This window comes from Oncorhynchus masou, chromosome 15, assembly GCF_036934945.1.
Source record: "Oncorhynchus masou masou isolate Uvic2021 chromosome 15, UVic_Omas_1.1, whole genome shotgun sequence".
Lineage (NCBI taxonomy): Eukaryota > Metazoa > Chordata > Actinopteri > Salmoniformes > Salmonidae > Oncorhynchus > Oncorhynchus masou.
Window position 1 is genome coordinate 10,775,144 of NC_088226.1, and position 72,089 is coordinate 10,847,232.

Genomic DNA, 72,089 nt, shown 5'->3' on the forward strand with positions numbered 1-72,089 from the left:
AGTCAGACGGCCTGGGACTGACACGCAGACGGCCTGGGACTGACGGCCTGGGACTGTCAGACACTGACAGGCAGACGGCCTGGGACTGACACGCACTGACAGGCAGACGGCCTGACTGACAGGCAGACGCCTGGGACTGACACGACAGACGGCCTGGGACTGACACGCACTGACGACCTGGGACTGACACGACGGCCTGGGACTGACAGGCTGACGGCCTGGGGGACTGACACCGGCCTGGGGGACTGACAGGCAGACGGCCTGGGACTGACACGCAGACGGCCTGGGACTGACACGCAGACGGCCTGGGACTGACACAGACGGCCTGGGACTGACACGCAGACGGCCTGGGACTGACAGGCAGACGGCCTGGGACTGGGACACGCAGAGACGGCCTGGGACTGACACGCAGACGGCCTGGGACTGGGACACGCAGACGGCCTGGGACTGACACAGACACCTGGGACTGACAGACGGCCTGGGACTGACACGCAGACGGCCTGGGACTGACACGCAGACGGCCTGGGACTGACAGGCAGACGGCCTGGGACTGACACGCAGACGGCCTGGGACTGACACGCAGACGGCCTGGGACTGACACGCAGACGGCCTGGGACTGACACGCAGACGGCCTGGGACTGACAGGCAGACGGCCTGGGACTGACACGCAGACGGCCTGGGACTGACACGCAGACGGCCTGGAGCAGAACGTGGCTTAAGTCAATGGGAAGTTGAAACTTGAACACGTCACTGTTTCTGTTTAGTTGTCTGTCTGACTGAACACTGGCCAATGAACGTACTGTAATGAATGTTTAGATGCCTTCCTGGCTCTGTGTGGATAAGCAGAGTGCCTCATTGCAGTGTCAGAACCCCACCTCACGATCGCCCTCCCTGATCGCCCTCCCTGATCACCCTCCCTCCCATCGCTTTGTCCCGTCAAGTGCTTCAGAGACGCCCATCATTCTACATTCTTACACATAATACTTCTACGGAATGTAGTCAGTCCTTTTTTCCCTAGTTCATCAAATCAGAACATAATATCACTAATGACAGCCAACTTAAAAGAGTACATATTTGTTCCTAAGCCAATCTGATCGTTTTACCTGTTGGCCTAAATAAATAACATCAGTCAAGAGAGGTGAGACCTCTTCCTCTTTCTATCTGAACCCCATGTTGATCTGCCTACAGAGTGTTAGACACCGGTGGTGGTGGTGGGCTGGGTGGAGAATGAGTGAGTGAGTGAATCACTAGTCGTTTTCCTTGTAACACCACTGGACCCAGGTGAGCCCAAGACATGTAACAGGTGAGTGTGAAACACTGTGAGAGGACAGGACAGAAAGAGGCTGAGAAAACACTGTGAGAGGACAGGACAGAAAGAGGCTGAGAAAACACTGTGAGAGGACAGGACAGAAAGAGGCTGAGAAAACACTGTGAGAGGACAGGACAGAAAGAGGCTGAGAAAACACTGTGAGAGGACAGGACAGAAAGAGGCTGAGAAAACACTGTGAGAGGACAGGACAGAAAGAGGCTGAGAAAACACTGTGAGAGGACAGGACAGAAAGAGGCTGAGAAAACACTGTGAGAGGACAGGACAGAAAGAGGCTGAGAAAACACTGTGAGAGGACAGGACAGAAAGAGGCTGAGAAAACACTGTGAGAGGACAGGACAGAAAGAGGCTGAGAAAACACTGTGAGAGGACAGGACAGAAAGAGGCTGAGAAAACACTGTGAGAGGACAGGACAGAAAGAGGCTGAGAAAACACTGTGAGAGGACAGGACAGAAAGAGGCTGAGAAAACACTGTGAGAGGACAGGACAGAAAGAGGCTGAGAAAACACTGTGAGAGGACAGGACAGAAAGAGGCTGAGAAAACACCTGAAAAGGAAGTTCTGAGAAACACAAAAAAAAAACAATAAATAAAAATAAAGGAATTCCCTTCAACATTGTTGCTTTTTTCTTTCTTTTATCTACTTTTTTAAGAGTTTGTTAGTTTTTCAGGAGAGCATCCCTAAGTCTTTGAAATGAAAGACTTCGTTTTCTTCATATACTTTTTATAATAATAAAAAAACAAGTCCATCTGTGACAGAATAAGTCTTACTTCATTAAATTGTCTGTTCTTTTATATCCAGACAACACATTTCCCTTTACTCTTCCTCTGCAAACAACACTAGCAGACGGTCCTCGTGATAAAACAGTCAATCCAAATCCAATGGAAATCTTGGAACCAGGCTGACGCATAAACTCCAGACACACAGGCCTTTACAGCCAGTCGTCTCCTCTCTCCTCTCCCCCAGGCAGGTCTCTGTTAACCAGGTGCCTTGGGGGTTCATGCAAACACCTGCATCTTGCCGTTGGACTCCTGGACATGTGGGATCTGGGTTTGGGCAGGACCAGCCACCGCCGGGCTGGGGGTGGAGTCTGACCAATCAGACACACAGTGGGGGGAGGGGCTGGACCAGGGCTCGGGCGACTCTGGAGAGGGGGTCAGGTAGGGATGCTCACTGGACAGGCGGAGGTAATGCTTGGGAGTGGCATCCAGGGTGGAGGAGTAGCTGTGCTGGGAGGGCGGGGTGGGGTAGTCCTCCAAGCCTGCAGTGCTGCCACTGGCTTGGGGAGGAGGGGCCTGGGAGGCCTGTGGAGAGGTGGGCTGAGGGGCAGGCTGGGGCTGAGGAGGCTGCTGCTGCTGGAAGAAGGCTGGAGGGGGCTGTGTCGTCTGGGGGGTGGGTGGGGAGGAGGTGCCCATGCGGAGGCTCTGCTGGCTGGCCATGGAGTGGTTGTGGAGCTGCTGCTCTGCGATGGAGGGCAGCTTGACGGGGCTGAGGGAGATGGGCGTGCTGGCAATGACAGGCGTGGGCTGCAGCATGGCCTGCTGGGCGCTGCGGTACAGGTGCTGCTGATGCTGCTGCATCATGAGGCTGTTCTGCTGCTGCTGCATGGGGCTCTGAGGGTGCATGCCCGCCTGGCTGCTGTGGACCAGGTTCACCACCTGTCCCCCGCACTGGGAGGAGGAGGGCATGCGGCTGTGCCAGTCGAAGGGCACGCTGACAGGGCTCACCAGGCCCATGTTGAGCCCCAGCTGGCCGGCGTTGAGTACGTAGCTGTGGGGGCCCTGGTTGACCTGGCTGGCCATGGACACGCGGCCCTGCATGGACATGCCTCCATCTCCCAGGTCGTTGAGCTGGGCCAGAGACACAGCGAATGGACCAGAGCCGTCCATCATGCTGCTGTGCACCATGGGAGTGCTGGGCACCGACATGGAGGAGTGGAAGAGCCCCGAGGAGGGCATGGCGACCGGGGAGCAGGGGTTGGTGATGTAGCCGGCGTTGTTGGCCCCTCCACGGGGGGAGTCCAGAGAGTCGACGGGGGACAGGGTGACAGAGCTCTCCAGCAGGGCGCTCTGCATGTCCAGGGTCAGCTTCTTGTTGCGGGCCTTAGCGGAATCCTTCAGGTTCTGGGCATGCTGCCCTCCCAGACCTGAACCCTTTGCCCCGGGGCGGCGACTCTTCTTCCCCTGGGGGGTGTTCTTCAGGCCGGGCATGAAGGCGCTGGGGGGGCACATGAGGGGGGACAGGGTGTGTCCCCCAGCCAGGTGGTGTGGGGCCCCTCCGTGGCCCTGGGGGCTCCTCACTGTGTTGTACTCATCCAGCAGCTGAACGATGTCATGGTGCATTCTCTCCTGGGCGATGTCCCGAGGCAGACGGTCCATATGGTCGGTTATCTCCCTGTTGGCGAAGTGGGCCAGGAGGACCTTGACCGCCTCACAACTACCCTCACGCGCCGCCAGGAAGAGAGGCGTCTCCTCCTAATATACAGAGAGAGAGAGAGACATGTTGGCTCCTCAATATCTCTATATATGCCAGACTGTATGACTGTGGGGAGCTGACAGTTGTAGATATAGGTGGAGGGCTGTGTGTACCTTGAGGTCCTGCATGTCTTTGTTGGCTCCGTTCTTCAGCAGGGCCATGGTGGCCTCCACGTTGTTGACAGCAGCTGCCCAGTGCAGAGCAGATTTACCTGGGATGGGAGGAACACACACTGTTGTTACTCATCCTACCTCTTACCACGAAACACAGCATCACCATTCAACTGCATCAACTCTCTCTTCAACACACACACACACTAGTTTAGCCAATCACGTACCCAGTTCGTCGACAGCGTTGATGTCTGCGTGGCAGGTGATGAGTTCCTCCACCATGCCCTCTACGGCCAGGCGGGCAGCCAGGATCAGGGCGGTGGAGCCGTCGTACATACGAGAGTCCAGGTCTGTAGCCCGGGTTCGGATCAGAATCTAACCAGGACAGACAGGGAGAAATAACATGTCAGTCTGGCAGATGGCACAGCAGTCTACTCAGGAAGTGGGCAACCGTAAGAAGTAGCAAAGCCAAGTCTTACATGTGTAATGCTGCGTATAGAAAGACAGAGGAATACATTGAGTAAGTGTGAAGATATAACTTAAACATTAAGCATCTGAAACGCGTGTTTACCTGGAAGACCCCTGGGCATCGGCGGCCACAGCGGCGTGTAGCGGCGTGCGCCCTGTGTTGTCCTGCGCGTTGGCGTCGGCCCCGGCGTCCAACAGCCGCTTGGCGGCGTCAGCGCGGGCATAGCGGGCAGCCAGGTGAAGGGCGGTCTCTCCAGTGCGGTCCGTCTGGGCGGCCAATGTGGCGCCCTGGTAGATGAGGTCAGAGATGATGTTGGCGGAACACTCCTCTGACTCCTCCTCCTCGGGGAGCTCGGGCTCCAGACCGCCTCCGCAGAACGACGCCAGCATCAGAGGGGTGAAACCGTCTGGAGGGGAGAAGGATGGGAGAGGTGAAGGGTCAGTCCAATGTGTCAATCAAAACACAACGGACAGGAACAGATCAAAGAGATCAAACGTCGCAACTAACAATAAACACCGGGAATACGAATCAGGAGGAGCGGTTTTTAAAGGATATACTACAGCCTCAAGGATTCCAGTCCAGACACATACAACACTGCACATGACACAACAACGCTCCATGTGGTTCATTTCAATACTGACCAGGTCCTCGGACGTTGACGTCCATGCAGTCCTGGTCGAACTCTCCCTGGGGTGGGGTGAGGGCCATGGAGGGGGGCATGCGGATGTCTGCAGCCGCTAGGTGGTGCTGGGTCCACTGTCTACAGTCTACAGTGTCTTCACTGTCTGACAGGATGCTGGGCTCCTCAACCTTCAGTCTCTTGGCCTCGGGGCAGTCTGTGTCGATCCACGAGTCACTGTGGTCGCCAAGCAGAGACTCCTCCACCGTCTTGGGCATGTATCTGGAGAGAGACCGGTAACACACAGTCACAATACCATAGTGGAGCAGATACATTGATTTGGAATCACCATAGGAGTGCTGTAAGTGAGGACACAACAGTGTGGTTACTCACTTCATGCCCAGTGCGTCCTGGCCTAAGGGTTCCCTGCGGTTCTTGTTGCTGCTGGGTTCCTTCTTGGGGAAGAAGCCCTCGGGGAACCACAGGGTGCTGTGTTCTCTCTTCCTGCGGCCAATCAGCACACCCACCACCAGGATGACCAATAGGAACAGGGCTGCCACGCCCACCAGCATCAGCTTGCCCCACTCTGGCATGTCTACAGGGTCTTGGATCTTCTCACCTACATGTTATTACAAGGACTTTAGTATACAAGCTGTGGTTAAAGTATTTGATGGAGAAATGACATATATATATATATATATAAATGTTTGTAACGTTATTCTGTATCCTGGTATAGTGTCCGTGGGTTTCTACTCACCGCGGACTTCCTTGATGGGGTAGGGGAAGCGGAGCATCTCTACGGCTGACAGAGCCCCCAGGTAGTCTGCTGCGCTGTCTGCCGACGGGAAACAGTCGTCAGACCGCTGGGAACACAGACGGTTGTCTATCTCCAGGTACACTATGGACCCAATCACCTCCTGGTGGGGCTGCAGCTCTCGTTTGAGGCGCGCCTCTCGGCGGGTGTAGGGTCGGATCATGGGCTCTCCGTTGTGGTCCAGGCGGAAGCGCAGGGTGGTTCTCAGGATGGCGCTGAGCTTCTGCAGGAAGGCAGAGGCAGTATTCACGAGTTCGTCCGGGGGTAGCAGGACCACCAGAACCAGCACCCCGTCAGCCAGGTTCTCTGGAACCTTCCCTGCACAGTCCAGACCGTCCCAGCCACACTCCTCTGAGTTACAACCCTGGTCACAGCGGCCGTCAGCATAGTGGTCGATGCAGTATGCCTCGTAGATGGGACTGGTGGAGACAGAGAGTTACAGAGATCAGCTTAGAGGGTCTAAGGTGAAAGAATGACAGTCCAGAACAGAATGCTGGCGGTGGAGTACTCACTTGCAGATTTTCTCCTTGCTCTTGCAGTCAAAGTTGTCGTAGAGGCAGTTGGCGTTGTTGCACGACTCGTCACACTGGCTGTTGTTGAAGACACGCCAGCAGCGCGGGTCGGTGCAGCGCGCCCACGGGTTCACCGCCAGCGAGCAGTCGCCCCCGTCCCAGCGGCAGGGGAATGTGTTGCACTCCTTGTCGCAGACACCGTCGTTGGCCTTGCCGTGGCAGTCGGCCAGGGGGCAGGCGGGCGGCAGAAGGGTCTCTACCAGCCTGGTGCTGCCCTGCTCGCAGCGCTTGCCCGTCCAGCCTTGGGCACACTGGCAGAGGAAGAAGGGGAAGCTGGTCTCCTCGGTGCAGAGGCCTCCGTTGCGGCACGGCTGGGAGGAGCAGCCCTCGTTACTACGGTGCTGGCACTGGGGCCCGGCATAGCCTGTCAGGCAGGTACAGCGGGCACCCCGTGTGGTCAGAGCACAGCTACCTCCATTATAGCAAGACAACTCCCGACACGACATGCTCCTCTCACAGTTATTCCCAGCATAGCCCTGAGGAGGGATAACAATCACATACAACGTCAGTGTGGGTAAGAAACAGATGTGGTCACCTACAGGACGTTAGCATTGTAATAAATCCAGGGGGCTTTGACATATGGTTCTAGGTTATGCTCTGTGAGCAGGGAGGTTCAGGGAGACAGAGATGGTTGTAGAAATATCAGCTGTTTCCACAGGCGGACTAGACACGGGGTGAAAGTGTGCGACAGTGACATGTTGATACTTACCAGCTGACAGGTACAGGCGTATCCAAGGGCTGAGCTGGAGACAGAACAGGCCCCTCCGTTCTGACAGGGCTGAGACTCACACACACTGAACCTGCTCTGGCACCGCCGACCTGCACACACACACACACGTTAGAGTGGCGCAAACAAATACAAACACACACATTTATTACACAGCAATACGACTATACACACAAGTGCAGCCTCCTTACCTGTGAAGCCGAGCTTGCAGACACACTGGTAGTCGTTGGGGAGCTGGATGCAGTCCAGACTGTTGGCAGGGCTGCAGGGGTTGGAGTGACACTCGTTGATGTCCCCCTCACACCTCTGTCCAGTGAAGCCAGGGGGACAGTTACAGCGGTAGCCCCCCACTCTGTCCACACAGGTACCATTGTTCAGACACTTAGGAGGAGTCCCGCGCAGCCGCAGAGGAGGAGCACAGTCATCCTCGTTGATCTCACACAGAACACCTGTAGGAGAGATGGACAGGTATCAACATTGAGTATGTTTACATGCACACTAGTAATGAAATATCAAACTGAGTATGGCATTAGTAATGTAAACACCTTACTCTTCTTATCTTAATCAGCGTAAGGTTATAATGGTAGTAGGCATACGCCGATTAAAACACCTGGTTGTCTGAGCAATCTTCTCTAATTATTAGGACATGTTAACGGCTTAATCTGACTTCCAGCGGTGTATTTGATCTGTACATGTACCAGGCAACACCAGCGGTGTATTTGATCTGTATATGTACCAGGCAGCGCCAGCAGTGTATTTGATCTGTACATGTACCAGGCAGCACCAGCGGTGTATTTGATCTGTATATGTACCAGGCAGCGCCAGCAGTGTATTTGATCTGTACATGTACCAGGCAGCACCAGCAGTGTATTTGATCTGTACATATACTAGGCAGCGCCAGCAGTGTATTTGATCTGTACATGTACCAGGCAGCACCAGCAGTGTATTTGATCTATACATGTACCAGGCAGCACCAGCAGTGTATTTGATCTGTACATGTACCAGGCAGCACCAGCAGTGTATTTGATCTATACATGTACCAGGCAGCACCAGCAGTGTAATTGATCTGTACATGTACCAGGCAGCACCCGCAGTGTATTTGATCTGTACATGTACCAGGCAGCACCAGCAGTGTAATTGATCTGTACATGTACCAGGCAGCACCAGCAGTGTAATTGATCTATACATGTACCAGGCAGTACCAGCAGTGTAATTGATCTGTACATGTACCAGGCAGCACCAGCAGTGTATTTGATCTGTACATGTACCAGGCAGCGCCAGCAGTGTATTTGATCTGTACATGTATCAGACAGCACCATGGGTGAGTATGGAAGAGGACATGCTGTGAGTATGGAAGAGGACATTTTGTGAGTATGGAAGAGGACATGTTGTGAGTATGGAAGAGGACATGTTGTGAGTATGGAAGAGGACATGTTGTGAGTATGGAAGAGGACATGTTGTGAGTATGGAAGAGGACATGTTGTGAGTATGGAAGAGGACATGTTGTGAGTATGGAAGAGGACATGTTGTGAGTATGGAAGAGGACATGCTGTGAGTATGGAAGAGGACATGCTGTGAGTATGGAAGAGGACATGTTGTGAGTATGGAAGAGGACATGTTGTGATTATGGAAGAGGACATGTTGTGAGTATGGAAGAGGACATGTTGTGAGTATGGAAGAGGACATGTTGTGAGTATGGAAGAGGACACGTTGTGAGTATGGAAGAGGACATGTTGTGAGTATGGAAGAGGACATGGGTGAGTATAGAAAAGGACATGTTGCGAGTATGGAAGAGGACATGGATGAGTATGGAAGAGGACATGAGTGAGTATGGAAGAGGACATGGGTGAGTATGGAAGAGGACATGAGTGAGTATGGAAGAGGACATGGGTGAGTATGGAAGAGGACATGTTGTGAGTATGGAAGAGGACATGTTGTGAGTATGGAAGAGGACATGTTGTGAGTATGGAAGAGGACATGTTGTGAGTATGGAAGAGGACACGTTGTGAGTATGGAAGAGGACATGTTGTGAGTATGGAAGAGGACATGGGTGAGTATAGAAGAGGACAAGTTGTGAGTATGGAAGAGGACATGGGTGAGTATTGAAAAGGACATGTTGCGAGTATGGAAGAGGACATGGGTGAGTATGGAAGAGGACATGAGTGAGTATGGAAGAGGACATGGGTGAGTATGGAAGAGGACATGAGTGAGTATGGAAGAGGACATGGGTGAGTATGGAAGAGGACATGTTGTGAGTATGGAAGAGAACCTGTTGAAGTAGAAGAACATGAGTATGACATGGGTGAGTATAGAAGAGGACATGGACATGTTATGGAAGAGGACATGAGTATGGAGTATGGAAGGACATGTGAGTATGGAAGAAGACATGTTGTGAGTATGGAAAGAGGACATGTTGTGAGTATGGAAGAAGACATGGGTGAGTATGGAAGAGGACATGTTGTGAGTATGGAAGAAGACATGTTGTGAGTATGGAAGAGGACATGTTGTGAGTATGGAAGAGGACATGTTGTGAGTATGGAAGAGGACATGTTGTGAGTATGGAAGAGGACATGTTGTGAGTATGGAAGAGGACATGGGTGAGTATGGAAGAGGACATGTTGTGAGTATGGAAGAGGACATGGGTGAGTATGGAAGAGGACATGTTGTGAGTATAGAAGAGGACATGTTGTGAGTATGGAAGAGGACATGGGTGAGTATGGAAGAGGACATGGGTGAGTATGGAAGAGGACATGGGTGAGTATGGAAGAGGACATGTTGTGAGTATGGAAGAGGACATGTTGTGAGTATGGAAGAGGACATGGGTGAGTATGGAAGAGGACATGGGTGAGTATGGAAGAGGACATGAGTGAGTATGGAAGAGGACATGGGTGAGTATAGAAGAGGACATGTTGTGAGTATGGAAGAGGACATGGGTGAGTATGGAAGAGGACATGAGTGAGTATGGAAGAGGACATGAGTGAGTATGGAAGAGGACATGGGTGAGTATGGAAGAGGACATGTTGTGAGTATGGAAGAGGACATGGGTGAGTATGGAAGAGGACATGAGTGAGTATGGAAGAGGACATGGGTGAGTATGGAAGAGGACATGGGTGAGTATGGAAGAGGACATGTTGTGAGTATGGAAGAGGACATGTTGTGAGTATGGAAGAGGACATGGGTGAGTATGGAAGAGGACATGGGTGAGTATGGAAGAGGACATGAGTGAGTATGGAAGAGGACATGGGTGAGTATAGAAGAGGACATGTTGTGAGTATGGAAGAGGACATGGGTGAGTATGGAAGAGGACATGAGTGAGTATGGAAGAGGACATGGGTGAGTATGGAAGAGGACATGAGTGAGTATGGAAGAGGACATGGGTGAGTATGGAAGAGGACATGTTGTGAGTATGGAAGAGAACCTGTTGTGAGTATGGAAGAGGACATGGGTGAGTATAGAAGAGGACATGTTGTGAGTATGGAAGAGGACATGGGTGAGTATAGAAGAGGACATGTTGTGAGTATGGAAGAGGACATGGGTGAGTATGGAAGAGGACATGGGTGAGTATGGAAGAGGACATGGGGAGTACAGAAGAGGACATGTTGTGAGTATGGAAGTGGACATGTGAAGAGGACATGTTGTGAGTACGGAAGTGGACATGTGAAGAGGACATGTTGTGAGTACGGAAGAGGACATGGATGAGTACAGAGGACATACCCAAGGTGCCAGGTGGGCAGGAGCAGATGTAGTGTCCCACCAGGTCAATGCAGGTGCCACCGTTCTGGCATGGATGAGACTGGCACTCGTTGACCTCCATCTCACAGTTCTCTCCGGTGTAGCCCGGCATACACTGCAGGGCCATAGACAAATAACATTAACATCATATCTACAACCATATTACAACAACATTAAGACAATCACTTCAGAGTTATTAGACAAACTGTAGTTTATACAGAATTCTGAATTGACTAATCCGACTCACGTCACACTGGTATCCTCCCACGTAGCCCCTGCAGGTGGCGCCGTTGCGACAGTGTTTGTCCTCACAGTGGTCCACCTGGCTCTCACAGTAGCTGTCTGTGTAGTCTGTGGGACACTTACAGTAGTGGGTGTTGCCTGTGTTGACACAGTGACCTCCGTGATGACACAGCTCGTCTGTCTGGAGGCCTGGGAGCAGACAAGAGAATGGGGATGGTTATACCATGGTATACATACAAAAACATATTGCATACATGCCCTAAACCAGGGGTGTCAAACATAGAGCCTGTGGGTGGTTTGAGTAAAACTGAGAGATTGATAGGTGAGAATTGTCTGTTAATTGAATGATTAGAATAGTCCGCCCTGAAACATATAGTTGTATGGAATTGATTAGAATGTATAAAATCCTAATCAATAAATGTGTAGTCCTAGTCAGAATTAGGGTCAAACAATATGTCTTTATGGTATTTTAAACACAGACTGTCTGAGCTTGGTGCCGACCTGACTAGAGATTTGGGAGAGAACGAGGAGTACGTCTCAAGGACAAGGTCACTATCTCTGTCGGCTGGGAAGTGAGACACACAGTGTGTTTGTAGCAGGACGTGTGTGCGTATGTTTGTGTGTATGTGTGGGCGTGAGAAGTCAGTATAAAATGAATTGTTTTGTATTCTTGACTTTAGAACGTTCTCTGAATAAACTGTACTAACCTTTTGTATAAGCTGAGTCTTTGACTAATTATTATTATACCCATGGTCTTACAAACCTCGGGAATTGGTCAGAGCTATTGATTGATTGTTATTATCATTGGGATTGGAAATTCTCTTATCAATATGTACGAACTCAATATACTTTAAAATGACTAAAACCAAATGGAAACAGTGTAGTAATGATAATGGACCTACATTCATACAGTTTGTTGACTGTTTCCAGCTCTCTAATAATCACCAAAATGAAGCTAGACCGTCAGGGAGCATCAGAAAATCCCACAACTATGGATAGAGGACAATTCTTTGCTAACTGATGGAGAGGAAATATAAAGATTTTTGTGTGCGGCCCTCTGGACCTGGTTGAAGACCGAATGCGGCCCTCTGGACCTGGTTGAAGACCGAATGCGGCCCTCTGGACCTGGTTGAAGACCGAATGCGGCCCTCTGGACCTGGTTGAAGACCGAATGCGGCCCTCTGGACCTGGTTGAAGACCGAATGCGGCCCTCTGGACCTGGTTGAAGACCGAATGCGGCCCTCTGGACCTGGTTGAAGACCGAATGCGGCCCTCTGGACCTGGTTGAAGACCGAACGAGGCCCCCGGGGTAAAATGAGCTAAACACTTACAGTAAACACACACACACAAAAATAACAAGAACAGAGCATGCCTCCGTACCTCTCTTGAGTGCGGCAACCTCACAGGAAACCCCAGGGATGTCACAGTAGCGTCCAGACCAGCCTCCCAGACACTCACAGGAGAAGGAGGCGTCCTTCTGACGACAGCGCCCTCCGTTCTGACAGGGAGACGAGCGTCTGCACCAGTCCACTGGCATCTGGAGAGACAGAACCAGCTTAACACCACAGTATCTGAACATATGTTTGTGTTAATGCTTTCTGGATTGGTATAGAATAGTATAGAATATAATAGTATAGCATAGAAAATAATAGAATAGTATAGAATATAAAAGTATAGAATGTAATAGTATAGAATATAATAGTATAGAAAAGAATAGTATAGAATAGAAAAGAATAGTATAGAATATAATAGTATTGTGTAGCAAAAAATAGTATAGAATATAATACTATTGTGTAGCAAAAAATAGTATAGAATCGTATAGAATATAATGGTATAGTATAGAACAGAACAGTATAAAATAGTATGAAAATATTGTATAGAATACAATTGTATAGTATATAATAGTGTTGTATATGCTGTGTGTGTACCTGGCAGCGGTTGCCTGTGTATCCCTTGGGACAGGAGCAGCGGAAGGACTCCAGAGCGTCCTGGCAGACCCCTCCGTTGAGGCAGGGCTGGGAGTCACACTCATTCACCTCATACTGGCAGTGGGAGCCTGTGAAGCCTGAGCGACAGGTACAGGAGTAGCCGTGGATCTTGTCTGTACAGGTACCTCCGTTGAAGCATGAGCTGTGGGTGTAGGGTAAAAGATAGTTCAATCATCACTGCTGATCCATTCTGCACACATCAGAACACGCACCGTTTCAAAGGTCACAAAGGGCACACGTGCACACACACAAACACAGCGGACTATGAGACTCACCTTTCAGTGCAGTCTGGGATGTTGGTCTCACAGTTAATGCCAGTGAAGCCAGGTCTGCAGGTGCAGGTGTAGCTGTTGACGTAGTCTGTGCAGGTGCCGCCGTTCTTACAGGGGGCGCTCTGACACTCGTTGACCTCCACGGCACAGCGAGGCCCCGTGAAGCCTGGCAGACAGCTGCAGTGGAACGAGTTCACACCGTCCGTACAGGAGCCCCCACTCAGACACGGGTCTGCAGGAAGACAGAGAGAGAGGGGGGGGGGGAGAGGAGGATGATATGTCTATACAGTACTATAGTTCTATGGATAATGTAATAAACTGGAGTTGGAGGAAGTAGAAGCAGATATGGAGGCCAGTATTGTACAGCAGCAGCAGAGACTAGTCTCTCATTGGTCACTCACTAGGGGCACAGTCATTGATGTCCGTCTCACAGTTGGGCCCGGTGAAGCCACCGTGGCAGGAGCACACGAACCCTCCCAGTGTGTTGGTGCAGGTACCACGGTTCTTACATGGGTTGGTGATGCACTCGTTCACGTCAATGTTGCACAGCTGACCTTGCCATCCTTGCTGGCAGTTGCACTGGTAGCCCAGGTAGTCAGGTGTGTTGGTGCACAGGGCATGGTTGGCGCAGGGGTTGGGGGAGCAGGGGGTGAGCACGTCGGCACAGGTGGGCCCACTGTAGGGCAGCTCACACAGACAGGTGAAACTGGCCACGCCGTCCACACACGTGCCCTGGTTCAGACACGGACTGGACGAACACTCGTTGATGTTGACCTGGCACAGGTTACCTAGGCAATGCAGGACAGAGCGAACACAAGGGAGATGTGTTAGATTACGATACAGAGTAGATTCATTGAGTAGGTTAATTTAACATGGGGACAAACCTTGTCTGTCAACCACTGCAGTTCTTTTCGATATACACTAGGGGGCGTTATGAGCCAATATATTAGATGGGACCCTTTATGGATGATCTGGAAACCAAACAAGGCCTCTTGAGATGTGTGAAGCATCAGTTGGTACTAGAACAACGTACAGAAGTTTACACGGTCTGTAGATGGTCAAGTGTTTTGGTGCATACATGCATCTCCAGGTGGGTGTTTATCTACCATGTGTTTGTATACTGTGAGAGTGTATACATCACGGGTGCCTGGTGTATGTTTGTAGTGCCTCTGTGTGCCTAGAGTCAGGGTTCGGGATAGAGATAGGGTTTGGGGTAGAGTCAGGTTTTGGGATAGAGATAGGGTTTGGGGTAAAGTCGGGGTTCGGGATAGAGATAGGGTTTGGGTTAGAGTCAGGGTTCGAGATGGAGATAGGGTTTGGGGTAGAGTTGGGATTCGGGATAGACATAGGGTTTGGGGTGGAGTCAGGGTTCAGGATAGAGATAGGGTTTAGGGTAGAGTCAGGCTTCGGGATAGAGATAGGGTTTGGGGTAGAGTCAGGCTTCGGGATAGAGATAGGGTTTGGGGTAGAGTCAGGGTTCAGGATAGAGATAGGGTTTGGGGTAGAGTCAGGGTTCAGGATAGAGATAGGGTTTGGGGTAGAGTCAGGGTTAGGGATAGAGATAGGGTTTGGGGTAGAGTCAGGGTTAGGGATAGAGATAGGGTTGGAATAGAGATAGGGTTAGGGTTGGGATAAAGATAGGGTTGGGATAGAGATAGGGTTGGGATAGAGATAGGGTTGGGATAAAGATAGGGTTGGGATAGAGATAGGGTTGGGATAGAGATAGGGTTAGGGTTGGGATAGAGATAGGGTTGGGATAGAGATAGGGTTGGGATAGAGATAGGGTTGGGATAGAGATAGGGTTAGGGTTGGGATAGAGATAGGGTTGGGATAGAGATAGGGTTGGGATAGAGATAGGGTTGGGATAGAGATAGGGTTGGGATAGAGATAGGGTTAGCGTTGGGATAGAGATACGGTTGGGATAGAGATAGGGTTAGGGTTGGGATAGAGATAGGGTTGGGATAGAGATAGGGTTAGGGTTGGGATAGAGATAGGGTTGGGATAGAGATAGGGTTAGGGTTGGGATAGAGATAGGGTGGGGATAGAGATAGGGTTAGGGTTGGGATAGAGATAGGGTTAGGGTTGGGATAGAGATACGGTTGGGATAGAGATAGGGTTGGGATAGAGATAGGGTTAGGGTTGGGATAGAGATAGGGTTAGGGTTGGGATAGAGATAGAGATAGGGTTAGGGATAGGACAGCAGGCTCACCTCTGAAGCCCTGGCGACACTTGCAGGTGAATCCGTTCAGCTGATCAATGCAGGTGCCAGCGTTCTGACAGGGGCTGGGCAGACAGTCATTACGGTCTAGGTCACAGTTCTTCCCCACCCAGCCGGGCTCACAGTCACAGCGGTAGCCGTTGATGTCGTCTCTGCAGGCGCCATGCACACAGGGGTTGCTGCCACACTCGTCCACCTGGGAGTAACAGTAGGGAGGCTGGAAGCCCTCGGGACACTGGCAGTGGAAGCCGTTCTCCTCGTCCACACACGTCCCCCCATTCCTGCAGGGTCCGGATGAGCACTCGTCCATCTCCACGTTGCACAGAGGGCCGGTGAAACCTGGTTTGCACACGCAGTCGTAGCGGTTGATGCCGTCCTTGCAGATGCCATAGTCACATGGTTTGCTGGCGCAGTCATCAAAGTTAATCTCACAGTTGGTACCTGTGTGTACAAGGGAGAGACCAACCACATTAATGCAGTACTAAGACAGAGACCCCAGCAGAATCTCTGTGTCCATAATCAGAATAAAGTAGAAGATATTTAGTGTTATGACTCTCTGTTGGTACTGCTCTCTCACCTGAGGTACCGTGCTGACACTGGCAGATGTACTTGTTGACCAGGTCCACACACTTGCCCCCATTCTGGCAGGGGTTACTGTGGCACTCGTTCAGCTGGTTCTCGCAGCGGTAACCTGTGTAGCCCGCATCACAGTTACACGTGTAGCTGGCGATGCCGTCCACGCAGGTGCCGTGGTGGCACGGGTCGGGCTGGCAGTTGTTGGTGTTGTTCTCGCACAGTGTGCCCTCGTACCCTTGGGGAAGAGACAACAGGAATTAGAACAGGCCTCCTGGGGTTTCTTTGCGTCTCACTCTTCATCTTTTAGATAGTTATTTCTCTTTAAATGTGCCTGCCACCCAGCCACCTCTCCTCATCCAAACCCCTCCTACCATTTCCCCTCTCCCATTCACTTCTCTCCATCTCCACTTCCCTCTTTATCCCTCTCTATTTCCTCCCCCTATTTCCCACTCTTTCTCTCTCTATGAAAGCTTCTACAGTTTGGAGTTCTGGGCCCCATGGTTTCCATGCCGACGGTGGTGTGTGTGAGACAGAGCGGTGTTAGTTGGTTCGTTAGTGTGCAGAGCCGTGTTGAGAGAGTTGAGTGCTGCTGTGCCGGGTGCTAGGTAGGCACCGTCGTGCTGTGGGCCAGGGGACAGGGCCTTGCGGTGTAGAAGGAGTTGGGCCCTTGACAAGGCTCACAGGCCTGGCTTTGTTCCCACCGGGGACAATGGACCGCGCCACGTCTAACAGGGCCACTTCACTCAACAACAGGAGGAGGGGAGGGGATACCAAGCAGCTGGTCACCGCTAAACAATGCAACAGACTCCCCCATACACACACATACACAGAGACTCCGACAAACACACAAACACACACAAGACCTACTAACACAAACACACCTGCTCAAGAAACAGCTAAAAACACTGTAGCTGAGCTGTTCACAGTCTTACACATAGATGTTAATATGAATGGGAATGACCTTGAGTGAGCTAAGATATACCATAAGGCCAGTGCAGCGTGTTGGGGTGTGCGGGGGTATGTATTGTGGGGTACAGAGGAACAGATGTCGGAGGGGATGACCAGCCCTAACCCCCCGCCCCCCCAGCAGCTGCTGGCCCTGGGTGACCCTGTGTGTGATCCTGGGGTCCGAGGGACTGGCTGGGGAGAAGAGGGAATTTGGGGCCTCAGCCCAGTCTCAACCCCAGCCCAGTCTCAACCCCAGCCCAGTATCAACCTCAGCCCAGTCTCAACCTCAGCCCGGTCTCAACCTCAGCCCGGTCTCAACCCCAGCCCAGTCTCAACCCCAGCCCAGTCTCAACCCCAGCCCAGTCTCAACCCCAGCCCAGTCTCAACCTCAGCCCAGTCTCAACCTCAGCCCAGTCTCAACCCCAGCCCAGTCTCAACCCCAGTCCAGTCTCAACCCCAGCCCAGTCTCAACCCCAGCCCAGTCTCAACCCCAGTCCAGTCTCAACCCCAGCCCAGTCTCAACCCCAGCCCAGTCTCAACCCCAGCCCAGTCTCAATCCAAGCCCAGTCTCAACCCCAGTCCAGTCTCAACCCCAGCCCAGTCTCAACCCCAGTCCAGTCTCAACCCCAGTCCAGTCTCAATCCTTGCCCAGTCTCAACCTCAGCCCAGTTTCAATCCTTGCCCAGTCTCAACCTCAGCCCAGTCTCAACCCCAGCCCAGTCTCAACCCCAGCCCAGTCTCAACCCCAGCCCAGTCTCAACCCCAGCCCAGTCTCAACCCCAGCCCAGTCTCAACCCCAGCCCAGTCTCAATCCAAGCCCAGTCTCAATCCAAGCCCAGTCTCAACCCCAGTCCAGTCTCAACCCCAGTCCAGTCTCAACCCCAGCCCAGTCTCAACCCCAGTCCAGTCTCAACCTCAGCCCAGTCTCAACCTCAGCCCAGTCTCAACTCAACCTCAGCCCAGTCTCAACCCCAGTCCCAACTCCAGTCTCTCAACCCCAGTCCAGTCTCAACCTCAGCCCAGTCTCAACCCCAGTCCAGTCTCAATCCCAGCCCAGCCCCAACCCAAGCCCAGTCTCAACCCCAGCCCAGTCTCAACCCCAGCCCAGTCTCAACCCCAGTCCAGTCTCAACCCCTCCCCAGCCCAGTCTCAATCCAGTCTCAACCCCAGCCCAGTCTCAACCCCAGTCCAGTCTCAACCCAAGCCCAGTCTCAACCCCAGTCCAGTCTCAACTCCAGTCCAGTCTCAACCCCAGTCCAGTCTCAATCCCAGCCCAGCCCAGTCTCAACCCAAGCCCAGTCTCAACCCCAGCCCAGTCTCAACCCCAGCCCAGTCTCAACCCCAGCCCAGTCTCAACCTCAGCCCAGTCTCAACCCCCAGTCCAGTCTCAACCCCCCAGCCCAGTCTCTCAACCTCAACCCCAGCCCAGTCTCAAACCCAGCCCAGTCTCAACCCCAGCCCAGTCTCAACCCCAGCCCAGTCTCAACCCCAGCCCTGTCTCAACCCCAGCCCAGTCTCAAACCCAGCCCAGTCTCAACCCCAGCCCTCAACCCCAGTCTCAACCCCAGCCCTGTCTCAACCCCAGCCCTGTCTCAACCCCAGCCCAGTCTCAACCCAAGCCCAGTCTCAACCCCAGCCCAGTCTCAACCCCAGCCCTGTCTCAACCCCAGTCCAGTCTCAACCCAAGCTCAGCCTCAGTCCATCTCCAGCCCATCTCCAGCAACAGTCTCCCAGGTCCAGTCCAACCAGCAGTCTGAGGCCGCAACAGACACACAACCAGGGAGTCTTCTGACCCGACTATCACTCACTCTCACTGAGACCATCACCATCTATAACCCCTATAGAGGTGAGGGGACAGACTTGTCTGCTGTAGGGGCTGACTGTCAGTCTAGGACCACTAATATATGTACACACTGGCACACACTGGCACACAGAACACACACATGGACATAAAGAAGTGGACATTATTATTGCTCCTTACCTTCAGCACAGCGGCACTCGTATCCGTTGGGCCGGTCGTAACACTTGGCTCCGTTCTGGCAGGGCGTGCTGGCACATTCATCGATGTCGATCTGACACATGGTGCCAGTAAACCCTGGGACAGGCAAATACAGAGGTGAAGGGTCAGAGAAAAGCTCCGGTAGACGGTTCCACAGTGAGGCCAGCCAGAGGTCTCCAGGCTAGGTTCGGTGTGGGACGTCCGTACAGTGGGATGGAAAGGTTCTAAAGTGTCTGGGTGATCCATGGACTTGAAACGTCTACTGTGATCCACAGTGTAGGACCTAAACATGGTTCTGGAGAGGGTTAGGTTCTGAAATTTCTAGAATCTGCAGTGTTCTGTTATGTCTGGACTATGATACATTCTGGGATGTGTGGTGAATTTGAGAATGTCTGGACTCTTAAGGAGTGTTCTATGTTGTGTTCTGGAATGTCTGCTAATGTCAAGTCACGGTTCCAACTTCCAACACGTCTACCAATCGCTTAACCCAGCAACATTATCTCCCACATGCTTACCATTTAAATGGATTTCTTGCCCCGACATTAATGTAAATGTCAAACCAGAATAGTGAATAAGGTTGATGCCTTGGTCAACTAGCTGAGCCACTTCATCTTGTACATGTTCTTCTACAGTGTCTGAAACTGCTCGTTCTCAATTTGTTGAGATGGAAACGCCAAAGTAGGCTTTAAATGAACTTCTATTCCATGTCTAAGAAAAAGCAACAGAAATCAATGGGGAAGGGGCCCATGGAGGAGTCAATTGGTGCGGTCGGTTTAGGAATACCTAGTGGTGATTAACAGTGTGAGGAGGATGGACCTGGTCTATGTGTCTGTGTTGCTGCTTGGGGCAGGAGGTTAGAGTGAGAGAGACAGTGGGATTGTTTTCTCTCTCAGGGACACCCCCCCTGCCTGCATCAGCTACAGGCTCAATAGCTAGATGGGGGGTGAGGGGGGATGTCTGCCCCAGATGTAAATTGCCAACCTGAAAAAGAATCTCATTAGTAGGACTGCTGTCCCTTCCACATTCCACCATAGATGAGGGGGGGTCACAATAGTGTCTTTGTTCAGTGGAAAGGATAGGCAGGCTGCCTCTGGGGCTTGCATGGCTTTTATGACTGGGCTTGGTTGCTCTAAACTCCCATCAGACAAAACCGGCAAGAGGAGCACTGATTCACAGGGACATTTAACTCTACATCTCACACCTGTTCGGTTCACACTGACCAACACCGGCACAGGTCAGCTATTTTCATTCATGAAAGGCCGGAGAGGTTCTTTGCTGTACCTCAACAGCTCAGAGAGACTCAGACATGATGGTCTTACCTGGCTGGCAGGTGCATGTGAAGCCGTTGACCATGTCCCGGCAGATACCGTCGTTCACACAAGGGTTGCTCTCACACTCATCCACATCCACCTCACAGTAGGTCCCCATGTAGCCTGGAAAGTAAATACGCATATATATATATATATATATATATATATTGTAACATATATTTATTGGATTTTCAAACGGGACAATCAGCATAATTATTAAAGAACACCCCCCTGCATATACATTATTAAAACAAATATCAAAGATCATAGTTAGTCATAAAATACAAAAATGTGAGGTGAAAAACAATTCATATGGGCCCTTCTATGTCCAGGAGACGTGTCTATATAGTTTCCCTATCTATCGAGGGGACTTCTAGCAGTGGAAAGAGTTAACAGTCTCAGGGGGCCACAGAAGGGTTTCAATCAACACGGCTCTTGTCAGAGTCCCAAACCACAGGGGGAACGTTAGCTTTTACTCCCAGGATGGGAAACCATCAGAAATACACCTAATTGAAGTGCTGTCTGGGCTAAGGCTGTGACCTGTATCACCAAACCCCACCGTGGTTCCACGCGGTACTACCACTCCCTGTCCCTGGGTCATCTTTCCCTTAACAACTGTCCTATATTCAGTGGAACCGTGCTATAGAGTGTTGCAGTGTCCCCTCCATTGGGGTGAAGCTGACTGTGGATTGGGCCACGGCGGCTCTCAAGAGACAGAAGTGGCGTGGAATCAGGAAGAATCGGCCACTCCACATGGCGCTCCACCAGGCTAGCCGATGATGAGGAGGGTGGAGAGAGAGGAAGGGGGCTGCCTGTGGAAAATGAACGGGGAGGTGGAGGGGAAGGGGGAGGGTAGAAGCTCTGGGAAAAACCTCTCTCCCTTCTCTTCTCTGTGTGTGTATGAGGGGTGTAAAGTGGAGCACAGAGGGGCCCTATTGTCCTGCTCCATTCCCACCACTCAACCGCTCATTATTATTCACAGCACACTCCTCCCCCTCGCCTCGCTTCTCTCTCTCCCTCTCTCTCTCACCATCCAGCCCTATAGACCACGACTCCCATCCCTAATTTGCATAGTCCCCCAAACCAAACCCCCAGCCAGCATGCATGGACTGAGGACGGTGCCGTGCGTGAGAGTTTCAATGTGTTTGTGAAGGAGGGTCGGGAGCCTTAACTCTGTACCATTCTAACTAACACACTGGCTGGCTGTCTTACTGGGACAACCGGTGTCAAGGTTATGAGCACCTCTCTAGCCCACTACCACCAGCAGCAGCAGCAGTGAGAACGTGTTACATAATAAGATCTAGTGCTGAGGGTTGATGGAGGGTTAGAGCTGTGGGTACTGCTACTCTGGGAAAGTCAAGTGTAAAGCCATCATCGTGTCTGGGGCTCAGAGGGTCTATAGTAAACAAGAGGGATGGGAGAGCAGTGAGAGATGAGATGAGACAGGACTTGGCTGTAGTTCCATAGCCGTAGTTCCCTGGCTATAGTTCCCTGGCTATAGTTCCCTGGCTGTAGTTCCCTGGCTGTAGTTCCCTGGCTGTAGTTCCCTGGCTGTAGTTCCCTGGCTGAAGTTCCATAGCCGTAGTTCCCTGGCTGTAGTTCCCTGGCTGAAGTTCCATAGCTGTAGTTCCATAGCTGGCTAGTTCCCTGGCTGAAGTAGTTCCCTGGCTGAAGTTCCATAGCCGTAGTGGCACTTCTATAGTTCCCTGGTTCCCCTGGCTATAGTTCCCTGGCTGTAGTTCCCTGGCTATAGTTCCCTGGCTGTAGTTCCCTGGCTATAGTTCCCTGGCTATAGTTCCCTGGCTATAGTTCCCTGGTTGTAGTTCCCTGGCTGTAGTTCCCTGGCTGTAGTTCCCTGGCTGAAGTTCCTGGGTGTAGTTCCCTGGCAGTAGTTCCTTGGCTGCAGTTCCCTGGCTGAAGTTCCATAGCCGTAGTTCCCTGACTGTAGTTCCCTGGCTGAAGTTCCCTGGCTGTAGTTCCCTGGCTGCAGTTCCCTGGCTGAAGTTCCATAGCTGTAGTTCCCTGGCTATAGTTCACTGGCTGCAGTTCCCTGGCTGAAGTTCCATAGCCGTAGTTCCCTGACTGTAGTTCCCTGGCTGACTGTTCCCTGGCTGTAGTTCCCTGCAGTTCCCTGGCTGAAGTTCCATAGTTCCATTCCCTGGCTGAAGTTCCAGTTTCCCTGGCTGTAGTTCCCTGGCTGCAGTTCCCTGGCTGAAGTTCCATAGCTGTAGTTCCCTGGCTGTAGTTCCCTGGCTGAAGTTCCATAGCCGTAGTTCCCTGGCTGTAGTTCCCTGGCTGCAGTTCCCTGGCTGAAGTTCCATAGCCGTAGTTCCCTGACTGTAGTTCCCTGGCTGAAGTTCCATAGCTGTAGTTCCCTGGCTGCAGTTCCCTGGCTGTCTGGCTAAGTTCCCTGGCTATAGTTCCCTGGCTGTAGTTCCCAGTGGCTGAAGTTCCATAGTAGTTCCCTGGCTGTAGTTCCCTGGCTGTAGTTCCCTGGCTGTAGTTCCCTGGCTGCAGTTCCCTGGCTGAAGTTCCATAGCCGTAGTTCCCTGGCTGAAGTTCCATAGCCGTAGTTCCCTGGCTAAGTTCCAGTTCCCCTGGCTATAGTTCCCTGGCTGAAGTTCCATGGCTATAGTTCCCTGGCTGTAGTTCCCTGGCCGTAGTTCCCTGGCTATAGTTCCCTGGCTGTAGTTCCCTGGCTATAGTTCCCTGGCTATAGTTCCCTGGCTGTAGTTCCCTGGCTGTAGTTCCCTGGCTGTAGTTCCCTGGCTGTAGTTCCCTGGCTGTAGTTCCCTGGCTGTAGTTCCCTGGCAGTAGTTCCTTGGCTGCAGTTCCCTGGCTGAAGTTCCATAGCTGTAGTTCCCTGACTGTAGTTCCCTGGCTGAAGTTCCCTGGCCCTGGCTGAGTTCCCTGGCTGCAGTTCCCTGGCTGAAGTTCCATAGCTGTAGTTCCCTGGCTATAGTTCACTGGCTGCAGTTCCCTGGCTGAAGTTCCATAGCCGTAGTTCCCTGACTGTAGTTCCCTGGCTGAAGTTCCATAGCCGTAGTTCCCTGGCTGTTCCCTGGCTGAAGTTCCCTGGCTGCAGTTCCCTGGCTGAAGTTCCATAGCTGTAGTTCCCTGGCTGCAGTTCCCTGGCTGAAGTTCCATAGCTGTAGTTCCCTGGCTGTAGTTCCCTGGCTGTTCCCTGGCTGAAGTTCCATTCCCTGGCTAGTTCCGGCTGCAGTTCCCTGGCTGAGTTCCCTGGCTGTAGTTCCCTGGCTGCTGAAGTTCCCTGGCTGAAGTTCCATAGCCGTAGTTCCCTGACTGTAGTTCCCTGGCTGAAGTTCCATAGCTGTAGTTCCCTGGCTGCAGTTCCCTGGCTGAAGTTCCATAGCCGTAGTTCCATAGCCGTAGTTCCCTGGCTGTAGTTCCCTGGCTGCAGTTCCCTGGCTGAAGTTCCATAGCCGTAGTTCCCTGACTGTAGTTCCCTGGCTGAAGTTCCATAGCTGTAGTCCCCTGCTGTAGTTCCATAGCTGCAATTCCCTGTAGTTCCCTGTAGTTCCCTAGCTACACTTCTCTGTAGTTATCTGGCTGTAGTTCCGAAGCTGTAATTCCCTGTAGTTCCCGAGCTGTATTTCTCTGTAGTTCAGTAGCCGTAGTTCCCTGTAGTTCCCTGGCTGTAGTTCTGTGCTGTGAGGTGTCTCCAGGTGGTTGTGGTGTGGTCCTACCTGGCATGCAGATGCAGGTGAACTCTCCGATGCGGTCCAGACAGGTGGCATCGTTCTGGCAGGGCATGGACAGACACTCGTTGATGTCGATCTCACAGCGGGGGCCGGCGTAGCCTCGGCCACACTGGCACTGGAAGGACCCCTCCGTGTTCACACACTTCCCAAAGTGTTCACAGGGGTTGGCACCTATAGGCAGAGGGAACAGGGGTCAGTGCACCCGCTTACACACAGTACATATAGGGTGGGGCCAGGTGAGATAGGACCAACACAAAGCAGAGGGCGGTGCTAAATAATATGCCCTCTTACCAATGGAACACTCGTCCATGCCCTCCGCCCACGGCCAGGTGAGATAGGACCAACACAAAGCAGAGGGCGGTGCTAAATAATATGCCCTCTTACCAATGGAACACTCCCATGTCCTGGTTACAGGCTCCGCCCACGGCCGGCGGGGCCAGGTGAGATAGGACCAACACAAAGCAGAGGGCGGTGCTAAATAATATGCCCTCTTACCAATGGAACACTCGTCCATGTCCTGGTTACAGGCTCCGCCCACGAAGCCGGCGGGGCCAGGTGAGATAGGACCAACACAAAGCAGAGGGCGGTGCTAAATAATATGCCCTCTTACCAATGGAACACTCGTCCATGTCCTGGTTGCAGGCTCCGCCCACGAAGCCGGCGGGACAGGTGCAGATGGCGCGCCCGTTCAGGGGGTTGGTGTCACACACGGCGCCCTCGTTACACGGGTTGCTGACGCACGCGTCGTCCAGGTGACAGAGCAGACCTGAGGGAGGGGACACAGGGACAAACAGAGCCATGTCAGGAACACTGACCTCCTGTGAGTAAACAAACAAGACCCTAACTAACATACAGCTGACTGCTTTTCCAGACCGGGATTTCAGGAAAACCAGGACATTTGGGGAAAGTTCCTGGAATTTCACAACCCTAACAGGGACACAGAGAAACAGTGGACCAGTGGACTCACCGGTTTTCCCCACGGGACATTCGCAGAAGAAGGAAGCCACGCGGTCGTGGCAGGTGGCGCCGTTGAAGCACACGGCGGTGGCACAGTCGTCGATGTTCTCGCTGCAGTCGTCTCCCGTCCAGCCGTTGACGCACACGCAGGTGTGCCCCCCGATGGTGTTGAAGCAGGTGCCTCCGTTATGGCAGGCGTTGGGCTGCATAAGGCACTCATTGACATCCTCTGCACAGTACTGACCTGTCCACTCAGGTGAACACTGGCAATTATAGGTGTTGACTCCATCCACACACAGGCCGACATTCATACACCTATGCCCTGGGCAGTCGTCCACGTTCGTCTCACAGTTGTGTCCCTCGAACCCTGACAGAGAGAGAGAGCAGAGAGCAGGGAAAGAGAGAGAGAGAGAGAGAGAGAGAGAGAGAGAGAGAGAGAGAGAGAGAGAGAGAGAGTTGAGCCAAGAAGCTAAGTATCAGGGATAATAAGTACTCGCATTTGAGTTAAGTGCTCACTAACACATCCAATGCCTCCCCACTTCCATTCATATGGTCTTCCTAAACATTCCGCTCTGCTTCCCACAGCCATAGAGGTGAAGGGCAGAGAGGGGCAGTAAAAGTGTTTACATGTTCTCATGACGTGGTGTTTCCCACAGTAGGTAGCAGCAGCAGCAGAGCACCAGGGAGGCCCCTGACACCACCGGGCTGACACACAGCGCTGTGCTGCGCTACAGAGGTCCACTACTCCCTGCCATGTTTGCTTGTTTTATAATCTCTCACAGTTTCAATGACTTCCTCTCCGGCCCAGATACATTTCCTGTCAGCTCCCATGAGGGAAGCCAGAAGGGCCATGAAGTAAATTCCTCCTGAAGGGAGCAGTTTGGAGTAGAGCAGCGGCCCACTCTCCTCTCCCAACCCCCGTTTGTCCCCCCCATCCCATCAACAAGCTATTAATAGAGAGTGAGAGAGAATAATAGAGAGAGAAAGGCATGGGAACCTGGGAAAGACAGGGGAGTAGATCCACATCCCACCAGACAGCACTAGCAGCTACGTCAGACAGCCTACCTGGGGAACCCTGAGAAAGACCTGGGGTTTATAGTGGCTGGCTGGGCTCTGGGGTCTGTGTTGAGGCAATGTGTGTGTGTGTGTGTGTGTGTCCGGTTTAGGAGCCAAACAGTTTACCTGGCAGGCAAGCACAGTCGTAGGTGTGATCTCCAGTCGGGCGGCAGGTGCCCCCGTTGATGCACTGGGAGGGGGCGCAGGGCAGGGAGGACACCTCGCAGGTGCGCCCGCTGTACCCAGGTGGGCACTGGCAGCGGAAGGAACCATGGGTGTTCATGCAGAGGCCTGCGTTGAGACAGGCGCCAGACTTGCGGCACTCGTCGATATCGTTGCGGCAGTTCCTCCCCTGGAACCCGGGCGGGCAGGAACAGTTATAGTGGTTATTCCAACTGGCACAGCGGGCACCATTGGCACAGGGGCTGGTGGCACAGGCATCTATGAGGGAGCAGTCTTGACCTGAGGATAGATAAGGGATACAATGTCTCATTATGAACATTTTAGTTAACACCTAAACCTAATATATGCTTTATAACTTTCCCACACCACTCTCTCAGGAAACACTGATCCACACAGACAGACAGACGTACCTCTGAACCCTCTCTGACACACACAGGTGAATTGTGGCATTCCGTTGGCCACCTGGCTCTTACAGGCGGCTCCATTGAGGCATGGCGACCGGTGACAGGGGTCCAGGCTTTGGCACAGAGGGCCGATGTACCCTGGCCGACATCTGGACAGAAATACGGAACACAGCATGTTAGATTCTAGGTTAGACTGACCGACAGTCTGACAGCAGAGCAGCAGGCCTCAGAGATGAGCAAGTTGGGAGAGAAGTGAAACTAACTAGAACTACATCAGTGTGATTTTCCAGCCAAAAGCCAGGCAGGCAACCCCGTTCCCATCTCCCTCCCTGTTCCTGCTCCACCCCCTGACAGACACCTTGGCAGGCGCCCCTGACTCTGACTCAGACCCTGGAAGGAGTCAGTCCCCTTGGCCCTGGGCTGGGTGGGTTCCATTCAGTCTGAATATTTATACTGCAAGCACACACACACACACATACACATTACACACACTATTTCTAATTCGGAAACAGATGTAAGCCATCAGTCATTGTCTTTCTCTCTTGTCTGTAAAAGACAAGACATGCACTCTTCTCCGTTTCCCTCTCCCTCTGTTGTTCCCAGCTGGAAAGCATCACTCTCTCCATGCCAGTTCACATTCTTCCACCATTACTCCTTTTCCGCACTTCAGCTCTCACTTTTCCCCTCGTACGTTGAAACAAGCACGCCCAAAACCAGCAGCTTCGACCACCTGTGACATAGCTGACCTATGAGAGATGCAGACATTAGGAACCAGGACTCCACTAACACAACAACATTTCACTGACTCTGAGAGCTGCTTTGGAACGATTCTAAAGACTAGGTGAGAAATAAATGTCTCTGCTTCCTGGGCCTCTTCCTAGTTGTTGTTTTCCAGTAACGCATCACACCATCTTGATGGACGACTAAAGCCTGAACTAAAAGTGTGCAGGTAGGGTGAGATAAACAACAGGTTTCCTGTGGCCTACTCCAGGGGCCACAGGGGAGGGGGAGCTCGGCGAAGCAGGACCTATTGGGCTCTGTTTGAGAGGGAGGCCAGTGTGATAGGTAGATAACCCTACATCCACCCAGGGACAGGGAGCCCCAGTCCGGCGAAAGGGATAGGGCCGGGAATTGGCTCCCACTTCAAACAGGTTGTTTGAAGCTGATGACATGGAAGTGATGGCTGGGACCTGGCCCTCCCTCCGGGCCCGGTCTCCTATTTCACTGTAATATAATCCCCGGGCAGAAAACAACAGTGGCTTTTCCTCTTCTTGTTTGCAGGAGGGGGTAGATCATCTCTGTTACTTTTTGTGCATCTTTTGTGACCTACTCTCTCTCTCCTCCCGCAATCTGCTTTTCTGACTCTGCTCTCTGACTGGGGGGCCTGAGGCTAGTGCAGGGGGGAGGAGGAGCTGTCTGACTTTTCTGACCAGGCCCTCTGCTCTCTGACTGGGGGGCCTGAGGCTAGTGCAGGGGGAGGAGGAGCTGTTCCTGACCCGTAGGGGCCACTCTTCTTGTGGGTTACCAGGCCCTGTGTGCTGAATACTGAGCCGGCCTGCTCTGTCTCTCTAATACACTGTGTTCCACTGGCTGCTCTGCTCCACTTCCTAAAAACATGACTGCTCAGTGTTCTGTTGCCTTTCTTTCTACCTGCCATGACAATGGCGAGACCGAGAAGCCACAGGGCTCAGCATGGAGGCAGGCACACCCACATGAATGTGCAGCCGTAGAGACACACACACTGGACCTAAAATCCAGAGAAACCCAGGAAAGTCCTCCTCAGACAATTTGTTTCCCCTCTACACTTTCAATGACATGCTGAGAACAATTACCTGATTATTCAAGTACGCCGCTCTGATTAATTAGACAACCGGTCATTTTGAACAAAACTGCCATTACAGCAAAAACATAATGGTTCTTGGCAGTTGGGACAGTGTTGGGGCCTGGGAGAGTTATGCTCCTCTACATGGAAGAAGAGCTAGAGCAGCAATATGGAGAGAGAGAGGAGCGAGAGAGAGAGAGAGAGAGAGAGAGAGAGAGGAGCGAGAGAGGGAGAGAGAGAGAGAGAGAGAGAGAGAGAGAGAGAGAGAGAAGAGGGGGGAGAGGTCCCGCTGGCTCGCTTAGTTTCCACGGCTACTCCTCCGTGTCCCAAAGCTCTTGCAGCATAGGCCTGGTTTTCCCTATGAACCCACTCACACGCTGGGAGGTCAGATGTCAAAGGTCACCAGTCTGATTGTAATGATAATGTCAGTCAGGTTGTGGAAAGGAGGGGGCGGAGCTGGCTGGGGGATGTGGGTGGTTGTGGGAAGGGAAGGCGGGGGTTGGGGGGATTCTGTGGGAGAGAGAATGTCTTTGGGATGGTATGGGTGGGGTATAGAGGGGGGTCTGGTCCAGAGAGAATGTCATGTCATATTTCCTGTAATCCCTCGTCCCCTGCTCTGAAAACACTCTCTCTGAATACCATATCCCTGTTGCCCCGGCAACCTCACAGACGAACGAGCAAGCCTCACCTCCCACCCTGCCCCCCAAGCCTTCGTCCCTTTTGCTATTTGTCATGGCTTGGCTGAGTTTATTTAGAAGCAAATGAACTTTGTCTGGAATCTAGGGTGTCACCCAGGAAGAAAATGAAACGCGGACAGCGCTGCGTCGGCACAAAGAGAGGACTGGACGGACTGAGGAGGGGAAGGGGAACGGCTTGGAGGTTTTAAAACTAACAACACAGACTGACACTCAAACTCTTCTGAGGCCATTCTGTGCTGTGGCCATTTAAAAAGCTGAAGAAAGAATGGCTGAACAGCCATCTTTTACGGCCTGTTCTGTTCTAAAGGCCTTCACAACTCTCCTGGACAGACAGACAGACAGACAGACAGACAGACAGACAGACAGGGAATAACTTCCAGCTACTTCTAGAAACTAGATGTGAGACTACGTGTGTGTTATTTGAGGCACAGTGAATGAGACCCGGGCAGAGTCACACTCAAATCTTTTTGACTTCTATTCTGTTGTTACGGCAGTTAAAGGTTTAAGGGAGAATCTCAACCGATGACTGTGGAGAGAGATGCATAATGTGTGGATAATACTGACCGAGAGATCTTACAATTCAGGAAGTAAGGGTCAAACAGTATGACTGGAATGTGAGAATAAATTAGGTGTGTGTGTGTGTGTCTGTGATTGAGCAGCAGCAGCGGTAGAGGAGGAGGGAATGCAGTGGAGAGATTGTTTGCTTTCCTTTAAAAACACACAGAGTCCAGCAGCCAAAACACACATTCTTTTGTCTAGGGCCTTGGCCATTGTCAACATGCTACTCCCAGAACACATAACTAAACCAGGGTTCTGTCAGTCTCGTGGCTGTGGGGGACGCTATTTTGTCCTGCACCTGTGGTTCAGTCATGCAGCCTTATCAGAATCTGGGAGTTCAGCCTTTTACAGCCATCTGGATTCCACCACTGTTGTGAAAGTGCTTGTCCACAGAGACTGCTGTCGTGTAGTCTAGCAGAGCAGTAGCTGTTGGACCTTCAACCAGAGCCAGGGGGTGTTAAGTGTTTAGTGGTGGGATGTGGAGAGAGCAGGTGTGTGTGTGTGTGTGTGTGTGGGGGGGGGTGTTGCGCAACCTCTGTCAAGATTTACCGAGGGCTGACTCCTGACCTTTGAGGAAGAGAGTGCGCCAGAGCCAGACGAGGGGGAGGTCTGTGGGGTGCAGCGGGGCCCGGGGCCAGAAAAGCCAGGGTAATCTCCTCACGTCACAACAGACCTGAGGGTTAACGCCAGCTGCAGCCCCACTCAGCCCCAGCCAACACCATGCATCTGTCCACATCTGTCAGAGAGACTCAGGCTGGCTGGTGTTGGTCCACTCTGCCAGGGATTTATTTTACTCTTGCTAGAACAATGGAGCTATTCTGCCTGGCTGGTAGACGAGGCACGAACACCAACACACACACACGACATTACTTCACAAACACTCACATGCAATGGAGTTACTTTTTACACCTTCAACCAAAAGGGCACCAACGACAACAAAAACAATGCAAATATTCACATGGTATAATGTGCGCACACATGCAAAGAAACACCACAGTACACATTCAAACACAGGCAGGAACTTACAACCACTATAGCTGCTGGAAGAGGAGGGAGGCAGTATGGTGAGCCCATCACAGGGCTGGGGATCCACTGGGAAATGACAAAACAGGTGACAATGAGATTGAGCTACTCCAACGTTCTACACTTTATGGGGGACACTTCTGAACAACATCAAGGGACCGGGACAGACCTACCACAAAGACCCATTAGTAACTCCTATGTTTTACATGTTGAAAAGCAGATGTTTGGTGATTTCCCTGTGTTCAGGCTGAGCATGTGTTCCTCTCCAGATAAAGGAGACGTGATTTATGTGAGTAAATCAGGACACCTCCGTTCAGCCCGTGTGAGTGACAGTAACCCAGAGACACCTTTTCTGCTCTGTGGGTCATTGTGCAAGGTAACCTGAGTCCACCCTCTCAGACACAATACATCACCCAGCCTGACACAGGGGTCGCAGGCCAGCTCACCTGTGGACGTCATGCAGTAATCTGTGACACGGTTCGACACACCACGGTCACGGCTTACAGAGCAACAAGTATGGATGGTATTGTGAACCAACCAAAAGCCCATACAAGACAGATGGACAATAACAATAACAGGATAGAAAGCACAGCAGGGCCACCATCTTGTCATCCCCTTCAGCAGGAAGGAAGGAATCTCCAACCTCTACACTTCTGAGAACTGTCATGGAAGTTTTTTCCTTCCCTTGTTTGCGAGCTTTTGCTTTGGGAGGAATTTATGAAGGTATGGAAATTTGATAACCTCCAACAAAAGTCCCTCTTAGGCAGTGTTCTACCCACAGCAAAGTACAGCCCCCGTCAGGCAAACTCCCACCACAATCACCACCATCATCACCACCACCATCATCACCACCAACACCACCACCATCATCACCACCACCACCCCCATCACCACCGTCACCACCACCATCACCACCACCATAATCACTACCACCATCATAACCACCACCAACCCCATCACTACCACCACAACCATCATCACCACCACCATCATCAACACCACCATCATCAACACCACCATCCCCACCACCATCATCAACACCGCCATCACCACCACCACCACCACCAGGAACCAGCAGCTCCATTTCTTATTTCTTTGTGAGAGTCCATACTGACACCACACTGCCAACAAGAAGAGATCCTCCTCCCCCAACACCCCCTCTCCTCTCTCTCTCCCGGCTCTCCTCTTTCTCAGAGAGGAGCCAACAGGTTGGGGGTAGGGGAGAGTTCTGTGGGCCAAATAAAAGAGCTAAAGTAGTCAGAACTCCATTGTGTGTGGGGGGGGGGCTGGAGCGGAGTGGTGGGAGGAGGGGCAGTGACCCAAACAGACAGTCTTTCAGGCCTGAGCTTACACGGACCAACAGATCTCAGCTGTAGCCTGGCAACAGTAACCCATGGTTGGGGAGAGGGTGAGAGGTGAGGGGGGCATTTGGGAGAGACAGAGGGTTCTGTGAAGACAGTTTGTAAAGTTCTGGATAACATACAGTATGTACAGGTAACTTAGAGTTCAGTGAGTGACCAGATCAAACAGAATGACCATGATCAACTCTAAAAGGATGTGTGTACCAGAGTATCCCAGTTTAAAGTCCAACGTTTTATTGAACAATGGTGCTTGGCGACAGACAATGGAGGTATTGAAACGAGCAGAGGGAGGTTTGTGGAGCGCCCCCATGGCATGAATATTAACCATGTGAACATTAAGACAATTAACCTCCTCTTAGAGAAAAGCAAATATGAATCTGAGCAGAAAAAAGCTGTCACTAAACGCTCTTAACCCTCGAGAGGACAAGAACACATAGGCCTATCAGTGTATTTCAAACTCCTGTGGCTTTGCTCGTCTCAATGCTCTTTGTAACTCCTTGTTTTCTCTGGTCAGAAGACGACATGGTGCATTTTTGTACCTTGGCGTGACACATGTCTGCAATTGTGTAAATAAGGGCTCAGTAATGCAGTAAACACACACATTTACCTCACATTAAACTGAAATGAAGACACTACTTCTTTAGGAGACAATGCAACACTAAAGTCGATATCTTAAGAAATACCTCAAATGTCAACACCTTTTCTTCTGGAAAAAAACCTCCCTGAAATAGTTTGAATAGCAAAGCAGACGTCCATAACCGCATCGCATGCATCCCAGGGTGGAGGTGTTCCAAAGCATTCTTCTCAACGTGCTCCACCACAGAACCCCACCCCACCACCTAAACGTGCTCCACCACAGAACCCCACCCCACCACCTAAACGTGCTCCACCACAGAACCCCACCCCACCACCTGAACGTGCTCCACCACAGAACCCCACCCCACCACCTAAACGTGCTCCACCACAGAACCCCACCCCACCACCTAAACCTGCTCCACCACAGAACCCCACCCCACCACCTAAACTGAACCAGACTGCTGCAAAGCATTCTCAACGTGCTCCACCACAGAACCCCACCCCACCACCTAAACTGAACCAGACTGCTGCAAAGCATTCTCAACGTGCTCCACCACAGAACCCCACCCCAGACCTACCCCACCACAGAACCCCACCCCACCACCTAAACGTGCTCCACCACAGAACCCCACCCCACCACCTAAACGTGCTCCACCACAGAACCCCACCCCACCACCTAAACTGAACCAGACTGCTGCAAAGCATTCTCAACGTGCTCCACCACAGAACCCCACCCCACCACCTAAACTGAACCAGACTGCTGCAAAGCATTCTCAACGTGCTCCACCACAGAACCCCACCCCACCACCTAAACGTGCTCCACCACAGAACCCCACCCCACCACCTAAACGTGCTCCACCACAGAACCCCACCCCACCACCTAAACGTGCTCCACCACAGAACCCCACCCCACCACCTAAACATGCTCCACCACAGAACCCCACCCCACCACCTAAACGTGCTCCACCACAGAACCCCACCCCACCACCTAAACTGAACCAGACTGCTGCAAAGCCTGAGAAAATAAAAGGGCATTTTTCCAGCACAAAAGGCAACTTCAAAAATCAACTTCCTCACAGAGTTTCTCAACAAATGATTCCACATCATGAAATGACAGAACTTCCCTTCCAATATCTTGCCTGTTTCTCACTGTGCTGGTTCCAAGTTCATTCAGGAATAATGTATAGCCAGGCCTAAATGTGACTAATGATGATGAGACAGCATTTGTTCCAATCGAAAGACCAAGTTCATTTATCATAGTTGGCCATTCTACTCCTCGGTGAACATTTATTTCACAATGACTTTGGGAGAGAGCAATGAATGGATTCCAATATATTCAAACAAAAGCTTTTATGAAGACAGGTTGATGGATTAGAATGTGGAGTCCAAACCAAACAGACCAGCACAGAGCAGACCGTTTTACAGGAGAAACGCTGTGTGAGAATCAGAGTCATTGGAGGTAGGCAGGGACTATCTTCCACAGTGATAAGAAACCTGGGGGAGAACGCTAGGAAAAGGGCCAAAGAATGTCCGTTATCTCAAGCACTCTCACCAACAAACCACTGGAGAACTTTAAGATGAAGGGTGAGGTCCTCACTTCTATCTCCTCCAACATCTCATAAACACCAAAACAAACACTCGACAACGTGGGATTCAACTTGTATCTTTCTGTAACCGTGCCTGGTCTCTATCTACTTTAAAGATGGACGATGCAGAAATCGCTCCACCATTTCCTGGTTGCTAAAATTCGAACAGTTAGCCAACATTTCAGTTTATGTGACAAAACAAGCAAATATAGTGTAGAGAATCATTGTACCATCTAAACCTCTGTGAAATATCCTTTCTATAACCAAAAATATTGTATTTTCAGCTGTTTGAAGCTGGTGTGCAAAATCGAAAGTAAAACTAGATTTAAGAGTGGGAAGCATAGAAAGAGCACACATAGAACAGATCTACTGCGTCTTTGACTTGCTTTCAATGAGAATGACAGATCTATAACTGATCGCCCAGATCGCCCAAAAAGTTCGATATTGCAGCTTTAATGCACCCTGCTGCTCGGCGGCTACATTAACACATTTCTGTGTCGTGGAAAGTGTGCTTGCCTTTCCTCTGGTTGTCTGAGGGAAGAACCCATCCCTTCCTCTCCTCAGCTAGTCTAGGTCTGAGAGGAGAGGGGGGGGAACACGGGGAGGAATCTCAATCGGCTGGGCTCAACCTCAACTATTCCAATTACATGTCTCTTTAGAAGCCGTAGTCTCCCAGCAGAAAGAGAAACAAGCAGGAGATGAGACATCAGAGGAAGGCCTGTCCCTATCTAAGCACGAGATTTAGACATATAGGGACTGAAGCATAATGTAGTAATAATATAGGACTTCATTGCATATTTTCTTCCTCTTTGGGCCACACAATAATGGACAGACTGGCGATGATTATCTCAGTTGAGTGGCTGTGTCTCTGTGTCTGTCTCTGTGTCCCTGTGTCTGAGTGCTGTGTGCATGTGAGTCAGTGTTTGTTCTTTCCAAATTCCAAATACAAAACATGAAGGGTTCACATGAGAAAAACAAGCAGGCAAGTTGTACCACAATCCCTGATGATGAGTTGTGGCAGTAACATGATTGCGTAGTGGACGTTGTTGGTGGTATTGTGGTCAGTGTGGATGGAGGGATCAAGGAGGAGGGCAGAGAGCAGTGAGGAAGCTGCTTTAAGCTGCACAGACAGACAGGATGTGCGTATGAGAGCGGGTCAGAAGGCACCACTTCCTCTGATAGGGCCTGGGAACCACAGCCCCCAGTTCTCCTCCAGCCCCCATGACCCAGGAGCAGTGGGGACAAACCCCCTTCTACCCGCTACCTCCTCTCTCTGCTCAGACCCAACCACCACTGTCTCAGATAGATACAGGTCATCATCCCTTAGATATACAACCACCTTGAATCTTATCTACAGGTCCAACAAGCTGAATCCACAGGTTCCTTCAAGTCGGGAAGAGACCACTGACTCCTTGGGAGTGAATCTCAATTGTGTTTACTTGAATCCATGGATCCTCTCTCATGGATACGTTTTGAGGAGGTGAGGGAAGAGGATGCAATGAATCAAGAAACACAATTGAGATTCACCCATGGAGTCAGTGGTCTCCTCCCGATATGACGGACTGGGGATGGCTCAATCTGCCTGTCAACCAGACAGGAGTGATCTGTGGTTCCATCCCGCTGCATGTTGGCGTGAGGGAACCTAATTGTCTATCTATCCCACTAGTCATTCCAAACATTGAATTTTAAATGAGAGCCTGTGGTCATGGTTTTTGAAGCATTCCTGAGATGACTGCAGGGGTGAACAGGCTGGAGGTGAGCAGGACAATACACTGAGATGACTGCAGGGGTGAACGGGCTGGAGGTGAGCAGGACAATACACTGAGATGACTGCAGGGGTGAACGGGCTGGAGGTGAGCAGGACAATACACTGAGATGACTGCAGGGGTGAACGGGCTGGAGGTGAGCAGGACAATACACTGAGATGACTGCAGGGGTGAACAGGCTGGAGGTGAGCAGGACAATACACTGAGATGACTGCAGGGGTGAACGGGCTGGAGGTGAGCAGGACAATACACTGAGATGACTGCAGGGGTGAACGGGCTGGAGGTGAGCAGGACAATACACTGAGATGACTGCAGGGGTGAACGGGCTGGAGGTGAGCAGGACAATACACTGAGATGACTGCAGGGGTGAACGGGCTGGAGGTGAGCAGGACAATACACTGAGATGACTGCAGGGGTGAACAGGCTGGAGGTGAGCAGGACAATACACTGAGATGACTGCAGGGGTGAACGGGCTGGAGGTGAGCAGGACAATACACTGAGATGACTGCAGGGGTGAACGGGCTGGAGGTGAGCAGGACAATACACTGAGATGACTGCAGGGGTGAACGGGCTGGAGGTGAGCAGGACAATACACTGAGATGACTGCAGGGGTGAACGGGCTGGAGGTGAGCAGGACAATACGCTGAGATGACTGCAGGGGTGAACGGGCTGGAGGTGAGCAGGACAATACACTGAGATGACTGCAGGGGTGAACCGGCTGGAGGTGAGCAGGACAATACACTGAGATGACTGCAGGGGTGAACGGGCTGGAGGTGAGCGGGACAATACACTGAGATGACTGCAGGGGTGAACGGGCTGGAGGTGAGCAGGACAATACACTGAGATGACTGCAGGGGTGAACGGGCTGGAGGTGAGCGGGACAATACACTGAGATGACTGCAGGGGTGAACGGGCTGGAGGTGAGCGGGACAATACACTGAGATGAGTGCAGGGGTGAACGGGCTGGAGGTGAGCGGGACAATACACTGAGATGACTGCAGGGGTGAACGGGCTGGAGGTGAGCGGGACAATACACTGAGATGACTGCAGGGGTGAACGGGCTGGAGGTGAGCGGGACAATACACTGAGATGACTGCAGGGGTGAACGGGCTGGAGGTGAGCAGGACAATACACTGAGATGAGCAGCAGAGGGGAAAGGAGGAATCTCACTAAAGCATTCCTCTCTAATCCAGCGTGAAGACGCCAGAGAAAACACTAGCAGCCCCAAGGTGTTCCGGGAAAAGCCAACAGTAATAACTAACTAACTGTGTTGTCTGCCTGCTTCGCTCTGCCTGTCACCGTGTGACTGCCCACTGGGTTTTTTGTTGTTGTTGTTGAATCAACATTGTTTCCACGCCATTGCAACAAAACAAAATCAGTGTGATGACATTCAATCAACGTGGAAAACTGATTGGATTTGCAAAAAGTCATCAACTTAAGGGAATTGAGTCTTTTTTTGTACCTAAATCCAATGTCATGGTGAATTTTTTTGTTGATTTCATGTTGAATTCATGTTAGTTTTAAAACTCAACCAAATGTACATCAAAACTGTTGTTGAAATGACATCTGTGCCCAGTGAGTGGGGAATGTGTGTACATCTCTCTTTCAAGGTGAACTGGCTCTGTTCAGGGGTACTGTACAGGATGACATGTCAGGGATGGGCAACTTTAATGGGGGCGGGGGTCACAAAACGCTGAACTCGTCTGGGGGGGGGGCTGCATACCTGCATCCATCATCCATACCCACACGTGCAACCTTTTGGGGGCCCGGAGCGAAATTTGAAGTTTTCGAGTTAATTTCCTGCAATTCTACTCATATCTGACTGAGATTGACTAACAAAATCAATTGGGGCCCCCCGGTCGGTAATTCGACCGTGATTACTACAAGTTTAGATAGCTGGCCGCATGACTAACTTACAATCTAAAATATGTTAGCTGACCAGGGCTAATTGAGTGACTGCCAGTTACCCATCCAAATCAAATCAAATCCCTGGTCTATCTGGTTTGGATCCAAATGACAATAATCACATTCAACAGAACCTGATGCATTTTTTATGGGGATACTCGGAATTCTGCTTAGGTCTTTCTTTCCTCATGGCAACTGAAAATAAAGCAAACATTAACACATAACACCCTACTACACAGAGACCCTAGGACACAGAGACCCTACTACACAGAGACCCTACTACACAGAGACCCTAGAACACAGAGACCCTAGGACACAGAGACCCTACAACACAGAGACCCTACTACACAGAGACCCTAGGACAGAGACCCTACTACACAGAGACCCTACTCCACACAGACCCTAGGACACAGAGACCCTACTACACAGAGACCCTACTACACAGAGACCCTACTACACAGAGACCCTAGAACACAGAGACCCTAGGACACAGAGACCCTAGGACACAGAGACCCTAGGACACAGAGAACCTAGGACACAGAGACCCTAGGACACAGAGACCCTAGGATACAGAGACCCTACTACACAGAGACCCTAGGACACAGAGACCCTACTACACAGAGACCCTGGAACACAGAGACCCTAGGACACAGAGGCCCTAGGACACAGATACCCTACTACACAGAGACCTTACTACACAGAGAACCTAGGACACCGAGACCCTACTACACAGAGACCCTTCTACACAGAGACCCTACTACACAGAGACCCTACTACACAGAGACCCTACTACACAGAGACCCTACTACACAGAGACCCTACTACACAGCGACCCTACTACACAGAGACCCTACTACACAGATCTGTGAGGACACAGAGACCCTACTACACAGAGACCCTAGGACACAGAGACCCTACTACACAGAGACCCTACTACACAGAGGCCCTACTATACAGAGACCCTACTACACAGAGACTCTACTAAACAGAGACCCTAGGACACAGAGACCATACTACACAGAGACCCTACTACACAGCGACCCTACTACACAGAGACTCTACTACACAGAGACCCTAGGACACAGAGACCATACTACACAGAGACTCTACTACACAGATCTCCTAGGACACAGAGACCCTCAGACACAGAGACTCTACTACACAGAGCTCCTAGGACACAGAGACCCTACTACACAGATACCCTACTACACAGAGACTCACACACAGATCTCCTAGGACACAGAGACCCTCAGACACAGAGACTCTACTACACAGAGCTCCTACACAGAGACCCTACTACACAGAGACACACACACACACACACACACACACACACACACACACACACACACACACACACACACACACACACACGCACACACGCACATACACACACACAGGCTGAAGTGGCTGTTCCCTATGAAACTGAAAAACTGTCCCTCGTTCATCATGTTCTAAGAGTCCGGGAGCTTCCGTGGAGGTCATTAAAACACAACACTTACAATTTATAGACCTCACTCTGCTACTGAGGTCACATCACAGCTATTAATAACACACAGAGCCACTGTTTCTATCCCTCCATCCGCCTGGCCTCACAGACATAGGGGAGAGAGAGAGAGCAAGAGAGAGAAGAACATATCTTTCAGATCCATCCATCCCTGCCAGAGGATCTGAAGCCATTGTGCAATCTGCGGTGGGGTCCACCACTGTGGGCTTTGAGAGACACAACACACAGAGGATAGATAAACCGTTGGAGGAGCTGGGGAAAAACACACAGAGACAAAGAGCGTTCATCCCCAATAGCAGTGAGAGAGAAAGGGAGCATGTTCAGAGAAGAGGAGGCCTGTGGGCTGGTCCGCCGGCCGGCTCCATTCCTCCACGCACGAGCCCGTCTCTCCCAGCATGCGGCCAGCAGGCCGCTCAATGGCAGCACCTGGCCCTCCGCTTCACCCCCTTTGTCAAAGAGCTGACTTCACTGGATTACCATCACAACATCCACCAGCTGCCCCCAAGTATTCCAGCTGGATCCACTCTGAATGACACCCTCTCAATCTGCCTAATTATCTCTGACACTCCAGCGGCCCCTCCGTTGCACATTCCATCTACACACAGACATACAGGGGCAGGGCGGAGCAGAGGGGACCCGTGGCCCTTCAACTGACTGCTCACCTAGAGGGCCACTCTCTCTGTGATAGTCAACCTCTTCACCATCAAGTGCACCACACGTCTGTCTGTCTGTCTCTGGGCTTTGTGCTCCCTTGGTCTTGTGTTCAATTATGGGATTCAGAGAGACAGAATGAGGGACAGAGAGAACAACAACGTTCTGTCCAATGATGTGTGTATGTTTTGTACTTTCCCCAACCATCCAGGATGCTGATGTAAGCAGGTGCATCAAGAGAAGAGAAAAGAATAGCTAAGACTCAAACTATGACTCAACAGGGAGTATCATTCCCTGAAACCAATGTACTGGATCCAATATACTGTTATCATGATTCAGAGAAGAAGAAAAAATCACTTGGATCATTGTAGTGTGTGTTACAGGTGCATCAGCATAGTAGTCCCGCCCAGGCCAGACCAGCCAGCCCCTACACCTATCAGAAGTGACCCGTCATGCTGGCTCAGTGAGACGGTGGAACAGGTTCCAGAAGGATTACACCTCTAATCTGCTATCCACTACACATGTCTGAGACCCTGCTCGTTCACCTTAGACAGTGCCACAGCAGTGAACCATGAGGGGGCCACACAGACAGTTCTACAGCAGTGAACCATGAGGGGGCCACACAGACAGGGCCACAGCAGTGAACCAAGAGGGGGCCAGACAGACAGGGCCACAGCAGTGAACCATGAGGGGGCCACACAGACAGGGCCACAGCAGTGAACCATGAGGGGGCCACACAGACAGGGCCACAGCAGTGAACCATGAGGGGGCCACACAGACAGGGCCACAGCAGTGAACCATGAGGGGGCCACACAGACAGGGCCACAGCAGTGAACCATAAGGGGGCCACACAGACAGGGCCACAGCAGCGAACCATGAGAGGGCCACACAGACAGGGCCACAGCAGCGAACCATGAGAGGGCCACACAGACAGTGCCACAGCAGTGAACCATGAAAGGGCCACACAGACAGCGCCACAGCAGTGAACCATGAAAGGGCCACATAGACAGGGCCACAGCAGTGAACCATGAGGGGGCCAGACAGACAGGGCCACAGCAGTGAACCATGAGGGAGCCACACAGACAGGGCCACAGCAGTGAACCATGAGGGGGCCACACAGACAGGGCCACAGCAGTGAACCTTGAGGGGGCCACACAGACAGGGCCACAGCAGTGAACCATGAGGGGGCCACACAGACAGGGCCACAGCAGCGAACCATGAGAGGGCCACACAGACAGGACCACAGCAGTGAACCATGAGAGGGCCACACAGACAGGACCACAGCAGTGAACCATGAGGGGGCCACACAGACAGGACCACAGCAGTGAACCATGAGAGGGCCACACAGACAGGACCACAGCAGTGAACCATGAGGGGGCCAGGCAGAAAGGACCACAGCAGTGAACCATGAGGGGGCCAGACAGATAGGGCCACAGCAGTAAACCATGAGAGGGCCACAGACAGGGCCACAGCAGGGAACCATGAGGGGGCCAGACAGACAGGGCTAACAGGGAGGGAGCAAAGCCTCATGGTTCTGGCATGCTTAGAGGAGAGTTTAGTATCATGTCTTTATGTTTGCCAACCAGACAGAGGATACATTGGTATCTGGGACAGTAACAATGAAAATGTAAAAAAAGATAGGATATTACTGTCACCTGAGAACAGAGGAAAATAATACCCATGCTGCACAACTTCAGAGAAGGACCTGATCAACAGCTTCTGCTCTGAAACATCAGGTAGGAAAATCCACAGGTTGATTTCAAACAGAGATAATAGCTAGTTTGTCCTCTGTGATTTTCAGGTAAAATCTCACGTGTCTCACCAACGCTCTACAATTTCTTCCTAAAGCTACCACTTTTATCTCTATCTTCTATTTCTCTCTCTCTCCATTTCTCCCTCACTCTCCTGTGCCCTTTCCATTTCTCCCTCACTCTCCTGTGCCCTTTCCATTTCTCCCTCACTCTCCTGTGCCCTTTCCATTTCTCCCTCACTCTCCTGTGCCCTTTCCATTTCTCCCTCACTCTCCTGTGCCCTTTCCATTTCTCCCTCACTCTCCTGTGCCCTTTCCATCTCCCTCATCTCCTGTGCCCTTTCCATTTCTCCCTCTCCTGTGCCCTCCCTTTCCATTTCTCCCTCATTTCTCCATTTCTCACTTTCCATTTCTCACCCTGTGCCCTTTCCATTTCTCCCTCTCTCCTGTGCCCTTTCCATTTCCTGTGCCCTTTCCATTTCTCACCCTCTCTCCTGTGCCCTTTCCATTTCTCACCCTCTCTCCTGTGCCTCACCCTCACTCCCTCCATTTCTCACTCTCCTGTGCCCTTTCCATTTCTCCCTCACTCTCCTGTGCCCTTTCCATTTCTCCCTCACTCTCCTGTGCCCTTTCCATTTCTCCCTCACTCTCCTGTGCCCTTTCCATTTCTCCCTCTCCCTCCTGTGCCCTTTCCATTTCTCCCTCACTCTCCTGTGCCCTTTCCATTTCTCACCCTCTCTCCAGCTCTCAGCTCTCCTGATGGTGTACGGTTGCAGTCAGGTATCTGGGGGAAGAAAGGATCTTTTCTGCTGTCGTGGTTCTCCAGTTACACTGGGATCCCAGGGGATGGGGTGAGGTGGGTCCTCCAGTCGCCTCTGTCTAGGACTGGTTTGACCACTCCGCTCCCCCATTGGCCGGGCTGAGGCGTTACTGCCTGTCCCGGTCATGGCCCTGCTATGGGCGTGTTACCATTTTGTGTGGTACGGCATTTAGATTTCCTGTTGGGAATCTCTTCTATGTCTCGCTGTTGACACTGACCCAGAGGGGTGATTACGCATGAATGGATAGCCCTCCACGCCCCATACATATAGACACACAGCGCCAAAAAAAGCTGAGGAACACAAATCATGAACACACTACACACTCTCTGAGAAATGAACACTAACCCAGAGACGTGACGCCATTAGAGTTGGGAGACGAATGAACACGCTCGGTCCAAGTTCAAGGGTTTAACTATGTACAATGATACAGTAATGACCCGTAGAAGGTTGAAGCATAGGCTAGTTGGTAGCAGAGTTATGTGAAGACACACAAGGGTTTAACTATGTACAATTATACAGTAATGACCCGTAGAAGGTTGAAGCATAGGCTAGTTGGTAGCAGAGTTATGTGAAGACACACAAGGGTTTAACTATGTACAATGATACAGTAATGACCCGTAGAAGGTTGAAGCATAGGCTAGTTGGTAGCAGAGTTATGTGAAGACACACAAGGGTTTAACTATGTACAATGATACAGTAATGACCCGTAGAAGGTTGAAGCATAGGCTAGTTGGTAGCAGAGTTATGTGAAGAGACACAAGTCTTTAGCTCCAGAAAACAGAAGAGAGCTCCTCTCACAAAGAACAGCTTGAGGAGCTACTAACACAAGTCCACATTTCCCCATCGCTTCCACCTGCCTTAGGTAATGATTTGAGAACTATATTGTCCTTTGTTGGTGACTGGCTTCACGTGCGTTTACACAGACACCACCTGACACTTTTATACCTTTATGTGGTGTCTGTGACTGATCTTTTACAATGGCCATGTTTTCAGACAGGTCAGAAGTGGGATGTAAGTAATGAGATGTCAGTGTGGAATGTTCCAGGCAAGCAGCAACTATAGTATAGACTACTGTGGTGGAATCAGCGGTCAATCCCGAGCCTACATGGTGAGCTACTATACAGCCTGGTTGAGAAACTCTACTGATCATCGGAATGATGCTTGGTGATGTCAAATAGCCTTTGGCTCAAATGTAGCATGAAGGTGAGGGTCTTGTGGTCTTGTCACCAACCAAGTCCTAAAAACGACTGTAGTGGAGGGAAGCTGCCTGTCAGCCAATCTCATCGGACAAAAGTAAAAATCAAAGGAACCAAGTGTTATTGTTCCATCCAATTCTGAGCTCTGGTCCAACTTCAAACACTAATGCATTATAGGCTTTGCTTTTCCCGATGGTAAAAAATGTAATGACCCGTAGATCACACTGTATCTATCCTAACTACTGAGATTGGTTCCAGAGTTATGTGAAGAGACACACTGTATCTATCCTAACTACTGAGATTGTTTCCCAAGCAGCCCCATCATTGAAATCATCAGACTGTATCTATCACAAAGAACACTTGAGATTGTTTCCCACGTAGCCCCCTCGCCATCATCACACTGTATCTATCCTAACTACTGAGATTGTTTCCACGTGCCCCCTCGCCATCATCAATGATCCTAACTTGAGAACTATACTGTCCTATCCTGTACTGAGATTGTTTCCCACTGGCTTCACACACTGTATCTATCCTAACTACTGAGATTGTTTCACAGACATCACACTGTATCTATCCTAACTATGAGATTGTTTCCTTTAGCCCCCTGGTGTCATCACACTGTCTATCCTAACTACTGATCCCCCTCGCCATCATCACACTGTATCTATCCTAACTACTGAGATTGTTTCAGACAGGCCCTCGAATCACACTGATCTATCCTAACTACTGAGATTGTCACGTGGAATGTTCCAGCCGCATCACACTGTATCTATCCTAACTACTGAGATTGGAATCAGCGGCCCCCTCGCCGTCATCACACTGTATCTATATACTAACCTGAGATTGTTTCCCAGAAACTCTACTGAGCATCAATATCTATCCTTGGTGATTGTCAAATAGCCCCAACTTCATCACACTGTACTATCCTAACTACTGAGATTGTTTCCCACGTGAGGGTCTTGTGTCATCACACTGTATCTATCCTAACTACTGTAGTGGAGGAAGCTGCCTGTCATCACAATCTATCCTACTACTGAGATTGTTTCAAACGAAGCCCCCTCGTGTCATCACACTGTATCTATCCTAATTACTGAGCTCTGGTCCAACTTCAAACACTAATGCATTATAGGCTTTGCTTTTCCCGATGGTAAAAAGCCTAATGGCCCCCTCGCCGTCATCACACTGTATCTATCCTAACTACTGAGATTGTTTCCCACGTAGCCCCCTCGCCGTCATCACACTGTATCTATCCTAACTACTGAGATTGTTTCCCACGTAGCCCCCTCGCCATCATCACACTGTATCTATCCTAACTACTGAGATTGTTTCCTACGTAGCCCCTACGCCATCATCACACTGTATCTATCCTAACTACTGAGATTGTTTCCCACGTAGCCCCTACTGAGATTGTTTCGCCGTCATCACACTGTATCTATCCTAACTACTGAGATTGTTTCCCACGTAGCCCCCTCGCCGTCACGTATCTATCCTAACTACTGAGATTGTTTCCGTCATCACACTGTATCTATCCTAACTCATCACACTGCATCTATCCTAACTACTGAGATTGTTTCCCACGTAGCCCCTTCGCCGTCATCACACTGTATCTATCCTAACTACTGAGATTGTTTCCCACGTAGCCCCTCGCCATCACACTGTATCTATCCTAACTACTGAGATTGTTTCCCACGTCATCACACTGTATCTATCCTAACTACTGAGATTGTTTCCCACGTAGCCCCCTCGCCGTCATCACACTGTATCTATCCTAACTACTGAGATTGTTTCCCACGTAGCCCCTCGCCGTCATCACACTGTATCTATCCTAACTACTGAGATTGTTTCCCACGTAGCCCCCTCGCCGTCATCACACTGTATCTATCCTAACTACTGAGATTGTTTCCCACGTAGCCCCCTCGCCGTCATCACACTGTATCTATCCTAACTACTGAGATTGTTTCCCACGTAGCCCCCTCGCCATCATCACACTGTATCTATCCTAACTACTGAGATTGTTTCCTACGTAGCCCCCTCGCCATCATCACACTGTATCTATCCTAACTACTGAGATTGTTTCCCACGTAGCCCCCTCGCCGTCATCACACTGTATCTATCCTAATACTGAGATTGTTTCCTACGTAGCCCCCGCCATCATCACACTGTATCTATCCTAACTACTGAGATTGTTTCCCACGTAGCCCCCTCGCCATCATCACACTGTATCTATCCTAACTACTGAGATTGTTTCCCACGTAGCCCCCTCGCCATCATCACACTGTATCTATCCTAACTACTGAGATTGTTTCCTACGTAGCCCCCTCGCCATCATCACACTGTATCTATCCTAACTACTGAGATTGTTTCCCACGTAGCCCCCTCGCCGTCATCACACTGTATCTATCCTAACTACTGAGATTGTTTCCCACGTAGCCCCCTCGCCTATTGGAAAAACAAAGACCCCTAATCACTGTGAATGAGTGTGAGAGCTCACACAGAACATGTCCAAATCAGGCGGGAGAGTAAAAACAGCAGCCCCGGGCTCTCTCATGATAACAATCATGTTGCTTCACCGATATAGAAACCGTGGGAAACTCTCAAAATGATTTCTGCTGGTTACGAAACAATCCATGGAATTGCTTATAAGGAACCCCTTAGTCATGCTATGACCAGTTTAATACTGTAGTTTATGGTCCACAAAGCTCTTCATCTTCAACAGGTGCAACTCCAAGCGAACGGTGTGTCACAAGCCAAACAAGTCCAGGCTGGAACACTCCATTCAACCTGTCTGTATGTATCCATGTGCTGTTCATTTCACACATTACACCCCAAGTAGTGGTTCGACTGCAGACTGAAACATTTCATTAAACGTGTCAAATGTTCACCTTAAACACGTGCCATTGTCCACATAGTATCGATAACCACCCAGCACCTGGCTGAGTTCCAGCCCATTGTGAGCGAAGTGCAGCTCAAGTTGTATGCAATGATTTACTAACCAACGCTAAATAACACAAGTTCTGCTTCCTGATAACTTTGCCTACTTGAACCGTTTCTACCCCATAAGTCCTCAACTAATCCTGAGAGCCTAATCATAGGCCTGGGCCTATACTGTTTTCAGACTTCCTCCTCATCATGTCACCATTTAGATCAATGTAGGGCTGCAGTGATTTCGTACATGTGTGATCCATAAAACATGATGTTGCACTTACATGCATCGCGAGGGTGAGTCTATGCACGTTCCTCCATTGTCACAAGGTCTGTATTTATCCACGCAGCTGAATCCTGTGGAGAGGAAGGAGAGATGAAGGGAGTCAGACCCATGGTGATCAGGCCCTTTCTCAGGGCAGGTTTGAAATATTCATTTCATCCAGACATTTGATAGAGCAGCCTATATTATTTGTGGGAGGAGCAGTGGCCATCTATAAAAAAAAAAATATATATATATAATCAAATTACATTTCTCCTCCGTTCAGAATCAATCATTCCAACATACCGGTAAGCCATGTGCTGGATTTCAAACATGTTGCTCTTGGCTAGACAGTTCCATTTTCCCACTTGTTAAAATGACACTTTATGGACACACCCGCTGACATGGGTACGCTTATGTTTACTTTCTTGGCAAGAGCTGATAGCGGTATCTGCGACTGAATGCAGATGCATGCTGGGATGGTGTAGACAGGGAAACGAGATAGGATTCCATTTCTTTTACATAGATTCAAAATCATTTTTAGTAATAATAGGTTTGATATGGTAATTATTGACTATGTGGGATAACTATACGAGTATCTGCCAACCCGTTTCGTTGAGGGTAGGCATAGCATATAAGCCAATGAATGGCTTCCATAATTTGTTTAATGACAGTGTAATATAGCCGACTCAAGTTGATTAATGTTCAGGGTTATTGTAAGATAATTAGTTCAACTATGAGCTTCCATGTATACAACCAGTCAAATTTTGCTACCATAAACGTTTATTTTACAGGATGTCAACCAAATAGACCTATAGGTTACTTTCTCAACAGTAGGCCTAGTTCAAAGGATTTTCGCGCACAAACAGATCTGGACCTCACAACCCCATCAAACATCCATCCAAAAGGTTTGTGAGCCATATGTGGATGCTTAGTACACAGCATAGACAGATGCATGCCCTTTTTTTAATCATGTTAAATGATATTCTAGCACTCATCCCATCCCCCACAACAACAAAGTTAATTTGTTAAAAGCTCTTTGTTCAGATAAGGGAGGGGGGGGGGGTAAAGTTGCCTCATCACCCCCCTTCACTCACAAACAAATCTCACCCTATACCCCCACGAACGAGGATAATAGACTTGAATGAAATAGGGAAAATACTTATCCGTTTTTATGTGAGTGAACCGTGCTTCTAGCCTACAACTTGTGGACGAATGCCCGAAGTAACTTTCTTTCAATTGTTACATTCCGCGTTCCGTCCTTGCGGGCTTGCTTGCACAGCGCTGCCAGCGGCACTCCATACTATCGCTTGTAATTAAGATCTCACCGTGGCGATCAGCCTCGCAAAGTTACCCACAGAGACGCATACCAATCCCGCAGAGACAAGCGGATTCTTTGCTGTTATCGGATGCAATCTGTAAACAAAATCTCACCCACACAATAGAACATGCAACATTTGTATCAACCTCCACAAAACACCTCCCAACTTCTTTCCATTGAACACATTGGGCTTTGTTACTCAAACACTGCTAGAAGTTAGAATAACTTCAGGGGGCAAATATTCCAGGATAGAATCCTCCTTGTTCACTATCAGTCTACAAAGAACATTATGCAAATACAAAGTTTCGTAGCCTATTACTGTAGGCTATACAACAACGAATGCTTGTTATCCAGTTATTAACCCGTTAGAATAGCCTTCGTAGGTGTTAGAAATCGAACTTTGAACCGCACTAACAACCAACCATGCTTTTGTAAGTGAAATGCTTAAAATAAATATTTGTAGCCAATACTAGAGATCAGCTAGCATGTTGTCTGGCATGTGCTTCAATATGATGCCATTTAAATTGCGCAGCGCACAGGTGACAAAATGTAACGTTAACAATTTGTGAATGGGAAAAAAAACATAAAAAGCTAGAATATGTCCAGACTTGTCTGCTAGCCAAATTTAGAAAAAAGCTCACATACACATTAATTGAAATGTATGTGACTGTCAAATGAATTAATTGTCCTTACCTTCGCAATTATGGACCAAGAATAACATTGCTAAAAATATCCAAACTTTATAATTCCCCCCCATCTCGGTGGAAATTTGTCCCAACTCTTCTCTTTGAAGTGTTAACTTAGCAGTAATACATCCTTTGAGTTCACCGAGAGATAAAAGTTCCAAGAGGCAGTGTCTGGGATCTTCAAAAAGTTCATTAATCAACTAAAAGTAAAAACGGTGTATAAATCGTATAGGTCCTATCCCGTATTAGCATTCGCAGCTCGGACGCGGCTGCTGTGCGTCTCCTCCTGGAACTTTTGAAAAACTATTTTTTCTTCTCAGCTTGAAGTCTGCGCTGGGAAACAACTTGGTATTACTCCGCCCTCCTTTCCTCCCCTTTCCACTTGCAGTAAGGGGTTACACTCCGCTCAAGACAAATAGTCCGCAAGCCACCCCGTCAATGGACCGGGTAAAGTGTTTTTTAAATGTCATTAGCAACATTTAGGGAGAGACCAGTCTTGTTGCCTTTCAAGAGTATCACATATAACGGTACCATTGAGGTATCTCTCACTTGAAAATAATTTCAAAGAAACAGTAAATTATCTAATTAATATGACAGCACGTTAAGACATAAATGTAGACAGTGAGTTTATACTGGCACTTTATATTGCGTTTTTTCAGCATTGTAATGGATCTGTAATAGCCAATCTAGAGTAGACTTACATTAAAAAGTTGTGATCTCAACGCAACAAATCCATGAATTAATGTTGACCCACTGTTAGCTATCTAATTTCGGAATTATGTAATTTTTTTAGTAGCCTACATTTTCCATGGGTCATGTTGAGTGTCAATCAAGTCCATTTTGAAATGTCAAAGGCATATATAGAAATGTCAACTTCTACCATAGAACATCTTTGCCATTACTACTTGATATGATCAAGATAACAGATAACAATCTTTGTAGAATCACAACATGTTTACAGTTTAGTGTGATGGACTACTGTTTTCCTGACTATGCACCTCTTGTTATCCGGACAGGAGTGTGTCTGGGTGCTACTTGTTTGTTTGTTTGTGTGTTTACACTTGATGCTTTGCAGATAAGACTGTGAATCATGTTTACATGATGGAAATGAGAGCAGACATCCCTGTTACCACCCTTTATACTGCTACTGTCAGGGCTACAGGCCTCTCTTTCTCTCAGCCTGTCTCTCCAGAGTCCACAGACCTACGTCAGTGGACTCGTTTTATGCAGTCGCTGTATAGGGCCTCGGTTGTTCTGTGTGCTCAGAACGGAGCCGGTCGCTTACAGAGACAATAAGCGTGATTTGAATGAGAAAAGGAGTCCGCCATTATGACACAGTTTCTCTCTGCGGGGGACTGAGGTGAAGGGGGGCAGTAGCACACTGACATTCTGCTCCTGGCCTTGAATGAATTAGCAAGTGCTAGATAGGGGGTGTGAATGAAGCAGAGCTCGTTTGGAGTGGAGTTCGTTACAGCCAGTGACGTCACTCTATAGGGGTAATTGAAAAGAGCTTGTTAGGACCCATCAGACACCTGCCTCTTTTGGCACCGACCCTCTAAAACGTGTGTCCTGCTGTAACCATCCCAGTCAATAGCCGGATTCAGCAGCGAATACAATGGTTGATGATGTACACATGGTGGGTGGATGAGTTCATTTCTTCACCAGCACCACCAAATCATTTTGATGTTGTCACACAGATATAGCCACAGGGTGCAAACCGACTCTCAACCCAGACTCTCTGACTATGTGTGAGTGTCTCCATATGTTTGCGAAAGACAGATGTAGAGAAGATGAGAGGTTGCGAGTGTGTGTGATCGGGTGAGTTTGTGTGTCTCACCTGGCTGGCTACAGTTTTGTCTTGCAGCCGCAGGGCTTGTGGTGTAACCTCACCATATGGGTCATGGCAGGCTCCCATCTGTGTTGAGAGTCCTTTCCAGCTGGAGGACTTCCCAGAGAGGGGTTTCTCCCTGTGTGCTGTAAGACAGAGAGTCTGTTAGGAGAGTCTATAATCACCCAGGAACTCCATGTCTGACTGTGACCGCCTTATCATCCCTCATCCTTCCCTGATGACCTTCACAATAGAGGTCAAAATGGGCAGTTGACCAATCCCAGCTGCAACCTTGTCATAAGCTCATATATCTCAGTAGAGATTTCTGTTGAATATGTTATATTTGGGGGTAATGGACCACTGAGAGGGGCATTCCCAAGTACCACAAAGTAGTTTGGGGACACTTTTGTTTGTGTATGTGTTCTGGTATTTCCGATGTATGTACGGCACGGGTCCGGCACGCCCTGCACCTATATCTCTGTCATATCACTGAGTGAAAAAGTGTGTGTGTGTGTGTGTGTGTGTGTTTCCCTGTGCTTGCAGCTTGCAGGCTGTTTGGCTCTGTTCCATAGAGGTTGCTCTACTCTGACAGTGCTTTGACAACAGAGGTGTTACCGATCAGTCACATCACTAAATGTGACAGAGTAATGGTGGCACAGGATTGGAAACCTGTAAACTCGCACTATTCATTGTTTTACTGCTGTAAATACAGTGTAACAATTTACAATATTCTTGTAACAATAATTTCACTGTTATAACAACACTGTATTTAAGTGTTACAGTGTTACAGTGTGTAACGGAATCCAATAAGCATCACAGACACAGACTTGCTATTGTAGAGCCTTGACACTATTTGAGGTGTAACATTTTTTGTCCTATTAAAGCTGCACTATGTAACTTTTTGGGTGACCTGACCAAATTCACATAGAAATGTGTGTTGTAGATCTGTCATTCTTATTGAAAGCAAGTGTACGAAGCAGTAAATCTGTTCTATGTGCACTATTTATATGCTTCCTGTTCTTAAGTTTTGTTTTTGCGTCTTTTACTTTCGGTATTGTACATCAGCTTCAAACAGCTGAAAATACAATATTTTTGGTTATGGAAAATTGTTTCACAGTGTTTTAGATAGTACACTGATTGTCTACACTATATTTGCTTGTTTGGTCACATAAACTGAAATTAGGAGAACTATTAGATTTAGCAACTAGGAAATGGTGGAGCGATATCTGCATTTTGCATCTTTATGGATAATGGATCACAGCCCAGTTAGTTGGATTTTGGAGCACACAGTGGGACCAGAGTGGGAGAGTAGACGGAGTAGCGTGATCAAAATGATAGTTATTTAGAGTGTTCTAGGCCTACAATGCAAAAGTGATGTTGAGGATATTTACAAATGTTCAGTCCAGGAACATTTTTTTTAAAGGATTGTCGTAGTAGGTTTTAAGTTGACAAAAAAAAGATAGGTTAAAAGGATCCGAAGAAGGCTAACAACAGCACGTTGTCTATACACCACCAACATCAGGTGAAAAAGCACAAATGGCTTAAGTAGCCTGAAAGAGGAAATGGTCATAGTTTGACCTAATGACAGGTGGATTGATTTATGATTTGTCAAAATAAATAAACACCTCAACGAGATTCAATAAACATGTATTTTACATCAATACATGCAGTGGTCATTGGAAATAGTATAAGCCATTTTAATTAGCACAATATTTTATATTATGTCACTGACAATTCAGAATGAATTATCCCAAACAATGTGCGTGCACTACACAGGTAAAGTAGTGTATGAGAAGGGAATGCACGCCCTCTAGAACTCCCAACATGAAGACAGATATTGGCAGGAACGGAGTGGGGAAATGGTGGCGAGTAGTGTGGTCAAAATGGAAGAAATGGAAAGAAGGTTGGAGAAGCAACAGCTGTGCTGGAATGTGAATAATATGGGTGGCCGTTCTGATGATATGGAGCGGGAGGATGAGGGTCAATGATCTGAATGGTCTGTAGTGGAAAGACATAGGAAAAAGAGAGCTCATATGATCGCGATCGCCATAGCCGATGTAAGTAAGACCTTAAATCAGGTCAACATTCACAAGGCCGCAGGGCCAGACGGATTACCTAGACGGGTACTCCGAGCATGCGCTGACCAGCTGGCAAATGTCTTCACTGACATTTTAAACCTGTCCCTGACCGACTCTGTAATATCTACATGCTTCAAGCCGACTACCATAGTCCCTGTACCCAAGAACATCAAGGTAACCTGCCTAAATTACCTCTGACCCGTGGAACTCACATCTGCAGGCATGAAGTGCTTTGAAAAGCTGGTCATGGCTCACATCAACACCATCATCCCAGAAACCCTGGAACCACTCCAATTTGCATACCGCCCCAACAGATCCACAGATGACGCAATCTCTTTTGCACTCAACACTGCCCTTTCCCACCTGGACAAAAGGAACACCTGCGTGTGAATGCTGTTCATTGACTACAGCTCTGCGTTCAACACCATAGTGCCCTCAAATCTCATCACTAAGCTAAGGACCCTGGGACTAAACATCTCCCTCTGCAACTGGATCCTGGACTTCCTGACGACCGCCCCCAGGTGGTTAGGTTAGGCAACATCACATCTGCGACGCTGATCCTCAACACGGGGGCCCCTCAGGGGTGCATGCTTAGTCCCCTCCTGTACTCCCTGTTCACCTATGCCTGCATGGCCAAGCACTACTCCAACACCATCATTAAGTTTGTCGATGACACAACGGTAGTAGGCATGATCACTGACAACGATGAGACAGCCTATAGGGAGGAGGTCAGAGACCTGGAAGTGTGGTGACAAGACAACAGCCTCTCCCTCAACGTGACCAAGACAAATGAGATGATTGTGGGCTACAGGAAAAGGAAGGCCGAGCACTTCCCCATTCTCATAGACGGGGCTGTAGTGGAGTAGGTTGAGAGCTTCAAGTTCCTTGGTGTCCACATCACCAAAAACCTATCATGGTTCAAACACACCTAGACAGTCGTGAAGAGGGCACGACAACACCTATTCCCCCCCCAGGAGACTGAAAAGATTTGGCATGGTTCCTCAGATCCTCAAAAAATATTTAGCTGCACCATCGAGAGCATCCTGACTGGTTGCATCACCGCTTGGTATGGCAACTACTTGGCCTCCGACCGCAAGGCGCTAAGGCGCTATAGAGGGTAGTGCGTACGGCCCAGTACATCACTGGGGCCAAGCTTCCTGCCATCCAGGAACTCTATACCAGGTGGTGTCAGAGGAAGGCCCTAAAAATTGCCAAAGACTCCAGCCACCCTAGTCATAGACTGCTCTCTCTGCTACCACACAGCAAGTGGTACCAGAGCGCCAAGTCTCTGTCCAATAGTCTTCTTAACAGCTTCTACCCCCAAGCCAGAAGACTGCTGAACATCTAATAAAATTTCTACCCAGACTATTTGCCCCCCCCCCCCCACACACACACACAGCAAGAGAAGATTCTGCAAATGGAAAAGCTTAATGGGAAGAAGATTAAAAGCCATGTGCTTTATGCTAGGTTGAGGGGAGTCACCACTGGGGTCCCAATAGCTATGTCCACCGATAATGCTGTTAGTGTAAAGGAAAGAAAAGATGTGGCAAGTGTGGAGGGGAACATGATTACGTTGAATGTGGAAGCAATGTGGAGGTTAAGTGTTATAATTGTGGGGGAGGACCCAGTGCAGCATTTAGTGGATGCCAGGTGCAGAGAGAGGCTCAGAGAGGCTGAGAGATATACAGTAGGATCAGTCATGATATGCAGAGGCTGTAAGACAGATTGGTAGAACTACAGTGTGGACTGATGGATCTTACATGGATGTACCTGTAGTAAGTGAACCTACTGTCAGACTGATAGAGTTTACATGGATGTACCTGTAGTAAGTGGACCTACTGTCAGACTGATGGATCATGGATGTACCTGTAGTAAGTGAACCTACTGTCAGACTGATGGATCTGACATGGATGTATCTGTAGTAAGTGAACCTACTGTCAGACTGATGGATCTTACATGGATGTATCTGTAGTAAGTGGACCTACTGTCAGACTGATGGATCATGGATGTACCTGTAGTAAGTAGACCTACTGTCAGACTGATGGATCTTACATGGATGTATCTGTAGTAAGTGGACCTACTGTCAGACTGATGGATCTTACATGGATGTATCTGTAGTAAGTGGACCTACTGTCAGACTGATGGATCTTACATGGATGTATCTGTAGTAAGTGGACCTACTGTCAGACTGATGGATCTTACATGGATGTATCTGTAGTAAGTGGACCTACTGTCAGACTGATGGATCTTACATGGATGTATCTGTAGTAAGTGGACCTACTGTCAGACTGATGGATCATGGATGTACCTGTAGTAAGTAGACCTACTGTCAGACTGATGGATCTTACATGGATGTACCTGTAGTAAGTGAACCTACTGTCAGACTGATGGATCTTACATGGATGTACCTGTAGTAAGTAGACCTACTGTCAGACTGATGGATCTTACATGGATGTATCTGTAGTAAGTGAACCTACTGTCAGACTGATGGATCTTACATGGATGTATCTGTAGTAAGTGGACCTACTGTCAGACTGATGGATCTGACATGGATGTACCTGTAGTAAGTGGACCTACTGTCAGACTGATGGATCTGACATGGATGTATCTGTAGTAAGTGGACCTACTGTCAGACTGATGGATCTGACATGGATGTACCTATAGTAAGTGGACCTACTGTTGGCTGATGTTTCTGATGGTCCTGACAGGGTTTCGAGGCCTGTTCGGAAAACTTGTGCTCATGAATGTGCAGTGTCAAAGGACACTTTGATAATGAATAAAGTAGACTTCATAGCTTTTATTGGTAAGGTTATCAATGCTACTCAGGTTGTGGAAAGCAGAAATGGCAGGTTAAAGGCTATTGCGACGGCAAAATAGATATTTGGAGAACAGATGTTACTGTTGAAATTGTTGTTCACATGCTGAACAATCCTAAGGGTGGAGTGTTTCAGCATATAGATCAAGTTTAATGGTGTAGGGGGTTGGGGAGTTTTTTTGGGGGGAGGGGGTGGTAGAAGTTAGTATGGATTAGTAGGGTGGTACAGAATTGAGCAGATCATGGTTGATCGTACATTCCAGCACAGTAGGTGGCGGCATGCACTTAAACGTTTGTTTGCGGACCGCCATGATGTAATAGAAGAAGACTTCCCAACGCGATTTTCACGCAAGCAGGTGAGTTGCGGTAGAAATGTTACTACCTAAACAGTGTCTTTTTAGGCAAAATAAGCAACATAATGACTTGGCCTAAGCTTGACTGGAAAGAAACACTAACACATACCAATATGAGCGTTCATTTGAAAATGACAGGCCTAATTAGGCAACTGTAATCACACGTGACAGCACAAGATACAAATACGTTTAGGGCCTACTCTGAATAAGCGTTATTACGCGAGCCCATATCGTCACAGAGATGCAAAAAAATTGGCTAATATTTCCTATTCATTGAGTCAGTTGCCAGGTATTGCAGCAGTTGTAACGGCTTTCTTGGTGAGAAGGAGAGTCGGACCAAAATGCAGAGTGGCTATTGAGATTCATGTTTTAATAAAACAACTAAAACACAAACACTACAAAACAAGAAACGTGCAAAAACCAAAACAATCCTATCTGGTGCCACAAACACAAAGACAGGAACAATCACCCACAAACACACAGTGAAACCCAGGCTACCTAAATATGGTTCCCAATCAGAGACAATGACTAACACCTGCCTCTGATTGAGAACCATATCAGGCCAGACATGGAAATAGACAAACAAGGCATCCAACATAGAATGCCCACTCAGATCACACCCTGACCAACCAAAACATAGAAACATACAAATAAACTATAGTCTGGGTGTGACAGTACCCCCCCCCCCAAGGTGCGGACTCGGGCCGCAAAACCTGAACCTATCGGGGAGGGTGTGGGTGGGCATCTGTCCACGGTGGCGGCTCCGGTGTAGGACGTGGCCCCCACTTCACCGTAGTCCTCCCCCACCTTGTCCGCTTCCGTGACCTCCTAGCCACGGCAACCCTACTAAATAACACGGGACAGAGGGGCCGCTTGGGACAGAGGGGCAGCTCGGGACAGAGGGGCAGCTCGGGACAAAGGGGCAGCTCGGGACAGATGGGCAGCTCGGGACAGAGGGGCAGCTCGGGACAGGGGCAGCTCAGCACTGAGGGGCAGCTCAGCACTGAGGGGAAGCTCGGGGCTGAGAGGAAGCCCAGCACTGAGAGGAAGCCCAGTACCGAGAGGAAGCTCAGCCAGGCAGTTGAATCCAGCAGATCCCGGCTGGCAGTTCTGGCAGATCCTGGCTGACTGACGAATCTGGAAGAGTCTGGTTGACTGGCGGATCTCGAAGAGTCTCGTTGACTAGCAGATATGGAAGAATCTGGTTGACTGGCAGATCTGGAAGAGTCTGGCTGACTGGCAGATCTGGAAGAGTCTGGCTGACTGGCAGATCTGGAAGAATCTGGTTGACTGGCAGATCTGGAAGAGTCTGGTTGACTGGCAGATCTGGAAGAGTCTGGTTGACTGGCAGATCTGGAAGAGTCTGGTTGACTGGCAGATCTGGAAGAGTCTGGTTGTCTGGCAGATCTGGAAGAGTCTGGTTGACTGGCAGATCTGGAAGAGTCTGGTTGACTGGCAGATCTGGAAGAGTCCGGTTGACTGGCAGATCTGGAAGAGTCCGGCTGACTGGCAGATCTGGAAGAGTCTGGCTGACTGGCAGATCCGGAAGAGTCTGGCTGACTGACAGATCCGGAAGAGTCTGGCTGACTGGCGGATCCTGGCAGACTGACGGCTCTGGCTGCTCCATGCTGACTGACAGCTCTGGCTGCTTCATGCTGACTGACAGCTCTGGCTGCTCCATGCAGACTGGCAGCTCTGGCTGCTCCATGCAGACTAGCAGCTCTGGCAGCTCCTTGCAGACTGGCAGCTCCTTGCAGACTGACAGCTCCTTGCAGACTGACAGCTCCATGCAGACTGGAATCTCCGGCTGCTCCATGCAGACTGACACATCTGGCTGCTCCATGCAGACTGACATCTCTGGCTGCTCTATGCAGACTGACAGCTCTGGCTGCTCCATGCAGACTGGCAGCTCTGGCTGCGCTAAACGGGCAGGAGACTCCGGCAACGCTGTAGAGGCGGAAGGCTCTGGCAGCGCTAAACAGGCGGGAGACTCCAACAGCGCAGGAGAGGAGGAAGGCTCTGGCTGTGCTGAACAGGCGGGAGACTCCGGCAGCGCAGGAGAGGAGGAAGGCTCCGGCAGCGCTGGAGAGGCGAGGCGCACAGTAGGCCTGATGCGTGGTGCTGACACTGGTGGTACTGAGCCGAGGACACGCACAGGAAGCCTGGTGCGGGGAGCTGCCACCGGAGGGCTGGGGTGTGGAGGTGGTAGTGGGTAGACCGGACCGTGCAGGCGCACTGGAGCTCTTGAGCACCGAGCCTGCCCAACCTTACCTGGTTGAATACTCCCGGTCGCTCTGCCAGTGCGGCAAGGTGGAATAGCCCGCACCGTGCTATGCAGGCGAACCGGGGACACGGAGCGTAATGCTGGTGCCATGTAAGCCGGCCCAAGGAGACGCACTGGGGACCAGATGCGTAGAGCCGGCTTCATGGCATTTGGCTCGACGCTCAATCTAGCCCGGCCGATACGAGGAGCTGGAATAGAACGCACCGGGCTATGCACCCGCACTGGAGACACTGTGCGCACCACAGCATAACACGGTGCCTGCCCGGTCTCTCTAGCCCTCCGGTAACCACAGGAAGTTGGCGTAGGTCTCCTACCTAGCGTCGCCATACTCCCTGTGAGCCTCCCCCAAGAAATTTTTGGGGCTGACTCCCGGGCTTCCTATCGCGCCGCCGTGCTTGCTTCAACAACTCCATTTTTCTATACCCCTCTTCGCACTGCTCCAGCGAATCCCAGGCGGGCTCGGGCACTCCTTCTGGGTCGGCCGCCCACCTGTCTATTTCTTCCCACTTAGTGTAGTCCAGATTCTGTTCCCATGTCCTTTCCTCTCTTTGTTGCTCCTGCTGCCGCTGTTGCCTGTTACCACGCCGCTTGGTCCTGTTGTGGTGGGTGATTCTGTAACGGCTTTCTTGGTGAGAAGGAGAGTCGGACCAAAATGCGGCGTGGCTATTGAGATTCATGTTTTAATAAAACAACTAAAACACAAACACTACAAAACAAGAAACGTGCAAAAACCAAAACAGATTTAGGAATCCTAAATCTCCCATGGGCCATGTTACCCGCTACCTCTTATTGCCAGTGTGATTGAGTCAATGTACGGGGCGCGCTTCTTTACCAAACTAGATCTCAGGAGTGCTTACAACCTGGTGTGTATCCCAGAGGGAGACACGTGGAAGACGGCGTTCAGTACGACCTCAGGGCATTATGAGTACCTCATCATGAGTACCTCATCATGCCGTACGGGTTGATGAATGCTCCATCAGTCTTCCAAACCTTTTAGACAAGATTTTCAGGGACCTGCACGGGCAGGGTGTTGTGGTGTATATTGATGGCATTCTGATATACTCCGCTACTCCGCTGGTGTGCAGGGTGCTTGGTCGAGAAATGCCTGTTCTTCCAGCAGTCCGTCTCCTTCCTAGGGTACCGCATTTCCACCTCGGGGAAACTCTGAAATGTCCGACTTGCTAACTGGTTGAACGTGGCACGTGTATAACTCAAACAGTTATCAAGTCTTACATTTCTGAGTTTCCTACTTCCGACTAGCACGTGAACGTGGCAGATGAGTATGACACGTCATATTCATCATTGTCATCTCGAATGCACTGGTACCGGGGCAGGTTTGACCTTGCCTGAGGACCAGTTGATGAACTTCTAAATACACCGTCTGGAACATGAGTGTTTGATTCTGGAAATGGTCCTCTACAATCCAGAATATTGAAAACAATTATATTTGAACTTGTCCATGGTGTTGGTCCTTCAACTACTCGAAATTTGAGACAAAATATCCACAGGAAACTATTGTTTACCCATGTTTTTAGAGCACAGGTACTGAAATTGAAATTTGTTTAACCTGGCACATGCGCAAAACCATACATGTTTCACTAGCCACTTTAACTATGCCACTTTGTTTACATACTCATCTCATATGTATATACTGTACTCAATACCATCTACTGTATCTTGCCTATGCTGCTCTGTACCATCACTCATTCATATATCTTTATGTACATATTCTTTATCCCCTTACACTTGTGTGTATAAGACAGTAGTTTTGGAATTGTTAGTTAGATTACTTGTTGGTTATTACTGCATTGTCGGAACTAGAAGCACAAGCATTTCGCTACACTCGCATTAACATCTGCTAACCATGTGTATGTGACAAATAAAATTGGATTTGATTTGATTTGATTTTGATGTAAACATCTCCAAGACTTCGGTTCATATGCATATGAGGCCTGCGTTAAACCCCGTAATGTGTGGGAATAATACCAGGTTCATCTGATCTTAACCCAGGAAATAGGAACTCAATCACATAAAATTCTGGTTTGACATATTTTCTCTGAACTCATCAGTGGAAGAGCCAGCCCCAGCCCTTCACCTCTGGAAATGTGAACTCTCCCTGATTGTTTGGAGAATTAAAGAGAACACCGTGACCAGACTACTTCTGTGGTGGTGAGTGTGTAGTGTACTGTTGTGTTGTTTCGGCTGTGCACAGCAACAATGGTTTGTTTGAGTGATGCGTTTTTGGGACGAGGTGAATTTAGAACTTCATGATGATTCTGTAGCCAACATTACTGCACATAGTTTCACATACATAAACATGTGTGTGGGTGCGCACACAAACACACACACACACAGACGCACACAAACACACACACACACACACACACACACACACACACACACACACACACACACACACACACACACAAAAAAACACACACACACACACACACACACACACACACACACACACACACACACACACACACACACACACACACACACAAACACAAACAGAGAGAGTGAACTTAATGTTTGTTTGTGTTAGGGACAGAGAGTGTGAGAGAGGAAACGGCTGGTGACAGAGTTCTCGCAGGACTCCGAGGGGATCTCACATCAGATAAACAACACTGACAGCAGTCAGGATTTATAACCCCTGGCCACTGATGGGAACCCAGTAACACTCCCTGTATTACCCTTTGAACCCTCACTCCTATAGGAGACAGCAATGCACTGAGGAATTCTACAGATATGTGGGCCTGTGTCTCTATTAACAGTCTACATACAGTACATACTGTATTGACATGGACATACATCAAATTATGTGCTTCTGTACTATTGTGACGCAACACCGGCCTGGCCTGCATGCTAGTCTGCTTTTAACCATTCAGCAGCGTATTAGAATGATACTGTATGTTCTGTTTACCGAGAGGAGAGTGAAAGCTTGAGGTTAAAGCCACTTAGTGAGGCGGACCACCCTGGTGTGTGTGTAGGTGTGTGTGTAAAGAGAGAGTAAAGCTGCCTGCATAACCTCCCCCCACCTCACACCCAGACCCCAGGGGAGCACATTGATACCCTGCAGGGGTCACTTGGACAAACATAACAGACACATTGGCCACTAAGGTATATCTAACGAGATAGAGTTTTGTTTTGAAGCCCTGATCTGGAGTCTGTTTCTGCCCACCGGCAGTCTGTAGGCTAATCACTACTATGTAGCAGCAGGTAGCCTAGCGATTAAGAGCATTGTTCCAGTAACCCAAAGGTTGCTGGTTAGAATCCCCAAGCCAACGTGGTGAGAAATCTGTCAATGTGCCCTTGAGCAAGGCACTCAACCCTTATTGCTCCTAAATTGCTCTGGATAAGAGTGTCTGCTAAATGACTCAAATGTAAATTTACAGTAGACAGTAAGACTGTAGGGAGAAAAATGCTGTTGGGGATGTTATCAAAACATTTGCTTAAAGTATTGTGCCCTGTACTAACCTTACATGCCTCATATGATAGGAAGGGAAGGTGAGTTTGTAACATGCAGTATGACCTGAGAGAACTAATGCTGAAACGGACTGTGGCAAGCTCCTGTGCTGTGAGTGAGTGCTCTTCTAGCCTAGTCTAGTGGCCTTTGAGATCTAGGCTAGCCTACACTGCTCTGTGATGTCAGTGCTAACAGGCTGTTTGGACTGAGTGAGGGGAGGTGATGACTTTACCACCCAGACCAGACTGATTTATGTGGGAAAAGCCCTCAGAGCGCCTGTTGAGTGTGGAGAGGATTAGAGCCCTCTCCACATAACCCCGTCACGGCCAATCAGCAACTCTGACCCCCTACAGACAGACGTCACGGCCAATCAAAACGCAACATTCAGGTCTGCTGTCTTTATTAGCTACTTATAGCTCCTCCCAGTTCCTTTATGATCTTATGATCTCTCTATCATCAGGCTCTGTAGGTTGAATCCATTTGTATGCTTTACGTGTCGGCCATGGAATTGTAATTAAGTACATATACGATAGATCCCTCTATTGATTAAGTGTGTGTTATGTCCAGGTGGAGAAACAAAAAGCGGCTTACAAGGGTCTTGTAAAATTGACAACTTTGACTGTTAAAATAATGTTTGGGGTTCGGAGGGAAATGTGATCTATTCCAACCATATCTATTGTTGACATATTGACTTATTATTGTGGTGTTGTGTTCTTATCATTAAGTGAAATATGTTCTACACGTAGTGCAAGAACACACACACTCACACACTCTCACACTCTCTCTCTCACACTCACACACACACACACACACACACACACACACACACACACACACACACACACACACACACACACACACACACACACACACACACACACACACACACACACACACACACACACACACACACACACTCCTTTTCTCGGGATGATAAGACTCCACCTCGCTTGCTCTGCTCTGAATGGAAAGTTGGGATCATCTCTGAGGGCGGGAATGGGAACACCTCTGCCTTTCCCAGGATGATAAGTAAATGGAGAGGAAAAAAATAAGATTTTTCCTTTCTTCTTATCTGAGTGTGGTTTGTTCATTTCCTGTTACCTAATGTATCAAGAAAATCCTGCAGAGCAAACATAGCGACTAGAAGGCTAAATAATGTGAACTGTACTGTTGAATCAGTTTGCTGGAGGCTTAAAAGCCAAAAATACCTTTTCTTTCATATTAATGAATCATAATCTCCCCCATCCTGTCTCCTTCACACTTTCTCCCCTCTCTCTCTTCGATCTTTATCTCTCTCTCTCTCTCTCTCTCTCTCTCTCTCTCTCTCTCTCTCTCTCTCTCTCTCTCTCTCTCTCTCTCTCTCTCTCTCTCTACCTACCAACCACACAGGGAAACTGAGGCTTGTTACCTAAAGTAAACAATTGTGAGTGATGGATCTTTTTTACGGATTGAGGGAAAATGTGTTTGACTTTCACACAAGTCCTCTAAACGGGCTATTAAATCTTGCATGTGTGTACGTCTCCCTCAGGGGGGTAGTTTGTGTGTGTGAGAGAGGGGAACGGTTAGATTATTATTTTTCACTCTCCACCCTCCCTTCTCTCATTTACTCTTTTCTCCTGGTTAGTGATTGTTGCCCCTGGTGTTTCTGTTGGAGTGTTAGATCACATGGCCCCGAGGGGAGAGGCACCTAAAGACAACCCCTGTAGTAGACCTGTGCTACAGTGGACCTTTTATCCTCCCACCCCCCAGTCCCCTGGAGAACACAACAGAATCACTCCGCACAAAACACACCTCTACTCTGATATTCCTGCTATGCCACAAGTAGCCCCCCACCTATGGGGGTTTACACCCCCCACATGAGAGGAACACCCCAGAGCTCCTGTAAAAGAACCCGGTGGTCCACTCGCCCCTCAGTAGTCAGTCAGTCCATCCCCAGCAGAGCAAGGAGGCCGCAGAGTACAGCAGGGCAGATTGGATGGTCTGTGTGAGGGAATGTGTTTCAGATCAGGGCTGGAGACGAGCCAGCTGGAGGAATCCAGTGTGCCATGGCTCTGTTTCCGTGTGAAATAGCTTCTTAAGACCACTGTGAACAGCTGCCGGACAGTGTCCCCTTCCTCCCTTCTCTCTCCCCCTTCCCCCTCCCCAGGGCTATAAATCTCAGCGGAGGAACGGGAGGTGCTGGCGACTTGTTGAAAGGGCTCCAGAGGGGTTCCTGGGGTTTAGTGTGTGGGGTCAGGTCTGTGTTAGCAGGGTCCCGGTGCCGAGGCTCATGGCCTGATACCCACAGATAACCCAGCACAGTGAGCACACGCCTAAAGGCCAGGGAGCTGCTCCTCACTGCAGCCCTGGAGCACCATGATCCACCACATCTCTCCACCCGGCCCCGCCCTGCCTGCCTGCTGGGTTTATAGATGTGAGCGCCCCCCCAAAACAAGATGGCTTATCTGAAGGAATGTTGAGGGTCATTTAAACCAGTCGTCAAAAACCAAGTCCTGATTCCAAGTAATCTGACAAATAATCACAAAACAAATAAGTTGGGGAATGTATTATTCACAGACACTGTTTTGAACTTTGAACCTTGGTTTAGAGAAGCATATGTTCCACAAAATATGTCAAAATAAGAAAAATGACTGAATTACAACTGCAATTGATCCTGCATTTGCCTCTGAAAAAAAAGGGGAGAAAAGAGTTGGAGGGGACCCCGTCTGTGTTGGTCCTCTGTCCCTCCTGAGTCAATTGTTCTGGAGGCATGGTGTCAACCCTGCGCCATCAATCACCCCCTTTCAGAGGAGGGCAGACAGGCCGGGGACCCGCCCCCCAGGACAGGGGGGTGGTGGTTCTCATGCCCTCCCCGCCTCCTGCAGCCCCGCGCCCCTACAGACACAACTCTGACAGCTGGTCTGGCCATTAGGGATAGGCCGAAACCTGAGGGCCCCCTCACAGCACAGCGGCAACAGCTGCCAGCCCACTGCAATGCCCCTCCCTGCACCTCCACCTCCACTCTGCTCTGCTCCTCTCTGCTGGCCCAGACCCACCTAGCCCCATAGCTCCACAGACCCACCCAGCCCAATAGCTCCACAGACCCACCCAGCCCCATAGCTCCACAGACCCACCCAGCCCCATAGCTCAACAGACCCATCCAGCCCCATAGCTCCACAGATCCACCCAGCCCAATAGGTCCACAGACCCACCCAGCCCCATAGCTCCACAGACCCACCCAGCCCAATAGCTCCACAGACCCACCCATATAAAATCTGTATTACACCACCCCTCCCCACCCATGCAGAAGTCCTGATTGTTACATCTTACACGTTTAGTTATGTACACTTGGTTCTGTATGTGCGTATGTAATTGAGGTGTGGCTGAGCGGGTGAGTGTGTGACCGTGCGTGTGTGTGGCTGAGCGGGTGGATGTGTGACCGTGCGTGTGTGTGGCTGAGCGGGTGGATGTGTGACCGTGCGTGTGTGTGTGTGGCTGAGCGGGTGGGTGTGTGACCGTGCGTGTGTGTGGCTGAGCGGGTGTGTGGCTGGACCGTGTGTGATGTGTGACCGTGCGTGTGTGTGGCTGAGCGGGTGAGTGTGTGGCTGAGCGGGTGGATGTGTGACCGTGCGTGTGTGTGGCTGAGCGGGTGGGTGTGTGACCGTGCGCGGGTCTGTGGAGTATAACTACAGTGTTGTCACAGAGGATGTGAGATCATCTTTTATTTCACCATCACGCAAAGCTGAACAATGTCACTATTGATACAACAGAGAAAGTGGATATGTGTTATGTTATTTACTGGGGAGAGCGTTCCAGTTTTGTCATAGCACTTGACTAGCAATTATCAAGTTTTACACACCGTGGGTGGTTTGACTGTAGTTGACTTATTACAATTCCCTTATTCACTAGCTTCATTTGTGAAGAATGCACATGACTATTACATTACAACAGTAGACTGGGTTAGACTCTGTTGTGTTGAAGTTGATGGACGTGACTAGAAAATATTAAAGACATTTTTCCTATTACACACATGTGGAAATACTAAAAGCTCTGTGGTTGCTCAACCAGCCCTGTCTTGTTGTTACATATCCAGGTGTGATGCAATTGCGCACCAGTTGTTTTGGCTATTTCTTTATACAAGAAGTATCTTATATACAGTAAATGGTTATTACTCATCTATTCACTAATGGACTTTATTGTGTTTGGGATTATATAGACCTGTATTTGCAATATTACATACTTACCATACATTGTGTTTATGTGATTATAGAGTGTGTGTATTCATTTGCGGACTAATGTTTGTGAATGTACACTGATTGAGATGAACGTGTTTGCGTGAGGTTACCTGTTTATTGGAGTGAGTGTGGATGTCTGTGTGTGTGTTCCTCTGAGAGCCGGTTGGGAGAAACCGAGAGAAAAGCAAAGCGTTGGAGGAGATTACGCCACTCTCCCTCAGGGGTCTTGTTTCTCATGCACTACTGACGGCTGAGTGGTTCCCACACCTCCACGCTGAGGTGAGAGGGAGGCCCCACAGCCCACAGCCCCACCTGTACGGGTAGCCTGCCTGTCCCAGCAGAGCCCCACAGATCCCTGCTCTTCCCCAAGAAAAGAAACAGGGAAAACAGGATCAATCTGACCATGCTACAATAACAACATCAGCCAGGGAGACATAATGCCACAACACCACTCAGGTATAATTATAACAAACACTACCCAATAGAAGGATAATTACCCTAGTAGTTACCACACACACACACAGACATAGGCTACACACACACTTACATACTGGCACAGACACACCCACACACACAGACCTCCATGGCTCATAGCAGAGACATCACCGCAAGAGAGAGTCTTAAAGACAGGGAGTGTCATTCAGTGCACCAAGCCATCAGACTGGAAGTGGAGGGAAGTCATGCGTTGGAAGGATTCACTAGTACTTCCTGCTCTGATGTAGTCAGACTTTGATCCTTTGGTCCCATGTTGATTGAACTGACTCATAAACACTCGGGCACCACACTTTCAGTTTGCTTTTTGAAGTATAGTTTTTATGGCGTTATGACTTTGTACTGTGGAGGGGCAGTGCAGTGGTTGCTGTGTCGGTGTGTCAGTAGTGACTGGTCTGGTGTGAACCCTGCCCAGGCTGGTGAATCCTCTGGCTGTCCTCCTGCTGCCAAAATCAACAGGCCTGTTTGTTCTGAGGGCCAATCCGTCTCTGATCTCTAGGATCCTTTACGGGGCCCCTTGCCTTTTGTCCCAGCCCAGTGAAGCGGTGTCAGATGACATCTCCGGTTATTACCACAGTCTTCCTCTCGTCCTCTTCCTCAGCCAGTCAGGCCAGGGCTGTGGAGGGAGAGAGGGAGGGAGAAGCTATAGCGCCAGCCTCCGTTAAAGATGTTATCACGCACCACATTGCAGCAGCTGTTCCAGTTCATTACAAAGGATTCCATGACATGCTCTGTGTCAGGCTTAGGGAGAGAAAGTGAGGATCATCAAGTTAAGAAAATGAGGATGAATTTGAGGAGTGGTGAGCTTTACTGTTACTGGTCTCAGATTCCACAGCGTGCTGCGCTGCACATCACGTTGTTGAGACAGACTGACTAGGCATGGCAGGTCTGGATTGGAGGGACATAGGGAGAGGGTAGTGATGGAATGAGAAGGGGGGGGGGAGAAGATGGGGGGTTGGTTGACATGGTTGGAATACTTTATGCCTGAAGGCTAACTCACTTTGACAAAGGCAACTTGGAAAGGAACTTTGACCCAGCTCCTCTGTGGGTTACTCGCGCGCACATGCACGCACACACACATACACACACACGCGCACCCACACACACACACACACACACACTTTCACCAGAGTATACATCACTCCCACATGAACACCTCTGTACAGACAGTGTGTGAAGATAAGGATTTCCGTAGCCTGCGTCATTGGCTATGGGCTGGACACAACATGACTGTTTATGTTTAGACCAAACCTCTGGCTCTGAGCTTTTCTTCTAAGTCGTAGTTCAGTTGAATCAGAAGGGATGGGAATGGTTACTCCAAGAGCTAAACATGACAAATGATTTGCTTTCTCCATATCTGGGTCTCGTGGGTCAAAGTGTGTGATTGGAGTTGAACACTGTGCTGTGTTGTCTTCCTCTGAGGGGGGGGAGCAGACATTCCAGGGGGAGGAGGGGGGGGAAGTAATACCACTTTTATTAAAATATATTGAAGAAAAACAGCAAGCTGCGCTGTTGCAGGGGTGGAGGAAGTCAACATGACAGATCCCCCTTCTCTCTCTCTTCCTCCCTCACTGGAGGCTTGTGCCTCTGTTCTGGCGATGAACCTTCTTCTTCTGTTCAGCCCTCCCTCTCTCTCCCTTTCTCTTCCTTTCTCTTCCTCTGTCCGGTTCCAAACAGCTGTCCGGCCATCTCTTCTCCTTTAATCTCTCTTCTTCCTCCGTTCAACATGCCACTCTCTCTTTCTCGCCCCCTCCTTTTTTCAGTCCTTCACTACTCCACTTCCTCTCTCATGGCAGCCTCTCTGTATCACCATGTGAGTAGTTCCCAGTAGTAAACACATGCTCTGTGTAAGTAGCCTCAAGGTGCTCCTCCTTCCATGCTTGTCTACCCTCTGTTAGCATGGTGTCCTGTGGCTTTCAGTAGGTTGTGGTGCTGTTGGTGGGGTGGTGGTGGTGGTGGGGGGGGGTTGCCCTGTTGGCCTAATCTCCTGTGAATGAATACTACACTGTTATTGAGGCGGACGTTATTGTCTGGTGGATTTTACAACCATGCTCCTGGTCCCATTGACCCCGGCGACCCTGGTCACTGTTTCCCCGGTAACTAATGAAGGAACTGTGATAATGCCGCTCGGACAGAGAGGAGCTCCTCCTCTCCTCGTAGACTGGACGACCCGTGGGTCTCACAGTGGCTGGCTCTCTAACCTCACATAGCAACAGCAAACATGCCATGGTCACTTGTCTTAGACATTAGGCATGGCGGGAATGTCGTCTGCTATTTCCTGTTGGAGAAAATAAAAACATTCCTGTATCAATCTCAAAATGATGCCTTTGTGTTGCATTTCACAGTTATTAGCCACTAATTCTATTCAGGCCATCTGGGCAATCCAATGTGTGTTTAGAATACGATTATTAGCCTATAGGAACATACATGACAGGCTGGATTATCCTGCATCCTGGTAGAGCTTCTGCTGCAGTTGCAGCCGTCTTCCCAGGGAGCTTCTGCAGGAGAGAGAGAGAGAGGGCTGCTGGGACAATCCTGGCATTCCAGGGCTCTGTCGTGTTGTCTTCTGCTCTCTAATTTGGGAGCAGCTGTCGCTCTGCAAACCCTCAACCATCAAAGCTCCTGACTGGAGGAGGGTGGGGGTAGGGGGGCACACATAGAGAAGCAGGGGTCTGAGAGGAGAGGGGTTATACTCAGCACACGTTCCTTCTAACTGTGTGCCAGGTCATCTCCGGACCACAACACCTGCGAAAGGTAAGAGGGAGGATAAATTACAGGATGGAAAAAGATAGTCACTGGAGGCCCCGGCAGTAAAAGCACAAAGGTCAGTTATTTTACAGATGGCCATTGATAGAAGTGCCCATCTCTGCCCTCCATCTCTATACTGTGCATTCAGAAAGTATTCAGACCTCTTGACTTTTTCCACATTTTGTTATGTTACATCCTTATTCTAAGGTGGATATATATTCTCAACAATCTACACACAGTACCCCATAATGACAAAATGAAAACAGTTTTAAAGAAATGTTAGCATTTTTTAAATGTCTGCAGCATTGATGGTCCCCAAGAGCACAGTGACCTCCATCATTCTTTAATGGAAGAAGTTTGGAACCACCAAGACTCTTCCTAGAGCTGGCTGCCAAGCCAAACTGAGTAATCGGTGGAGAAGGGCCTTGGTCAGGGAAGTGAACAAGAACCAGAGTTCCTCTATGAGTTCCAGAGTTCCTATGTGGAGATGGGAGAACCTTCCAGAAGGACAACCATCTCTGCAGCACTCCACCGATCAGGGCTTTATGGTAGAGTGGCCAGACAGAAGCCACTCCTCAGTAAAAGGCACATGACAGCCCACTTGGAGTTTGCCAAAAGGCGCCTAAAGGACTCATGCCATGAAAAACAAGATTCTCTGATCTGATGAAACCAAGACTGAACCTTTTGGCCTGAATGTCAAGCTTCACGTCTGGAGGAAACCTGCTTTAGGAAGTCTTGGTGGTTCCAAACTTCTTCCATTTAAGAATAATGGTGACCACTGTGTTCTTGGGGATCTTCAATGCTGCAGATCATTTTTGGTACACTTCCCCAGATCTGTGGCTAGATTACAATCCTGTCTCGGAGGTCTACAGACAATTCCTTCGACCTCATGGCTAGGTTTTTGTTCTGACATACACTGTCAACTGTGGGGCCTTATATAGACAGGTGTGTGCCTTTCCAAATCATGTCCAAACAATTGAATTTACCACAGGTGGACTCCAATCAAGTTGTAGAAACATCTCACGGATGATCAATGGAAACAGGATGCAGCTGAGTTAAATTTCGAGTCTCATAGCAAAGGGTCTGAATACTTATGTAAATATGGTATTTCTGTTGAATATTTTTAATACATTTGCAAAAAAATCTTTTTTTTGTGCTTTGTTATTATGGAGTATTGTGTGTAAATTGATGAGGGAAAGAAAAATGTAATTCATTTTAGAATAAGGCTGTAACATAACAAAATGTGGGAAAAGTGAAGGGGTCTGAATATTTTCTAAATGCATTGTAAGCTACGGACAACGAACAATATTGCATTTTATCGATGGCAATTTGAATGCACAGAAATACCGTGATGAGATCCTGTGGCCCATTCTGAGGCCCATTTCTTTTAAGGTATCTGTGACCAACAGATGCATGTCTGTATTCCCAGTCATGTGAAATCCATAGATTAGGGCCTAATGAATGTATTTCCACATATGAAGTGTAACTCATTCAAATCTTTGAAATTGTTGCATGTTGCGTTTATATTTTTGTTCACTATTTCTCGCTCGCTCTCTCTGCACTCTCTTCTCCAAAGGGGCTGTTCTCAGTGGAACAGCACCTGAAGGCCCCTGCTGGGTTGGCACCTGCTGCTGCTGTGGGTACTGTTGGCTGTTAGCCTCTTTCTCAGTGAAGAGGGAAACATATCTACAATCACCTGTTGCTTTATCCGTTCACCAGATCCAGCATTAGTCATTGCAGAGAGGGGAGTGATTTGAGCAGCAGCACATGAGATCCTGAGTGGTGGAGGCTTCTCACAGCACACGTTCCCTTTATAGAAAAGCCTCAAACAGAATACACAGCCTGCAGGAGGAGCGAATAACACTCACAGAACAGACCAGTAATGAGAGGAAATTAAAGGTTTTCAGGAATTTCAAAAACATTTGCAGGAAACAACAACACCCGAGAGAAGTCGAAAATAAGTTGTAAATAAGCTAAACTATCACTTAAATGCTCAACATCCACCCAAACGTATACTTTCATATTCAGAGTGATTTTAATGTCATATTGTAGATGTGTGGTAGATAGATCCAATTGCCAATGGAGATAGATGTCTCCCCAGGTCGAGGAGGCCGGTTCTCACACTCGGCTGAGCTGCATGTTTGGGCTGGGAGACCCTGGGGGATCCCAGATGTGAGCTGCTTTCTGTTCCAGTGTGCTTTCTGTGCTTTCTAACCCCTAATTACCTTATTGGCTCCATTAGGAGACATAATTAGTACTGGGAATTTAAAGCTCTGGGATTCAGGCAAGTGCTGCACCGTTCATTTATCTCCCTTTTCCTCATCTCTCTTGGGCACATACATACATACATACATATTATACGTGCACACATACTGTCCATACACGCACATTACTCAAACACACACAGGTCAAAGAATGGCTCACTGGTGCAATGCCCTCCACAGGTGCAGAAAGTTCAAACTTTTGGCTTACTCAGAATAAACCAATCAATATAGGTCCTTACTGAGAATACAAGACTAAATAAATTGGCATGCAGTTTTACAAAAAATGTGTCTTTTCATTGTCAATTTTCTCTCCTTCCTGTTGTGTAACATTGCTCCGGCATCTCTCTCTAGCAGTTGTTTCCTTAAGCTTTACTTTGAAGCGATGTGGATTGCTCAGGCTCCTTCCTGACCCC

At 49.5% G+C, this 72,089-nt stretch overlaps 1 pseudogene; it reads right to left on the reverse strand.

Annotated features, from left to right (window-relative positions):
- Positions 1-485: 485 nt before the first annotated feature.
- LOC135555594 (neurogenic locus notch homolog protein 2-like) lies at positions 486-49,413 on the reverse strand (annotated as a pseudogene).
- Positions 49,414-72,089: the final 22,676 nt, after the last annotated feature.